Raw genomic sequence first — 72,089 nt, forward strand, 5'->3', positions numbered from 1 at the left:
ATGCTGGTTTTTACCGGCGATTCATCAAAGATTTCAGCAAAATCTCCAGACCTCTGTGCAGTCTTCTCTCCAAAGATGTTGCCTTCAATTTCGATGCTGCTTGTGTGAAGGCATGGGAGGAATTAAAAACCCTTCTCACCACCGCTCCTATAGTCCGACCACCCGATTGGAAGCTTCTGTTCGAACTTATGTGTGATGCCTCTGATTATGCTGTTGGTGCTGTTTTAGGAAAGCGAGTTGATAGACTACCATATGTGATATACTATGCTAGCAAAACCCTTAATGATGCCCAACTCAATTATTCAACTACCGAGAAGGAATTGCTTGCCGTCGTTTTCGCATTAGACAAGTTTAGATCTTATCTGATAGGGTCTAAGATCATCATATACACAGACCATGCGGCTTTGAAGTATCTTCTTTCCAAGAAGGATGCTAAAGCTCGCCTTATTCGATGGATACTATTATTACAGGAATTCGATCTCGAAATCCGTGATAAGAAAGGTTGTGAGAATGTGGTTGCTGATCATTTGTCTAGATTAACTTTAGAGTCTATTGATGAATTTGAGCTGATTAGAGAATCATTCCCAGATGAACAGCTGATGTCTATCTCAGACCTTCCTTGGTTTGCTGATATTGTTAACTACCTCGTTACAGGTAGGATGCCCTCACGTTGGTCGAGACAAGACCGCTCTAAATTCCTGGCTGAAGTTAAACATTTCCTTTGGGATGACCCATATTTGTTTAAGTACTGCCCAGACCAAATCATTAGGAAATGTGTCCCCAACACCGAACAGAAAGATGTGATATCTTTCTGTCATGACCAAGCATGTGGAGGGAATTTTAGTGCCAAGAAAACCGCTGCGAAGATCTTGCAGTGTGGGTTTTACTGGCCATCGCTGTTTAGAGACTGTTATGAGTATTGTATTGCTTGTGAGCGCTGTCAGAAACTAGGAAGTATCTCAAGGAGAAACATGATGCCATTGAACCCCATTCTGATTGTTGAGATTTTTGATGTTTGGGGGATAGACTTCATGGGTCCATTTCCCATGTCTGACAGCAAGTTGTACATCTTAGTCGCCGTTGACTACGTCTCCAAGTGGGTAGAAGCCATCGCAACCAGAACAAATGACCACAAGGTGGTACTTTCCTTTTTAAAGGAAAACATATTTGCACATTTTGGTACCCCTAGAGCTATCATCAGTGACGGCGGTTCACATTTTCGTAACAAGTACTTTGAGTCTTTAGTACGCAAGTATGGAATAACTCACAAGGTTGCTACTCCGTACCACCCTCAGACCAGTGGACAAGTGGAAGTGTCTAATAGGGAAATCAAGCACATTCTAGAAAAGACGGTTAACCCGTCCAGGAAAGATTGGTCATTGAGATTGAATGATGCTTTGTGGGCCTATAGAACAGCTTATAAGATACCAATTGGCATGTCCCCCTATCGTCTAGTATATGGAAAGCCGTGCCATCTTCCTGTGGAGTTAGAACATCGAGCTTACTGGGCTATCAAGAAACTTAACTTTTCTCTCGACAAGGAGGGTGCAGCCATCGATGTATAACGCGAGTAATTGTGAAATACCTCCAACTCATTCACAATTCTCGTAAATTCCGGACAGCTAGCTAGATTTCGACCTCGGTTCTTAGCCTGAGAAACTATCTCTTGGTGATTAGTAGTCATAACATCCGATCTTTCTTTACACATGTGTAGATACACTTTACACTCTTATCACATGTCTTTTTTTTTGTTATCAGTGCTAGGATTGTGCCTTGATAGCTAGATTGACATCTCCATTTTGCTGTGAGCTTAAACTGACTTGCACATGTCACATTTGATGGAATCTGAGCTTATATTTTGACCTAGAACTTTGTAGGTACGTTCTAAGCAAACCTTCACGAGACTTCAACTCGTCCACTAGGGACACTTAGTGGTTTAAAAGGCTTAGTGCATATGCTAAATGCATTCGAGAGACCAGCGACAGTGGTATAGGTAGGATTTCCTTAGTTTTGTTTTACTTGAGGACAAGTAAAATTCAGGTTTGGGGGTATTTGATGAGTGCCAAATATTGTATAATTTTATCCCTTTTTGTTGGCATTTAACTCATCTTTTGCGCAGTAATTCTACATTTTATCCCATATTCTGTATTTTCATTGTTTTCAAGAATAAATATTTTTCTTACTTAATTTTGCATTTTTAGGTAATAAATAAAGTTTGGATGAATTGCGGAGCGAAAAGAGCAGAAAAGTAGTGAAAAGCCGGGAAGAAATTACGCAAGGAAGCCGCGAAGAATGTCGTGCACAAGACCAAAAGGCTAGAAGTGGGCTTGAAGAGGAAGAATTGTTCTTAAAGAAGACATGGGCCTGGCATACCCAAGGCCCAAAACCCTCACCCAAACCCATTTTCTATATCCAAGCCCGTCTCGGATTTCAGCCGTCAGATCGAAGCATTTCAGCATCCTACGGTCGCTCCTATGCCTGTGCATCAAATCCCGATGATTCCGCTAAACACTACAACACCTAACCTAATCTCGCACCGTAGACTTCGTTGTATTTTACATCCTACGGTCGCTACAAGATGCTTCTTTCTTAGCCGTCCGATCCACCTACCATCTCCATATCCAGCGGCTTCAGCTCGTGGTACACACATCTTGATACACCCGCCTAACACACTAATACTCGACCCTATGACCTAGCCAAACAGCTCCCTACCCTAACCCATATCGACCTCCACCTTCGTCTTCCTCTCCCCCTCTCTGCAACAGAACCACCATACCCTGCCGTACCACCACCTATTCCACTTCCACAACCACCACTACCTACACCAACTACCACCAACTCCACCATCTCCATCATTACCCGACACGACCCATCCCCCTAATTCGAAGCGCTTTAACCTCTCTCACCAACTGACCTAGGTGAGGGTTGATAAAACACCTCAAATTAGGGAGCAATTGTAGCGATTGGGAGCAGGAGAAGAACCGAGAGAGGCAGAGAAGACATGGGGCGACGTCAATTCAAAGTTTTGGTGAGTAAATTTCGGAGATTGAAAACCCTAATTTCAATTCTAGGGTTTCGGAAAAATTGGGTATTTGGTGATATAAATAGGGGGTGATGTAGAGGGGTAGAGGGGGATGATCTCTGGACTAGCCAGAAAAACATTTTGTTCTGTTTTATTTCACAATTTCAATTTCAGTTATTGCATGACAGTTGATAGTGAATGTTATATGATGTTTTGATTTTTATCTTCAATGTTGAGAATGTTGTTTAAATTAGCATATGTGATGAATGTTGATGCTGTTAACATGTTTTTCATGAACTAAGTTACTGCAGCTAAGGCTCAGATGAAGCCTTAGTGCATTGTTGGATGATGAATTGCTAGGTTAGAGCCTTAATGCTTGTTTTTCTTGAGCAATGGGAGAGATTAGTGCTCATCTGTGTGCTTGTGATTGATTGTACTGTCAAAAGACAGTCAATGCTAGGAGCACATTAGTTGAGCAAGCTGATTTTCTTTCCATTCCAATTGTATGCTTAGGGTCTTAATTTCAACCTAGAACTACATTGTTTGGCTAGGACACCAAGGTGGATTCTAAGCCATTAGCTTAGCCACAATTCCTTTCTTCAGTCACTTACAATTCCAGCTCTGCTTTTATTCACTGCTTAGTTACTTTCCTTTACTGTTTTGCTTAGTTCTTGCATTTTGAAGCTGTGTGCACTGAAGTCAGTGCACAATCTCACCCCTGCCCTTGGCTCACAGCCTTGGTTCCTTGCTGTTTTGCCATCTTGTGTTAACTGCTTTGTTGTGTTAACTGTTTTAGTTCTTTGCATCTGCCACTTTACCTTGCTTTGCTCACTGCCATAGTGCTTTGCACCCATTGATAGCTTAGGAAAATTTCTTTTAAGCACTCCTACTCCCTGTGGACTGATCCCTTTCTTATCCCTATATTATAAAGCTTGACCTTGTATACTTGCAAGTTTTGTGTGTTTTCCATTTCCACACCATTATCCGACCATATTAGGAGGTGGTTATACTTGATAAATCGACCGGCCAAAAATGTACGGCCGTGATCGCTTTAAGACTGACATGGGAAGCCTATAATAGATTCCTTAAGGAATTAGGTCCATCGACCAACCAACTTTCAACTTTATTTAAAATTGTGTGTCGCGCTTTTGGAGTGATTTGAATGGTCGGTAGGAAAAAAGAGCCAGTAACCAACAAAATAGGAGAAGGAGCGGCGACAAGGGGAGTTCGAGTCGGGGACAAGTTGGACGGACAAGGGGCGCGACCGATCTCTTTCCGCCACGGCCCTAGTCAGTGGCGGTTCCCTCTTTTTCCTTATTTCCAGTTTTTGGTAGGATTTCCTCCTATCAGTTTCGTGTTAGATTAATTTTCTAGTGTTCCTAGGATTAGTTTCGATCAATAGGGTTCGAGATATTGCGCAGGCCGCAAAAACCTAATTTTTCGTAAATTAGGTTAAAATTTTGAATTTTGTGAGCTGTCACAAAATTAATCAAATTTGATGATTTCTATGCATTGGCAGAAAATCACTAATTTAATTCTCAGAGAGCAACGCAGCGTTTTCCGATTCGTGTTACTCAACTGCGAGTGAACATTGATCGTCATGTCATGCCAATATTAAGAGTTCAGCTTGGGAACATAACATAGGAAAAATACTCAGCAAGTAATACATTAGTGGATAATGCAGGCGAGAGATTAAATACTCATTAGGATTTATACTAGTGAAAAATTCATCTAGGAGCTTGAGTTTCAATACAATACGAAGAGCGGCATATGCATTCACCCTATTTTAATATATATTCTTCAGACTCATTGCTGAATATAGACATATCAAGGTCTATTATTTCTGACACCTGGTCAGCTAGACATACTTTTACAATTTTCGCCCTAAACTAAAAACCACCATCAACACTGCTTATATTGATAATTTGACCAGTAAAGGCTTAGTTGAAGGAATTAGAGTTTGTAAGAATTCCCCTTGCATGACACACCTCTTGTTTGCTGATGATTCCCTCCTGTTTTCTAAAGCTACTGACAAAGATTTTAGAACTATCAAAGACTATCTTCAAAAGTATTGTTTAGCTTTTAGACAGGAAATCAACTTTGATAAATCTGGTATTCTGTTTAGTAAAAAATTCCCCACACCTCTTATGAACCACTTATCTAATATTCTGGATATCCATAACAGAGATCTATGGGAAAAGTATCTTGGGACCCCTATAGCTTTTCAGGCCTCCAGACCCATATGGGTATCCTCCAAGATGTAGATGCTAGGGTTACCTCTTGTCTTCATAGACTGTTATCTCAGGATGCTATAATTACTTTGGTTAAGCATGTTGGTTAGGTCATTACTCTATACCAAATGAGTGCTTTTCTTATCCCTAAGTTCCTTTGCAAAAAGATGGATTCTCACCTTTGTCAATTCTGGTGGGAAGAGACTATTGACCCTAAGGATAGAAAACTGCACCTTTTAGGATGGGATGCTTTGTGCTCCCCTAAGTTTGAAGGTGGTCTTGGTTTTAGGAAATCTGACCTTAACAATTTGGCTATGTTATCTAGAAATGCGTGGAAAATCATAGAGAAACCTGACTGCCTTTTACGTACTGTGCAAAAAGCTCGTTATTTTCCTAGGACTGACTTTCTTAATGCTGCTTTTCTTAGTGATTGCTCCTGGACTTGGAGATGCCTACATACCATTAAAGAGATGATTAAACCCTTTATTTCTTGGATTGTTGGGGATGGTAAATTTATTGATCCCTGGGGTGATAAATGGATCCATACTTTAGGTTATGCCACCTCTAATCCTTTGGTCCCTCCTGACCCTTGTGTTAAAGTTTCTTATTTCATTGATGATGCTATTAGATCCTGGAATTTAGACAAACTAAATACTCACTTTGATAATGCTTCTGTTCAGAAGATCATCACCATTCCCTTAAGCCGGTTATGCACTCCTGATAGGAGGGCTTGGGAGCTTTCAAAGAATGGAAGATTTTCTTCTAAATCCTCTTACTTGGGATTAAGAGGGTCTGGACCCTTCCCTAGTAATAAACTTTGGAAAATTAATGTCCCTCATCGTATTCAACTGTTTACTTGGAAACCTGCTAGAAATGTTTTACCTGCTAAAATGGTTCTTCAAACTAGAATGCCTATGCATTCTGTCACCTGTAATAGATGTTCTGACTCTTATGAATCTATTATGCATGCCCTTGTTATGTGCCCTTTTGCTGGTTATATTTGGAATCTCAGTGCCTTATGTGCTGATACTTCTGCTTTTTGTTCTAGTTCTAAGATTGATTGGTTAAATTTTTGGTTGGTTGACCCTATTTCTAAAATTCTTACTGATAGACACTACATGTTTGTTGGTGTCTTGTGGTCTTTATGGACTAGTAGAAACAATTTAGTCTTTATAAACCTTCAGGAAAATCATGTTGATGTCATCCATAGAGCTAAGGCTATGATCCTCACTGTTAAAACCAGAGTTTCAAACCCACCTAGTCATAACATTTCCTTTAGTGACCATTGGATGCCCCCTACTTTTGGATGGATTAAATGTAACAGTGATGGTGCTTCTGATGACACTACTAAGGATAATGGTGCAGGCTATATGTGATGAGGGATTTCTCCAGCAAGGCTTTTTTCCATACTTCTATTGTTTTTGAAGTGGAATCTGCTGAAGAGGATGAAGCTAGAGCTATCTGGGCTGTTTTGAAGAAGCCCGTGGAATTAAAGCTAACACATATCATCGTGGAAAGTGATGCTCAAGACCTGGTTTTCCAATTCTCAGCTGGCTGTTTTGATGGGATCTAGAAATAATGCAATCTTTAAAGACATTCAATTTTTTGCTTCTTCTCTTAGTGATTGTATTTTCTCTTTCCAACCAAGAACTTGTAATTCTGTTGCTCATGAACTAGCCAAATGGACAAAAAACAACAAATCGTCTATGCATTTTTCTGTCCATTTTGTCTGGCGTAGGCCTTTTGTTGAGAAAGACCATTAGCTTTTTGAAGGCCTTTTGCTTATTAATATATATATATAGGATTCATCATTAGCTCATGCAAATGCAGGGCTTACGTAGTGAACATGTCACTAGCTAAATTAGTCGGTGTCATTTTATATGGCAATTCACTGTATATATTTTGTCTTCCACCTCTTTGATAATAAGCTAAAACGTACAAGAAGATAAGAAGATATATAGTAAATCTCTCTCTGTGGGGGTTGTCATGTTAGAAGCCTTTCATGTCATATCAAATCATGTTTTGTCATTGGGTTTCAACTTTTACTACGTGCCCCGCTCATAAAAAAATAAAGAAGAAGATTCCTATCTTGTCATTTGCCTTTATTCGTATGGTGACTAGTTAAGTTCAATCACTCTCAGAGATATCACATACAGTGCATGATTAGATTATACGAAAACCTTTTCCTTTCAATCTTCATTCCATTCATTTTACCTCTTTCTGCAATTTCCCTGGGTTGTAGTCTCTAATGGCGGATGGTTTTGAACTCTTTCATATCCCACAACAAAGCAGAAGAGATAAACTTAGAATTCTTTCTCAAAACAACAACCCAAACTCTGATCAAAACTTACTAACTTGCATTAGTAATAGTAATAATCATGTTTCATGTTCATCATCATCATCATTAGTGAACTTTACAGGTACTTATGATACTACCAATGCTACTATCCATCCTTCTGTTTCTTCATCTTATAATCATCATCAACAGCCTAATCATGGTGTAACAGTAATCCCAAGCTCATCAAACAACAACAACTCATTTCTTGGTTGTAGTACTTCTTCTTCTTCTCAACCTCATCATCACAGAGTTTTTGATCAGTCTTTTAATGGTGGTGATATGTTAGGACATGGATTATCTTTATCTTTGTCCAACTCTCAAAAGACGCACCATCATCATCATCATGATCAACAGAATCTTCCTACTAGTGTTAGACCTTTTGCAGGGTATGCTTTGGTATTGAAAGGTTCAAGATTTTTGAAACCTGCTAAACAGCTTTTAGAAGAGTTTTGTGATGTGGGTAGTAGTAGTAGTAACAGTAGGTCTAATTTTGTGGATCAAGATAGTTGTCTCATGGAGTCTTCTGAGGATAGATTAGACTGTAGTGACGATCAAGATGAACATCATCATTGGAGGAAAACCAGGTTAATTTCAATTTTGGATGAGGTATAAGAATCCTTGACATTATTTTAATTTTGCAATTAGCTAGAATGTCTAGATTTCTGTTTGATCTGAATTTATGTTTCTGAATTTTGTGCGTTTGATCAATGGAAAAAAAGATTGCTTGACATAATTTGAGGGTTAGGAGTAGTGGGCATATACTGTCTATAATGATTCGTCCTGTCAAATGTTATAATTAGTTGATGATTAATGTAGAGATTATCACCCTTTTGACTGTATATGGTTAGTTTAAGTCTGAAATTTGTGTAATTTAGTACCACCTGGGACTATTGAGCTAATTGAGTTGAGCCAAAAGATCAATTGACATGAATCATTGAGATTATTTATATTCCGAACACCGACAAATTCCATTTGCAATGATCATTCTGCGCCTATTCCACTCATTTCGGGGTGGTTTTGAGTTGAATGCCTGCGTTGATTAGTTGATAAGATAAACCACATTACGGAACTAGTATAGAATCTATAGATAACCTAATACTGATTTTGTTTGTTATACGTTCTGAATTTAGAATTGGGGAGGTTTAATTCTTAGGTCGTGGTTGTAAGTGGAAGTATTTTAGTCATTCGGTTTGGTGATTTCGTTTAAGGTTGCATTTCTCAGGTTTATCAGAGGTACAAGCAATATTACCAGCAAGTGCAGGCGGTTGTTGGAGCATTTGAGTCTGTTACTGGCCTTGAAAATGCAGCTCCCAACATAAGGTTTTCTCTAAATGCCATGTCAAAGCACTTTAGACTTTTGAAGAACATGATTACTGGCCAACTTCGCTTTTCAAACAAAAGTATAGTGGAAGGATCAACTGCCAAACGCAACTTGGCTCCCACTGCCGGTGCAAGTCATAAAGGTGTTCCTAACTATACTCAAGTTCAAGAGTTTGGTATCGATGAACATCATGTTTGGCGACCACAAAGAGGACTTCCACAACGTGCTGTTGCTGTGCTTCGGGCTTGGTTGTTCGAACACTTTTTACACCCGTAAGCAGTTACGGGTCTTTGAGACTATTGCCATCCTTATGTTTTCTAACAGAATACACACCTTATAACTGCTGCCCTTAATTTAGAACAAAGTTCCCTAGCTTGAATACACTTCTATAATCATGTTGGAATGTTTCGCAGGTACCCTACTGACACGGACAAGCAAATGTTGGCTAAGCAAACCGGTCTATCAAGAAGCCAGGTGCTGTAATCTCTTGATGTCCATATTGAATGATGAGTGGTTCTTCTTAGTTTTTCGACTAGGAGTACTTCATTTATGTGCAACATTTAACCTTGTTGATGCTAATGAAATTTACCAATAACATGATCCGAGCTACACCCATATGCAAGTATCATCTAGCTCACCATTTTATTCCAGCTGATTGTAGCTCACAGTTGGATTGGGATGGATAGGTGATAGTTGGAAAACCTATCAATACATTCTTGTAAATCATTGAAAATTGTTTCATTTTTCGTAGTTACCATGTATTCTCTTTTGTTACGAATGATTCACTCGTTCACCTGTCAACTTTTAAGCTAACTAGTTGCCTTGGACCCCAAATTTGGGTTGCAGGTCTCCAACTGGTTCATCAATGCAAGGGTGAGACTTTGGAAGCCAATGGTCGAAGAAGTACACTCGCTCGAAACACTTCAAACTCATAAAAGACCTAATCCATCGGTTGAAGGCCAAAATAGCTAGGATGGTAAGATGAACGAGGAACCAAGAAAATTTGAAGTTAGCAGTACCCACATTCTGAGTATCTACCTCCTTGGGAGTGCTTGCCTTTTGTTAAATCTCTTGTAAACATACCATCAATGGCTATGTCGCCTTGTTTCATAGAACTTGCATCAGGAGGTTTAATAGCCGAACAGGCGCACATAGTCTCATCCTGTTAATGCTAGGTAACTTTTTACTGCTTTTTCTGCATTACTGATAAACAGATCGACAATGAAGGGTTTCCAATAAATTCACACGTGTATGATGTAAACAATGGAAAAGGAAAGAGTACCAGCATGACTGTAGGAGAGGAGAGCCTTATGGATGGTGGACGACAAGATAAATATTCTGTGTGTCCTGGTGGATTTTTCTTTTCTTATTCGGCTATTCATATGTAATGATTATATTACAGTAATGATCATCTTTCGTGTTGGAAATCGTAATGCTCATTGCTCATTGTTTGCTGACCGATTTAACAATGATGGTAGATATAAGAGAAGCCGCTTTTTTCCCCCATTTGGCATTGGGCCGCCGGAAACTGAAACCCACATCTGTTTGGAGATCCCTGGGCTCCGGATATCAAAAGCCCAACACAATATTTAGTGAATGCACAAAAAGAAAAATGTTGCTGTTAGCAGTGTACCATTAGAATGGTAAGAGCAACTCCAGTGGGCACATCAAACAACTTGGTTTGGTGATTATACACCTACAGTAGGACTAGCAAACCACGAAAAGGTTTTGTACGTCGCGTCTCAGATTGAGTCGATCGACTCAAACTGAAACGACCGGTTTTATCTGAGATGATTGGGGGATACTGAGGCGAGTATCGTCTCAAACAGCGCCGAGTGTCATCCCATACCGAGCCGGTCGGTTCTTGCTGCCCCGACAACGACTAGTTACATCCAATGGCTATGAATTCCCCCGATAAATTGAGTTGATTTCCACACTAAAATCACCCACTCTCCACCTTCTACACTTACAAATTTTTCATAATTTCACTTCAATCTTCATCATTTAATCTCAAAAAATGGTTGACTGAGTTGGTGATTCTAGGTTTTCTTTAGAAGAAGATTTAGAAATTTGCACAGCTTATGTTACTCAAATAAGAAACGGTATCCACGGTGTTACGAATTTTACGCAAGCGACTTTCTGGCAACAAGTTTTTGCAATGTTCTCTGCAGAAACGGGGAACCTGAGGGGTCGTGACGTTAACAGAATGAGTCATCGTTTTCAAATAATTTCTCATGTTGTCCACCAATTTCTTGCTATGGTAACGCAAGTAAACCAAAATAGGATTAACGATGAAACTGAAGATGAATTAATCCAAAGAGCTGGAGAGATGTGGCAGCAAGTTAACGGAAGACCTTTTCCGTACTTAGCTTGTACTAACATCCTTAAAGCTCTTCACAGGTTCAACCCCTTCTGCACTCTAGATGCTCCTCCAACCGCACCACAAGTCGCTCCTTCAGACGCTCAGTGAATGAGGATGTTTTATTCCTTACATTCTATGATTTGGTAGTAATCAAGTCTAATGTAATGTTTAATCAAAGCTAATGTGAGGCTAATGTAACGTTTAATGAAATCTAATTTTGTTTGACATAAACATAAGTTTGATGTCAAAATTACAATGGTGAAACACTTAAACAATCCACTCCAACTTAAAACACGAAGGACATTCCCAGAATTACTTTCCATATATGTCTTCTTCTGTAGAAGTGTGCAAATGCATAAAAAATTTGCAACGGGGGCTTGAGCATTCACTAATCATCTCTTTTGTAAACTCTACTTCTCCGCAGTAATCGGGCTGTGGCTTCTTCAACCTGATGTTAAAATTCAAGTTTCTCCAAGATGCTTCCAACTTGTGGTCTTCTTGATCCTTAATAATATCAGTTAACATTCGTGGTTCTGCACGGCAGTTACGATCTTGACATTGCAAATACCTTATATTTTCTAGTTCTGATTCAGTGACTATTCTATTTGCCGAACAACTAACTTATGTACACTTGGAATACATACAAGGAAATTTCATGAGACTATGATCATCCATGAAACATAATGGACAAACCTCTTTTGCTTCCACACATGGTAGCTGTTTTCCTTTGCTTTTAGAAAACATTGTGTTGGATGAAGAATCCAAAGAAAATATTGGAAAAACGATTTCAGATGACAATGTTTTTGATTGTGTTTAGAAAATATTGGAGAAAATGTATGATATATATGAAGATAAATATGGCTATTACAATAGAGGTGTTTTCTCGTTTCACAATGGGCCGATCGGCGTTGGTGGAGCTAACAACGACTAGTATCAACTAGTAGCTTTAATTCTACTCTCTATAAAATTCTTACGATGACAACTCCAAAATCACACCTTTAGTGCACAAAAATCTCAAAAAATGTCTGCTAGAATCCGTGGTCCTAAATTTACTCATGGAGAGGTTTTAGATATATGCAAAGCCTACGTTTTTCATAAGGGAGAAAATATTCTGCGCGATCAAGACATGTCAGACGCGTCTTTTTGGCAGAAGATTTTCACAATGTTCGTCTCACAAACGGGGAACCCCGAAAACTGCGATGCTGGTGGTTTGTATCTTTGTTTTTATTCAATTAATCTTTATGTCATGTCACTCATTGATCGTGTACGGGAAATTGATAGAGAAAAGTTTGTAGGTGTGACCGAAGCTGAAGTGGTCCAAACAGCTCTGGATAATTTGGAAGAAGCTCACGATAAACCTTTTCTTTGCGAAGCTTGTTTCAACATTCTAAAAAATGGTCCATCTCAATCAATTCTTCACTAAATCATAAAGGCCCTCCCTATCTTTAGTATGTAAGAAGATGTTATTCTTGTTCAATGTTGGATACATCATATGGTCACTCCGGATAATAGTGATCATTTCTCGGAAAGAGTGTTTCAAATGTTTGTAGCATTGCGGAACCATACATAAGAAACAGGAAGAGCCTAGAACTAAGATTTTCATTCATCACTAATGATGCCAAACATTATAAAGAAGTTTTATGGATGGTTCACCGTAATAAATATCGATTTTCCAACGAAGAACTCGTGAGTATATATCTTAATACCTTTGTCCTCATTGAGAAACTGCATCATAGAATATCTTAACTAACTCGTTGTTTCTGGTTTTCAGAAAACCATCGCTCAAATCAAGTTTAGTGAAGAAAACGGAATAGAGTTTAAGCATTTTGAATGCTATGAACTCTATAGAGATAATGTCGCTGGATTTGATGTAGTTTTATGATTTTGTTGTCTTTAATGAAATTAAATACTATATATGTGAGTCTAAATATAAATCCAATCTCTTAATATAAAACTTAAGTCTATATATTTTCTTTAATTAATATTCTTCTTTTACAAGTTATAAACTTAGACAACAATAAGAACTCAATTAAGTACATCAATAAAAATCTATCAATCTTTGGCCTCCTTGTTTTCTTCATTTGACATAACTTCCATTCAACGAGCTCTTGAACAGTTTCTTCTTTGTTTTTGAATTTTCGGTTGTAACTTTTAAAACTGGAGCGTTTCTTTTCTTTTTAACGAAACATTTTGCTGGATTAACTTCTAAAATTTGCACAGACCTTTCCTTTTTACCATTTTCATTTTTTTTGAAATTACCACAGATTTTATTTACAGTAGCCTCAAGTTTTTCTTCACAGAAAAGAGAAATTTCCTTACGAGACATTTCAAAAGAAAGATTAGCGGAAAAATTCAAGAGAAGATTGAATTTTGGTTAAATGGGTTGGATATTTATAGGGGGGAAATGGCCGTTTAAAAATCTGACCATTGCCGAGTCAGTTGGACACGATCGACTCATTTTTCCCCGAGCCTCGGTCCAATGTGCACCGATCCTCGCCCTATGTGGACCACTCGTCTCTGTATGAGCCGACCGACTTATTTATATTCAAAAACCCTCTTTCCACTTCCCAAAACTCAGTTTGTCCATCTACCTGGACAGGTATATTATCAAATTTATTGTGTCCCATTGGACTTGCTCTAAATACAAGGAATACAATTTCTTTGCACTTCATCTCAAGCATCAACCTCCAAGCATCACTCTCTCTTAGAAACCCAAACTCTCTCTTTTCTTCAAGCTTTCCAAAACCCTAGCGCCTCTTAAACCTTCTCCTGGTCAGATCAGCTACATTGGAGAAGATCTGAGAAGGAGAAGCTCAACCCATCTTCAATCTCTAGTTAATCTCCTTTGTTTGCTTTGTAACTGGCTATTTTCACCATTATTGGGTTTGAATCGGTCTATTTCTATATTCAAAACAATCGATTTAGGTTTACAATTACTAGTATTTCTCTTTCTTACTAGTATCTCTATTTAATTGTTTCGAATTATCGGCTTTTTTTTAGTTTCTGTGTTTGTATCCGATTGTTCTAGGTTTAGATTTATTATACTTTCTCTTTGGTTTTATTTCTTACTTTTTCCCTTCTGATCTTTGATTTCAGGAACAATTGAAAGGAATATTAACTCCTCTTTTCATTATGGGTTTTGAGGATTGGTGTTTGTTTTCTTCACGCAATTGAAGATCTATTCAAGGGAAGACCATGTCTCTCTATAATGAAAAATCAAATACAGAAGCAAGAACAACAACATCGACTCAAACTAAGGAAACAGAGACAACAACAGCAACAACAAGACCAAAATCATCAACATTTTCATCATCTACCTCAACTGTTACCAAGACTCCAAAACTGACTGGGACCGATTCGTCCCGTTTCATATCACTTAAGACCGATTCAGAAGACTGTGGTTACTTTAAACACTGTTATTTTTTACTTTTGTAGAGATTGGTACTTTGAAATCATGTATTCATATTATCATTGCTAATTTGATTGTTATCTAGGCTACTATTATTGAATCTTGGGTCACTGGTACCCTGATTGCATTAGGAAATCTAAATTTAAAAACTCTAGGACATGTCATCTACATGTTCTAAGAAACATTGGGTTGGAACTAACCCCGTCATGGCCTGGTGCCTTACACATATTTGTTTTGTTTTCAAAACCAGTTTGGCTCAAGATATTTGGTCCTCTCCTTTGCGAGAAAAAATATCCTATGAAGAAGTTCTTAAATTTGAAGGGATGAAATCGTTAGTCAAAAATTGGTAGAAATGCTTTATCTTGTATGAATGTGTTAAGATATTGATAAATCTCTGTGAGGTTCCCGATATCTTAAATCGGAAGTATCAATATATTTACTGAGGTTTACCTCTTTTCCAGAAAAAAAACAACCTCTAAGCATCAATCCGTCGCACATCAAGGTCAATAAAGAAATAAAATCTTCCAAGGGATATTTAACAGCGTTTAATTGGGGGCCTGAAAACCAATTAGGGGCCTCATCCATTTTATTTGCACCCTAAATTTTTCAGGGGTGTATTAAAATTTTGTGAAAATACTATTTACTCTTCACTAAAAATAAATCTTAAAAACCTATTAACCTTTAATCCTAAGCCCCAATTCATTTCTAGTTCTTAAAAAAAAATAATCACTCCCTCCCTCTCATCCTCTCGACTCTTCTCTTCTTCTCCATTAACGATTCCAAGAAAAGAAAAAAAAAGTCTTCGCCCGAAAATTTTCGGTTACAGTAAAAGGGTCGTCTATTCGACAAGCCTAAACTCTAACGATTTTTCATATGCATGTAGATACCATAAAAAATCGTTGGGGTATATGATGATCAAGATAACGACCATATTTCTGGTTTTCATATTTTTTACCCTAGAATAGAGTCGTTAACATAATATAAACCTATGACGATCCTCTATGAACGACCCTTTTTTAAACGTCAACGACTCCAGGTGAAAAACAAACAGCCTCTATGTCCCAATTTTTTTCAGAATCGTCTTGGTATAAACACAAAAAATAACGACTCTTTCTGACCCAAGCTAAGAGTCGTCAGGGTATATCATATTACTCTGACGATTTTTCATAACCTGGAAAAGTTGCAGGTTTGAATCGTCATTTTTGGTGTCAATACATTGACAACTGTATAGAGTCGTTGGGGTATACATCCCTCGACATTGACTACTCTTTCTCTGTGTTGTCACATATACCCAATCCATGGGAGAATTTAGGATAATCTTACCATCAACACAATCATCTTTGTTGCTTGAACCTTCCCCAACATCATTTACCCTACCTGAATTACTCATTTCTAAAAACCCTAAGTCTTCTTCTCAACTCACAAAAACATAAAAAAAGAAATTAAAAAAAAATTAAATTTTGATTCTAAAATCTAATTTTATTCTAACATAATCTAATCATACTAATTAACTTAATTTAATTAAATTTTAATACTAATCATTCAGAGGTAGTTTAGCCATTTAAAAATATTTTGGTTAAGGTGTGACTCAAATTATATTTTAATGACCTTTTTTTGTCCTCTAATGAGAGGTCCCTAATTAGTTTTTAGGTCCCAATTAAACTAGGATATTTAAACCCCACCCGCACAACACCTAATTGTCGATAGGGCATGATTTTAAAGTGTGCCAAGCATGAAAGCTTGATCAAAACAATGACCAAGGCTATATAGGGCCAAGATAAATCCATTCATTCTATTAGTTAGCTCCATATTTGTTATGTAAGCTAGCTAATAGAATTCGTACACAAGATATATCCATTTTTAAGAATGTAATGTACCTTGATATTTATCCATGTAAATGAGTATCAAGTGACTGTGGACTTAATACATAGAGTCACTTTAGAAAATATCAACATTCATTCATTTCGAAAATAGCAACATCTAACCACTTACTAATGGTATGCTTTTGGATATACATTACATATAATCCAGCTGCTCTTCAATAAATTGCCCGTACTAATATGGGGTTAGTTCCAATCTAACATCTCGATCGAGAAGCTTTATTAGGTGGCAAATTTTCTAAATTTTGGGATACCCTATGGAAATGTGTTGTTATTCTGAAAACGGTGAAAACAGTATTTGAAGCATTCATGCTCAGTTTCAGGGGTGTGCCCAACGACCCACTTGCTGCAAAAGCGTATGGGTTTCAATTTACTCGATCTGCAAAGCATCACTATGGCCGTATCAAACCCATCATATGCCAAATCAAAAAACTCATTAGCACGATGAGAGTTCTATTCAGTACACTTTGGCATCAACGAGACTTGGTCTGTAGCTGGTACATTTTTCGTTTTCAAACAACTAAAACACTTACTGTATCAAATGACATCCTTTGCTTTCTGGTACTCACCAAAAGTAGAATCCAGATTCACCTCTTGGTGATTTGGGGCCAGTTTTGGTACAAATGATGGTGACATTACGCTTAGAATTATAAACGTTTGACATAACTGCACACCTATAATCCAACTATAAACTGATCGACTTCTTCATTTGGAGGAGGTCCCTTTGGCAATTGAATGTCAATCAAAGCATACAACAAGGTTTACTTTTCAAAGTAGAGGCGCCTCACTTCAAAAGATGAGGAATGAGCATGATTTTGTACTTTTCACTTTTCACATATAGGACAGTTTTAGACTTTTTCCTATATAAGGCATCCGCATTATTCAGTTCTACAGATTTGTAATATAACCATTAATAGGCAATGATAATTCAATACAGTCTACTACTATGTGTTCTTAACATACTTGTATTTTCAGTTCTGCAGATCATGGGAACAACCAAAATTCCTGGAATTGTCGTGTTCGGAGATTCCACTGTTGATGCAGGCAATAACAATCACATCCCAACCTTGGCGAAAAGTAACTTTCTACCATACGGTCAAGATTTCGAAGGTGGAAAACCCACTGGACGGTTTTGCAACGGCCGGTTGCCCACTGATTTCCTGTCAGAGTTGTTAGGGATCAAACATTCTGTACCCGCATATCTGGATCCAGCTTTTGGCATTGAAGACTTTGCCACCGGAGTTACCTTTGCATCAGCTGCAACTGGTTATGATGTTGCTACTTCAAATGTGTTAGTAAGTTCATCAATTTAGTGCACTCTTGCATATACATATATATGATTATTTTTATCATCATCGAATTACCCGTCTCTTTTGCATGCAGTCTGTGATACCTCTATCTGAACAACTGGAATACTTCAAAGAGTACCAGAAGAGGTTAACATCCTTTCTTGGGAAGGATAGGGCAGTGAAGGCAGCAAGAGAATCATTGTACTTTATCAGCATTGGAACGAACGATTTCATCGAGAATTACTTCACACTGCCCGGACGATCATCCGATTTTACGGTGGATGAATACGAGAATTTTCTCCTTGGTATTGCGAGAAATTTCCTTACTGAGCTTTATAGTTTGGGTGCTAGAAAATTAGCACTAGCCGGGCTTCCTCCTAGTGGTTACTTACCAATAGCAAAAACTGTGAATCACGTTTCTGGAAGACCAAATTTGGAAGAGTTAAACAAAGCTGGTAAAGAATTCAATGTCAAGTTACAAAATTTGTTGGCAAGTTTGAGTAAAGAGCTCAACGGGATCAAATTGGTGTACGCTGATATCTACAATCCTCTTCTACATATCATTCAAAATCCAGATCGATACGGTAAATTCTGGTTTTTAGGTTTCAACCAAACTTTAGACTCAGTGGAGTCGCAGGGATGACAATTCAAAGCACTGCTAACTTCCTTTTGTCTTTATGTGTGCATGGGGAACCATAAAGGATTTGAGAACGTAGAGGAAGGATGCTGCGGAACAGGAAAAATTGAGCTTGGAATTTTGTGTGAATCGGCTTGTACCGACCCGAGCAAATATGCATTTTGGGATGCAGTACACCCAAGTGAAAAGGTTTACGGCATAGTAGCCAACATATTGATGAATAAGACCGTACCTCAGCTTTTTAAGTAATGGAGGATGGGGCTACTTTATAAATTCATTTGAAAGAGACATGATTGTAGATTAAGAAAAAACACTTCGATATCTTAAATATCCATCTATATTCCTATTTTACCATTTTATTTTATGAAAGTAAACAAAACCACTAGAAAACATATTTCTAAATGTAATAACATTATTTATGCATTACAATAAGAAAAAGGGTGTTTTACAGAATGATCACGTTCCCCTAATATGTTTTATAAAATGATCATAGCTTTAATTAGTGTTTGCAAATTCATATTTTTCCATCCGACTTGACAGTTTTAAGAAAAACAGTCTGAATTTTGTCTTAAACACCCCTCTGGACTTGTTGAGGTGATGGTGATGGTGATGAACTGGAGGTGGTGACGGTGGTGGCGGTAGCTATACCCAAGAGAGGAAGCGGTGAACCCTCCTAGGGAATTTGATTTAACGATCCTGAATGTGGGCTGAAGTTTGGTGCCATGAAAGGATCCTGATCTATTACACTAGCAGCAACAATAACAAGCAGCACCACCACCTGCAAGCAACAACAAGCAGCAACACCACCACCACTGTTCATAACATTCACCACAAACAACCACCTTGAATTCATTATTATCTGAAATCAATGGATTCAACATGCAACTCCTCGACTAAGTCCACTGTTAACGCAGGTGATACTGCTGAGAGTATTTCACGGACAGATGGTTAAGAACCAGTCTTAGGCCCTAGTCCTACGGTCTTTATTGAACTGTAGATATGCATGTAACTCAGTCTTTTATGTTTATCACAGATCCAGATTATGTGGAACTGAATATTGCTATAAATAAACATCTAATCTTCACAGAATAACTGTGGAAGATATTCTACCATATCTTGTGTTTCAACTTGGTATCAACCTCGATCCAACACACGCTTTCCTTTCACAAAAAAAAAGTACCAAAAACAAAACAAAAACCATGGCTGCACAGCTAAGAAATATACAGATCCATCATCTAGTTACTCTCAAACTCACAGAAACAAATCACCCTTTATGGAAAACACAATTCAAACCTATATTGAAAGGTTATGGCCTGGCTGGTTTCATAGATGGAACAAAAGAAATTCCTCCTCAAACCCTTCCAGATTCAGATGAAGTTAACCCACTGTATGAAGAGTATGAAGCTCAGGATTCATTACTGGTTGGGTGGTTAAACTCAACACTCACGCCTGAGGTGTTGTGTCATGTGAGGGGATTGGACACAGCTAAACAAGTTTGGGACAAACTTGAAAGTTACTTTGCTCCAAAAACACGGGCTCACAAGATGAGTCTCAAAAAACAACTCCATTCAATGAACAAAGGTAATAAGTCTTTGAAAACATATTTGAATGAAGCTAAAAACCTCTTTGATCAGCTTGCAGCAACTGGATATGAAGTATCCAACGATGAAAAAATGCAGTCTATTAGCAATGGCTTGAATCAAGCCTACGATCCCATTGTTACAGCATTAAGCACTGTAGAGGAGATTGATATGGAAGATTTTTACTCTCACCTTCTCACGTTTGATCTGCGCATGGAACAACAACTGGCTATGATTCAGCAGCCAGTTGTTAACGTCGCTGCTCCCATTTCGTCAAACAACTTCAAAAACAACTCACGTGCATATGGCCAGCGGAACCAGGGCTACCATTCCAATAATCAACCGCAACAGCGATCTCATAACCCTAGAATATTTTCACATCCATGTCAAATATGCAAAAAGGATAACCACCGGGCAGACAGATGCTGGTTCAGGTATGATAAACTCTCAAACAACAAACGCAAACCTGCTGCTGCCTATATTGCTCTACCTGGTTCGGACCAACATGCAAACTGGGTGACAGACTCTGGAGCGACTCATCATCTCACAGCTGACTTGAGGAACTTGACTATTCCTCATGAATATGATGGCCCTGAACAGATTCAAGTTGGTAATGGAAATAACATTCCTATATTTCATGTTGGTAATGCTACTTTCACATACAACTCCAGACTATTTTCCTTAAATAATATCTTCCATGTTCCACAGATAAAAAGAAATCTGTTATCAGTCTCACAATTTTGCAAGGATAATAATGTCTTCTTTGAGTTTCACACTTCTTATTTTCTGGTGAAGGACAAGTTAACGGGAACAATGCTGCTGCGAGGACTGAATAGGAATGGTCTCTATGTTTTTGAGGGCTTGGACGGATTAAGCACTGCAAATAAACCCCAAGCTCATGTTGCAACTTCACTGCCACTCTGGCACCAACGTCTTGGACATCCCATGATGAGAACAGTGTCTAGTATTTGTGGTAGATTCTCTTTACCTGTTTCAAATAAGGCTTTTGACTACTGTCATTCCTGTCATGTTAGCAAAAGCAAGCGTCTTCTTTTTTCTCTTAGAAAAACTAATTATGCAACACCTTTGAGTTTACTTGTATCATATATTTGGGTCTCTCCTAAATTGTCTCGATCCGGTTTTCTTTATTATATATTGATTATGGATGCATATTCCCATTATACTTGGATTTTCCCTTTGGTGCAACGTTCTGAGGCCTTGTCAATATTCATACAGTTTCGAAAACAGGTTGAAAATTTAACTAATCATAGGATCAAAGTCTTCCAGACTGACAATTCCTTAGAGTATAAAAAGTTCACCTCATATCTAAATGCCTCTGGCATTCAACATAGATTCACTTGTCCACATACGTCGGCTCAAAATGGCATGGCTGAGCGACGTATCCGTCATGTAACTGAATCCGGTTTATCTCTACTTTTCCATGCATCAATTCCTTATACATTCTGGTCCGATGCCTTTTCCACTGCATGCTTCTTGATTAATCGATTACCAAAATCTCAAACCATAACTACAACTCCTCTTGAACTGTTATTTAACAAAGCTCCTGATTACTCCTTCCTTAAAGTTTTTGGGTGTTTATCTTATCCTTGTTTAAGTCCCTATAATTCCAACAAACTAGAACCACGATCGATATCATGTGTCTTTATTGGATATAACAATGCTCATAAGGGATATATGTGCTTTCATAGAGAAAATGGCAGAATTTATATAAGCCGTCATGTTCGTTTTGAGGAAGAGACATTCCCATTCAAGTCTACGCAGCAGCTGACGCCTCAACAAGAGTCTGTAAGTGTACCTTCTGATACAAGTCTCTTTTTGAAATCTCCCTTTCGAAATGTCCTGACCTCTGGCAATCAGGAACTGCATACTGGCAATATTAATATACCTGATGCTAGGTCAGCTGGCGCTACTGAAGAGAATTCAGTACCAATGACTAGTGCTGCTGACGCATCTTTTGTCCAACAATCCACCCCGACTACGACGTCATCAAGAGATTCAGCTGCGCCACTTTCTCTAGTCGATACTGCTGAGACAGTTCAGTCTATAAACACACAGACAGTGCATCAAATGCAGACACGAGAAAAATCTGGAATTGTTAAGCCAGTTCAAAAATTATGCTTAACAGCCAGCAAGCATCCTTTACCGAATATGGACTACATGGAGCCAACCTGCTATACTGAGGCCTCTAAGTTTGTGCATTGGAGAGGAGCCATGCATGATCAAATTAACTCTCTTATTAGAAATGGAACATACTCTCTTGTGAAATTCGAACCAGGCATGAACGTAGTTGGCTCAAAGTGGGTGTTTCGAGTGAAGCAACATTCTGATGGCAGCATTGATCGTTACAAGGCTAGGCTTGTGGCGAAAGGGTTTCCTCAACAAGAAGGTGTTGATTATGGGGAAACATACAGTCCAGTGGTTAATCCATGCACAATCCGGCTAGTTTTATCTATAGCAGTTATGAAAAACTGGCCATTGAAACAATTTGATGTAGAAAACGCGTTTCTACATGGTGAACTAAAAGAAAATGTTTATATGACACAACCACCAGGGTTTTTGGATCCCAACTATCCTACACATGTGTGTAAACTCCATAAATCCTTGTATGGACTTAAGCAAGCCCCTCGGGCTTGGTTTTCAAGATTGAGTTCTTACTTGTTACAGCTTGGATTTAAGGGCTCAGTAGCTGACAGTTCTCTATTTGTTCTCCAGGAGAAAGCTTCCATTACATATGTGCTCGTCTATGTCGATGACATTATCGTCACTGGGTCCAACAGTCATTCCATTTCACAGCTAATACATGATCTTGGTGCAGAATTTGCTATTAAGGATATGGGTAACTTGCATTTTTTCTCGGGAATTGAAGTCCTTCGTACTCCTGGAAATCTTATTCTCACGCAGATAAAGTATGTGGCAGATTTACTTAAAAGAAATAAACTTGATGGGGATAAACCTGTTTCTACACCGTTATCTCCGAGTACAAAGTTCCAACTCCAAGGCACAGAGAAAATGTCCAATCCTACATTATATCGCAGTGTCGTAGGGGCTCTTCAATACCTTCATCTTACTAGGCCGGATATCTCAGTGGTGGTTAACAAGGTATGTCAATATATGCATAATCCTTATATAGAGCATTTGGATAGTGTGAAACGAATTTTACGTTAATTGAAGTCCACCATAGATTATGGACTACATCTTCATCCAACAAGTGATTTCACCCTCCAAGCTTATTCAGATGCGGATTGGGCTGGTTGTCTAGATGATCGAAGATCGACTAGTGGTTTTTGTGTCTACTTAGGTGGTAATTTGATCTCTTGGAGTGCACGTAAACAAAAGACGGTGTCGAAATCCAGCACTGAAGCGGAGTACAGGGGTGTAGCCATTGCGACTTCTGAACTCATGTGGATACAGTCCTTATTAAATGAACTGTGTGTCTCAACTTCAACACCAGTTTTATGGTGTGATAATTTGGGGGATACATATCTTACTGCTAATCCTGTGTTCCATGCCAGAACAAAGCATATCGAAATCGACTATCATTTTGTAAGAGAAAGAGTTGCTAGCAAGCAGTTACGAGTTCAATTTATCAGCTCTCGGGATCAACTGGCCGATATTTTTACCAAGGGACTAGCTTCTCCACGATTTCATATTCTCCGATCCAAGTTGCACATCCGTAAACTCCTGTACAACTTGAGGGGTGGTGTTAACGCAGGTGATACTACTGAGAGTATTTCACGGACAGATGGTTAAGAACCAGTCTTAGGCCCTAGTCCTACGGTCTTTATTGAACTGTAGATATGCATGTAACTCAGTCTTTTATGTTTACCACAGATCCAGATTATGTGGAACTGAATATTGCTATAAATAAACATCTAATCTTCACAGAATAACTGTGAAAGATATTCTACCATATCTTTTGTTTCAACTTCCACCATCATTCAATCAACATCAGTACACCATTGTAATTACACAAAACCCTAGTTTCATCTGAATCTGCACCCCTTCATCGAATTCCTGTAATTCATAGAAAAATCATTACCACCGTTTAATTATTGATTCCAAATCACAAAATAAAACTAGGGTTTGTTAGATCTTACCTCTTTCCATCTCCCATCTTCAAACATAGAATCAAATTAGGGTTTGTCTCTTCAGATAATTATTTACAGGATTACTTCCATCATCAATCACATCACCAAACTGTTAATGGAACATCCAATAATCTTCATCTCCTTCAACATCTATCGATGCTTCATTTTTTTTTCTTTTTCTGGTAGACAGTTGCAGAGCATGAGTTAAGAGGGGCGAGAGAAGAACGACGCAAAAATGAAGAGAGTGAATTAGGTTTTGCTTTCTTCTTAGGGTTTTGAGGGATACGTAGGTAATTTCCTAACATATTTAACTCTGATTTATGGGGCCCATTGTCAGTAACTCTGAAACAGACGTCCCACTGACCATTTTGCCAATATTTGTAACAGTGTGATCTATTAGTGAACCGGTATTAGAAAGTGGGACTGTTTTTATAAATACCCATAAAAAATTCCTTGTATAACCAATATCTATGTTGAGTCTGACTCTGAACAAATTGGTTGATTACGTTTTATCCATCCCAGAAGATGCCCATTTCGGTGACGGGTACCAGATTTTTAACATGTGAACCCCCATTTGGACTATCCTATATGATGGAACCATCAATGTTCCAACCCTGAACCATATATGAAGAATGCCCTGCTGGAAGGAGTTGGTGTAACAACAGGAAATCCTATAATACACCCAAATGATAACAATTTTAGTGTATTCAAAACACGATAAGGATTGTGACTATTCGTTTTTCCGTAGTATACGTAGTATTGTGTAAAACTCAGAGAATCGGATACTAAGTAGCGTGGTTCCTTGTATAACCAATATCTAAGTTATCATGAGACACAAGATATAACGTGGTTCGACTTTCGTCTGTGTCCACAGGGTAATGAGTGATTTGTTTATATTAAGTTTTAGTGGTTACAAAAGATCTTAAATTCTTCCAAAAGTAATAGAGAGAACTCAAGTTGAAGTCATTACTTAAGTTCTAAACATTAAAGAGGTATAAGCTTAAGACTATATCTTCTTCTCCTAGAAATTGAATGCCCTTGGTTTTTTGGTGAGGCTTGGTATTTATAGCCCCTTATAATCCAGGTATATCTTTGATTCCTCTGGGTCCATCATTTGCTGATATACATTTCATACAGATGGTACCTTCGTTCGCCGCATGCTTCCTCCAGTTGAACTCTGCTATCTCAGCTGACCCACGTTCATTCGAGAACTTCCCAACCTTGGTACAGGTTGTACCTTCCTTCACCTCCATCTTCCACCAATATGGTTCTGCCACATCACCTCTCTCCACGTGCTTTGATTATGCGTGTAGATAAGAGATTTGTGCATTTAATGCTGATTAGATTTTTTTATATAACTCCGTCCCTTCACCAGCTGCTTCCCCCTAGTCTAGGCTTTAGTTTATCCATCTTGACTGTCGAGACGTTTCTTCTTGGGGTAAGATAAAGTAGATCTACGAAGGTATCTTCTGTTGCTCATGCTCCTCTGTACAGCAAGGGCTATACAGTTATCTTGTATGCGGCCACTAAGATTGTGACACGTGCTCCGTGGAATATTGGTATTCACAGTTTGCCCTTTTTCTTTCATATTCTCCCGCTTGGTAGGATTGGAAGAAAATTTCCGTTACGCCGCCATTTTTGCACGTACCGATTGGGTGGTCCCTACATGTCCCTTCATGCAATAACTTCCCGTTGAGTTTCGTGACATCCAAAATTTTGGATTCACCAGCCGCCTATAAGAAAGGAATAAAGAGGAGGAATCTTCATTAACTCCTTTTCTTCTTCTCGAACTGTCGCTCTCTTTCTCTTTCACAAAGAATTTCCCCCGCTATCAACTGCTAATCTTCCTTCTGATTTTCCAAGGCTCTGATTTTAACTCTCGATCACTAGATACAAGTAAGTGATACTCTGCTTCTTTTCTTCCCTTTTGGATTTTCATTTTCGTGATCCTTCTTGCTTCGGCTTTGGTTAACTGTTATTGATCTCCATTGATGTTATTGAATGACTTCATGCGTTATCTGAATCTTTCGTCGTGTTTTTCATGTTGTGTGAGAGTTTGGGTTTGTCTTCATTTCGTATTTCGATATTGATTCTGCCATGCATGTTCTTTATCTGCAACTTTATCCATGGTGATAGATAACCTTTTATTTCATCTTATGATAAGTTTATTTCTCCTTCTTTGGTTGGTTTAGTTAAACCCATGCCCATAGTATGCTTGTTTTTGCCTCCAATTTACTCTTTGAGTCGACAGTGATTTTCAATCCGCCATTGTTGACGGGTTGTTCTTCCTGTTGATGTTAGGAATTAAGAGACTTCCGAAGAAGCCTAGGCGTAAAGGGAAAGTAACCTCTTCGTTTACTGATCCACCTCCGCGGATGGATCATCCTGATGCTACGCCATCTCCGCCCCCTGAGGACACTGAGGTATCTGCTGGTACTGAGATGGATGTGGTCCCTGAGGTTGCTGCGGACCCTGAGGTAGAAGATGTTGTTGTTAAGGATCTTCCATCTCCTCCTCCTCACTATGAGCTTCATAGGCTTCATCTGCGTGACAAGGATAGCTATACTCATCTGTCGATAGCTGAGATCACCAAGTCTTTTCGCCTCCATAAGTTCGAGATCTCCTTTGTCAATGGTCCTAATGTTCTCACCGAGTCCCTTATCCTGGATTTTACTTACAATGAGAATAACCTTATGATTAGTGTTGGCCAATTGGACGCAGGCATGATCCTCCCTTTGTTTAGTAGAAAGGATCCCTTTTACTATGATGTTTTTTCTACCACAAGGATCGGTTCCCCTTTGTGATGTACTGCACCTCTTACTAGGATCGGTTCCCCTTTCCCAAATTTGATCAGACAAAACACAAACCCGATCATACCATCTCAAGTGATTACTTAAGATCGTTTTCACTAATAAAAGTCATACCAATACATAAGTCAGGCCTTTTTGAATAGTTCCACCAAGAACACAAAACAAGTTGTGAACGGTTATACTCAATCACACATATTGGTTGTTCATAAGATAAGCAATGAATAACAAAACCAATAACACCTGGAAATTTCCTTTTCGGTTCACAAACAAGTTTATGAACTTATTTCCTTAGAACACATGTAAGACATTGTTCCTTAGGATGAAATCCTCACCTCATACCCATACATAATCACAATAGCATTCAAATGATTATGGCGATGTCTTATCTACAAATTTTAATGGTTAAGCAATAAACCTCATATTGTATTCCTTAATGTTGTGTCTATCTAGAGTTCAAATATTCTTCACAGTTATGTTTTCAATAAGCACGACTTGAAAGGTACGTTAGGGAATGAAACAGTTCAAGTAAAATATCACTAACCTCAAGTGGAAGGATGATTGTTGTCGTTGTAGCTCCTTGCTTCATCACATCTTCAAGTCTTCGCAATACTTGTAATGTCTCATATCCTAATACTTTCAAGCTAACATATACGAAGTTGACTCTAGTATAATCAAGCGACTCTTAACATGAGTTTTGATTCACTAAAATATGAGTACCAAACTTGACATACCAAAGCTTGATGGGTTCAACCGAGCTGTGCTCTCCCCCTTTTTCAATTTTAGTGACAAAACTCTTACATCATATGGATAAACAAATTACAAGAATTCATTACACATACGTTTGATTCCCGAATTCAACAACACAGTAAACTTCTTACATTCAATCCTTGAAAATGCCGTTGTTGACATTATAATAACAAAGCTAATACTCTCCCTAAGGAAGATAGGTATATATTCAATCTTCACGTCTTTGTTATACCAATTCATATGACACGTTACTCCCCCTTAGTTTGTGCTTTCACTCTTTCGTTTAGATAAAACATTTAAGCACCAATGTTCTTTTCCTTAGAGATACCAATCAATATGAAATCAATGCCAGTATCACTAGTTTACTCCATATATTTATCCTCCTTTTTGTCACAAAGTGACAAAGAAACGAAAAAATAAAGGACAACACGAAAAGAATCTTACAAATCTCAAAATAGACTTGCAACCTGTAGAGTTAGGCACGAGGGTTCCACACATCATGTTCTGATAACCAATATCAAAACCGAAACTACAAGTAGTTTTATTTTGATATGTTACCAAGGAAACAATTGTCCGATTTTTTTTTTCCAATTTAGTTTAGCAAAACAAAAATCAACTAAGTACCTTAGTCCCTTTGCTAAACCGATTGTTTAAATACAACCGCTTAATTCGATAAGACTAAAATAAAGATAACTCTATTTTTCTCATCAGGTTCTAATTATCCATAAACTTAGAACTTTCAATTTTAAACAAGACAGCTACTAGGTTAGTTAACTAGAATTTCTTGACATTCTATTAGACTTGAATAACCGAAACCTCACTTCGATAAGTTTAACTAAGATCAGAATTAACTTAGTTTCTCTTATCCGGAATCGAATTGGGCTAAACAACTCATCCCGTACACTTTTATTTCGTTAAGCCATAAATAATTCATACAAACCAACATAAATCAACTTGCATAATCATTCACCTCAACCGGAAGCAATTGAAACAACATAGACATTAAAAGCACTGCAATTGCACCGAAATTTTGTAAGTCTAAACAATTGATACCACACAATAAAGCAAGATAACAATAGTTTTTCTTAACTGGAACCAATTGAATCACACACATCCATACACACATCATGGAATAAACATCAATTGAAATGAAATTTTGTTAAGCAAAAGCAATAAATATATATAAAATAAACTCAGGCTTTTCTTAAACAGGAAAACAATTAACTAACAAGATTGTTACCTCAAATTTCGCATCCACTTCTCCAATATAATTGTATCTTCGTCCAGGGAGAATTGATATCAAAATATCATCATGTTGTCATCCTTATGCAAAAACAAAAGAATAACAACAACCAACCTTTACCAGAGAAAGGTTAAAAATCGGTTTTAACAATTGCAAGAAAAAGTTGAAAACCGTCGAAACACATATGCTTTTATGCTAAACCAAAACCGATTCAACATATTGTGACTTTTCACATGTTGTTTCTACCAGAACTCCTCATGATTATTTGATAAAGCCTACCAACATGGGCTAGAACTTAATCCTGCTACACCAAAAAGTCACCCAAACCACAAGGGTTCACAATATATGAGATCGAATATTAAGGTAGTAAAACTGAAATCAAACATCCCATAAACATATATATCAATAAGATAAAAGCATTCAAGCATAGACTATGTAAATCGAAAACTATCACAAGAAATATACCAATCAAATAATTTTATTCATAATAAACCAATCCAATCAATGAAAGAAATCAAAAATTGATGTCTATTTTTCTCTTGCAACCTAGTCTTTCATATCATACTGACTCTTCAGATTTTGAATTTCTTCAAATAGGAAACCTTGTTGCTTGACCAGAATCTCTCGCAGATTAGAAATTTTCGTGAAGGATTCTGCAAGAGCATGTAATTATGTCTTTGATTGAACACAAAAGTGTGTCAATGCCTCAATACACTGATCTTTCTTCGTAGTATTCTCTCTTTTCTTCTTGCTAAGCCAATCTCCCTTTTTGATTTTTCCCTTAATATCAAGAGACTATCCATACTTAATCTTAAGATGATCTTTCTGATCTTGCATCTTCTCCAGAGAAACCATTTGATCCAGACCCATAGTTCAGACAAGGAATTATCAAAATAGGAGAAGATTCTTTTTATATTTTTCATACTACCGAAAATATAATATTCCTAAAAATATGAATATATCAAATATCTTCAATTACTAGATATTATTTCCATAATCTACAAAAAGGTGTCTTGATTTTTCTTCTTCCTCACTCAAATATTTGGCACACATGGTGAGGAAAGAATTCTAATACCGATCAAGTGGCATTAGTATGAGATTTTCTCTCATTATGGAATTTTAAACAACCAGAGTGTTCTTGATATAATATAGTATGAAAAGATCTCCTTTTGTTACCTCGAACTAACGAAGTATCTTGGGATTGACTGGAATTGCATATGCAACTCTTAGCAATTCTGTTTTTGAGACAGTTTTTGCATCTTGTCTTATTTTTCCCTTTACCTTTAGGTGATTTAATAACATCGGAAGACATGTCCATTCTTAAAATGGGTACATCAATAATGGAGGAGGAAGAAATAAGATTGACAACTAATGAAATATTAGTTGTTTCCTCTTCTTCAGAGTCGTATGAATCAGAGGTCTCATCTAAAGTCACAGCCAATGCCTTGCTTCCAGTGTATTTCTTAAGATTGGGACAGTCTTTAGCAATATGACCAAACCCTTTACACTTGAAGCACTGAGGATGATATTCATCATCTTCTTCATGATCCTTTTTGACAGGAACTCGATCATGTGGACGAGAAGATCAATAAGTATCCTTAACGAATCTCTTGTTTTTTTTCTTCAAGAGATCTCGAAACTGTCTAGTAATAAATGACAATGATTGTTCAATTTCATCATCAGAATTTTCTGCAATCTGTTCATCTGAATCATCCATCTGTTTATTCCTTTTCATTTGAGCTTTCATAATTTTTTCATCTTTAAAAGCAATTCCTTTACCTTTAATAGACTGTGATTCATGATCAAAGATCTTTAACTTACCAACGAGTGTGCTTCGTGAGAGAGTTGAAAGATCGTTTTCTTCTATGATTGCATGCTTCTTAGAATTGTATCTAGATGGAAACGATCTGAGAATCTTGCATACTATATCTTTTTCGAAAATAGTCTTTCCTAGCGAGAAAGAAGTATTAATTATCTTAGAGAGTTTAATATGAAACTCTTCAAAAGTGTCGTTGTCATCCAATCGAAGGTTTTCCCAATCAAAAGTGAGAGTTTGAAGTCTAGCTTCTTTCTCTGATGAATTTCCTTCGAATACGATCTGAAGATTATCCCAAGCTTCTTTAGAAGTTTGAAATGTTGACACGTGATGTTGCAAATCACGATTTACAACATGAATAATAGCATTCAAACCATCTGAATTCTGCTTTGCAAGTGCCTTTTCTTCGTTCGAAAAATCTACTAAGCATTTAAACTCAGCTTCCGAATTTTATATATTTGGACGAATATAACCATCCACGATTAATAGCCAAGTATTAAAGTCTCGTGATTGAAGAAAAGATCTCATAGCAGATTTACACCATAGATAGTTTGTTCCGTCAAATCTTGGCGGTACGTTAATTGAAGTCGATTCATGAGAACTCGAGTTCATTTTTATAGGTTGGATCACACCAAACACAGATTGTTAGATGTTTTTGTGTTTTCCTTCTCTGATACCAATTGAAAAGGCGAGGGTACCCAAATATACCTCAAGCTAAAACTTTTCCTACCTATAAGTCCTTTCTCGGAAAGTGATTGTCTATAGACTGAGTCGATACAATACAACTAATCGGTTCACACTTCGTATGATCGTCTATGGATACGAGATCGACACAATACAACAACGAAGTATGTTTACTTGATACAAAGGTTCGGACTAAACCAAACACAATAGGATTGCTTATCAAGTGAATAGGAATTAACGTTTGTGTAATTTACTTTAATTATAATAAAACAATTATAATGCGGAAATATAAATTAAATGACACATCAAGATTTTGTTAACGAGGAAACCGCAAATGCAGAAAAACCCCGGGACCTCGTCCAGAATTGAATACTCTCCGCTACACAAAATTACACCAACTTCGTATAATTGAGACCAAGCAACTAAACCTATAGTTCACCTAGTTCTGTCTGTATTCCCACGCCTCCAACTTATAAATAAGTCACGTACTTTAATCAATTCCTTCGGTTCATATTCCAAACATTAAAGGAACAACAAATCTATTTGGTATCAACTCTCTTCAACCAAATGATATGATTCGGACAAAGGCTTTTCTGTTTATCTTAACATAAACTCCTTCGTCAGGTCCTTAGATCTATCTTATGTTCAATTACCGAAGTAATCGTTTAAGATTAAGCCAACAACACTCTTAATCCAAAGAATTGTGTTGATGCCATCTACTCAATTAATTAATCCAATCTACCACAATGATAAATCGATTATTAATTGGATATTTTTGTACCGAAACAAGTATTGCGCAAACCAAAGGTTATGAACTCACAAATCAGAAATCTTCAATATCTTCTTCGTCTTCAAATCTTCTTAGATCTTCAATATAAACATGCACACAATAACTTTAATCTCTTTTGATCAATTATGCTCAGAACGGGGTCTATTAATAATGGATTATCACAAGATCGTATTTATAACTAACAATAGTCTAAAGAACCCTGTCGAAACTCTGAACTAGTTTGAGTGAATCTTATATCAGAAGAGAAGATTCTCAAGCTAGGTGCAATCAGATTTCAACCACCGTTAGTCAACCAAATCAATCGAAAACAAAAGATAAACCGCAATTATCTAGTTTCCCACCAACGGTACACGCTAGAGATTCTCAATACCAAATAAGACTTTAAACTAAGCAATCGTAAGAGATTTCGCCTAATTAGGTTACTCCCCTCTCCGAATAGGCGGCTACACCAGTAACAACAACAAAAGAGGAAGTCTGTTGTCACGAAGGATTAGTTTGCTAGAAAGGCAAACTTCAAGTATTTATAGACAAGGAAGTTTGGGCACCAAGGAATTTCCAAAACCAAAAATATTCTCAAGATATTCATTAAAGCACAAATTCGGTTTCCATAATTCCTGGAAATGATCTGTCCAAAAATAATGATCGAAATCTCTCGAAAAATCTAATTAGTAAATGCACATTACTAATTTTTATATTGACCTACAAAATGAAATTAATAACCTTAATTAAAAGATTCTTAACTTACTTATGTTTCGATCCTGGAATTTTCTTTCTTTAGCTATTAAGGAATAAGTTTGAACAATTAAAGAAATAAACATTCACAGTACGTGTTAAAAGTATGTCGACATCCTTACTTTGTAAGTTCTCTTTCACACTTACAACATTGAAACCGATTTGCCACACTTCCAAACAAGTTTAAAATTGGTTCATCTGACTTTCAAGAACTATGTGATTGATCAAACAAACATTCAATCACAATCATGGGTTTAACGGTTTTACCAAAACAAGTTTCGGTTCTACCTCCATGTGAGTAATGTGCATAGTCACACTAGATTTACAAAATTCGGTTGACTAGGTACTAGCATCGGTTCCCCACATATTTATGGTATCTAACTTATATGTGTTGCACATGTCCATAGGATCGGTTCCCCTTTGCCTAAAAACGTGTTGCACATGTTCATTGGATCAGTTCCCCTTTCTGCTATAAACCTTGATGCACCTCATACAAAGATCGGTTCCCCTTTGTGATGTATTGCACCTCTTACTAGGATCCGTTCTTGATGAGTGCCAAATATTGTATATATTTATCCCTTTTTGTTGGCATTTTAACTCATCTTTTGTGCATTAATTCTACATATTATCCCATATTCTGTATTTTCAGTGTTTTCAAGAATAAATATTTTTATTAATTAATTTTGTATTTTTAGGTAATAAATAAAGTCTGGATGACTTGCGGAGCAAAAAGAGCAGAAAAGTAGTGAAAAGCCGGGAGAAATCACGCAAGGAAGCCGCGAAGAATGGTGCGCACAACCTCATTTTCTACACACAAAAACGCCTCCGTTCTCAGCCATCAGATCAGTTCTCAGAAGCATCCGACGGTCGCTCCCTTGCTGTGCATCGAAGTTTGATATCTCCGCCTTACACTACAGCACCTAACTCCATCTTGAGCCGTCAGTTTCGTTGTATTTTTGCATCCAACGGTCGCTCATGATCTGTCTCGCATTTCTCCGCTAGATCCGCTTCAGAGTTATCATCCCACGGTTTTGCTTTGCGATACTCAAACCTTGCTGATCCCGACACACACTATAACACCTAACCCTATATCCCATCAAACCAAACGCACCCCTTCCCCTTTCTCCATCGAACCCATCTTCTCCCTCCACCCCACCCCGTCACCGAGAACCACCATCGACTCACCTTCACCACCAACTCTCGCCACTCCACTGCCTCAATCACCACAACGAACACCATCATCACCCTACCACCTAAACATCACCTCCACACTTCCCCCAACATCCCATCTCCCTAAATCTAGGCTGTTAACCTAACCCACACTCATCTCACTGACCTAGGTGGGTTTGATACAACTATCGATTTAGGGCGTCAAATGGAGCAGAATAGGGAGCAGAAGAAGCAAGAGAGAGAATAGCATGGGTCGACATCAATCAGGGATTAGGTGAGTGAAATTTTTCATTCAAAAAAATTAGGTTTGCAAGTTAGTTTTCGAAATTTGGGGATATTTTGTAAAACTATAAAAGGCATTGATGTGTAGAGAGAAGGGTGTTCTTTGGTTAGCCGAGAACCCCCTAATTGGGTCAATTTTCAATTTCAATTTACTGTAATTAGGTTAATTTGTAATTTGTCAATTTCAATTAACTTTAGTTTATCATGTCATCAATTACTGTCAACATGTTCTAATATCACCAGTTGGGCTTAGATGAAGCCTGAAGACCTTGTGGGTAGAAAAACTTAGTGAACATTCTTGTAGGTATAACTGAATTAGGATTTAGTGTCTTGTGATTGAAGTCACCTGTGTTGAGTGTGCTGTAAGAAGACACTCATTCTAGGTGAACTAGAGAATTTAGGACTTAACCTCCACATTTGACTGAATAGGGAGGTAATGAAGTTTAGGATCAAACATCAACCTGTGATTGAGTGTGCCTTAAACAGACACCTAATGCTAGGGGTGATGCAGTGAATTAAGCTAATTCTCTTCCACTAATGCAGCCCTGGACCATAGGCAGGCTTGAACCTTAACCTAGGTCCATTAGGGACAGATTTTAGTTCACAAGTAACATTGCCTAGATAGGTTAGAAGGTGGAATTAAATCCCCAGTGTTCTTTAGTATTTTTACCTCATCTTTGTTTACTTCTCTTTCACTTCACGCCTTTGGTTAATTGCTGAACTTCCCTGCCCTTGGCTCTCTGCCTTGGTCTTTCTCTTGTTTTATTTTTATTGCTTTCTTAAATACCATTTTCACTGCCCCTGTAAACACCATCTTATTCTTGCTTCAGTGCTTTGTCTCTCATCTTCACTGCACTGTCACTGCCATTTAGCTTAGAAAACTTCAATAGCTCCCTCCGAGTCCCTGTGGACAAACCTTTTCTTACTCCACCTATCTACAACAACCCTGTATACTTGCAGGTGCAGTTGTAGGTTCTTTTAAAACCTCACCAAGTTTTTGGCGCCGCTGCCGGGGACTCGGTAGCGGTGCCATTGTTGTTTTCTTTTTCTTTACTTTACCCTGTACATATTTTTTTTTTTTTTTTTTTTTTCTTTTCAGTCATTGCTACTGCAACTGTGTAGTTCTGCATCATTTGCATACTACTTGTATATATGTGTTAGCTGTACTGTTAGTTGTGGTTTTAGCTGCATCATTGTTTTATCTCACTGCATCATTGATAGTGTAACTTAGTGTAACTTGCATTAGCATCTTGCATATTGCATATTAGTTTGCATCTTAGTTTGCATATCACTGCATACCTGCAAATCATCACTGCATCTGTAGCATTGCCCTGTTGCTTTGCTCATTGTCTGTGATTTTCTCATTTTGACATTGGCTTTGCTCATTGTCTGCATATTTGGTCACTGCATTTGTAGTTTTGCTTAGCCCTGTATCTGCAAACTACTAATGTGGATTCGCTCATTGCTCTGTAGCTTCCTCTGAAATATACCTACAAAGCATCACTACATCTGAAGCATTGGTGTGCATCTTAGCAACATCACCTGTACTTAAGCATTGAGTCTTATCATTGCAACTACCATTGAGTCTATGTTAGCTGTAGTTGTCTCCCTGTAGTCAGCTGCACCTTCTCTTTGTTAGTATATCCATCTTGATGTGCTATGCTTCGCTTCAAAGAGACTGATCTTCTCTTTACAACAATACAAACACAATCACAAACCCAGCCCGGTGCTGCTTCTGCCGCCTGTTTTTTGTGGTGCTGCTATTGCTGCTGAGCTGCTCCACCTGCTGCTGCTGGTGCTCTTGTGCTGCTGTGGTGCTCCTGCTGGTGCCAGGCCAAGAATCCTGTGAGCTTCTGCACCTGTTGCTGTTGATCTGCTCCTGCTGCAAGGCCCTGAGCTGGTGAGCCTGCTGAAGACCAAGCCCAACAGGACTGTGCTGCTGAAAAAAAAAAATCACAAGCCAATCAGTAGCAAATCACAAGCCCAACTGGGCCTGCTGAAGTTGCTGCCAAGCTTAACAAGTTGAGCCAAGCCCAACTGGGCCTCAGAAAAGCCAAAGCTTAGGATGATCCAAAGCCCAACTGGGCTTTTGCAACCAAACTGAGCAGCTGGGCTGTGCTTAAGCAAGTAAGCCTAAACCCATTAAGAGAACCCAACCTGTGGGCTTCCATTTTTAATTTGTGGGCTTGTAATAATTTTTTCCATTTTTCTGTTGGGCTTGTAATCTTAATTACTTGTGGGCTTGTTTGTTTAATTGCTTGTGGGCTTGTGATGTTAGACTGATTTGGGCCTGTAGTTTTAAATTAGAAAAACTGAACTTTTGAAAGCCCAACTGGGCCTCCGACCAAACAAGCAACAGTTAGGCTATTTCAAAAGCTACATTGGGCTTCAGTTTGCATACACATTGTAGGCTTAGTTCAACTTCCCTTGACAAAGCAATTTCTCCCACCAATGTGGGCTTGCTCCTAATTTCAAAAACCAAAATTGCTCCCAAATTAAACCAAATTTTTATCATCTCCCTTGGGCCTTACTTTTTTGTGATTTGTGTGATTATTTCATAAAACAAAGACATGTCTGGATTTTGGTCTGCCTCTGGGAATAAATCTATTAGAGATGCTTACGGGCAAGATTCACCTTATGAGCCTCCCACAGACCATGATGTCAATAGTTATAGGGATTATAATTATGGACCTTTTCAAGGTCATGAGCCTCAATATGCAAACCCGTATAACTATTCACCCATGTATCAACCTAGCCAACCTAATATGCATGTTTGTACCTTTTGTGGTGGTTTAGACCACCCTGATGAATATTGCTATGTTTTGCATGAATTTAGGAAATCTAGGGGATACCATGAAAATCCAAATTATGAAATGCCCACAAATTGTGAGGCTGGTAGTCATTGGGACCATAATCAACCTTTCGAAGGTTGTGATCAATATTTTGTAAACCCTAATGACCATGCACACATGTACCATTCACCACAATTTGAACATGAAGAATTTTGTACTCCCAGGAATTTAGACTCCACCGTAGAAGCTCTCAGACTCGGTGAGCAAAATTCTGATAGAACTATGTCACGCATTCAGGCGAAGTTAGATCAGATTTTGCTTCAACTACAAAAGGAGGAAATTCATGAGAAAATGCATGTTGTCCCTAATGAAGTGTCCAGTCCCATTCATCTAAATGCTATTGAATATGAACCTGATTTAGAGGAACATGAATCGACTAAGGACACCACCACTTTTAATGAGGATCAATATGCATGTTACCATGATGATGATTATGATGATAATGATATGTTAGAAGAACATGTTTTTGCTGAAAATATTGTGGAACCTTTTGGTTCAATAACATATGGCTTCTCAGCCTCAACCTTCATGAATGTTGTTTCTTCTGATCACTCATTGTTCATTTCTGATTTTGATTCTAATATGGGGCTTGTACAATTCTTCTGTGAAGATGAACATGACATAGGAATAGTTGAATCTTCTGTAGACACTAATTTTATTATGCATGAGGACGAATTTGATGTGTCTGATTCCTTGCCTAAGTCACAAAATGTTATTTCTTCCGGTGATGATTTGAGTACTTCGAACAATCATGATACTGATTTAGGTCTTGATGTTTTTGTTCGATGAATGTGAGCATGTTTTACCTGTTTCTGATTTAGGGAAAGTATGTGTTGGTACTATTGATCTTACCCATGAAAATAATTTAGATGTACCCACTTTCTTACCTAAATCTCAAATTGAGATTATTCCACCCAACCTAGATTTGGTTTGCAACAAAAAATTTAAACCAACTTTTCTGAAAATTCCCAATTTAGGATTGGAACTGTGTGCCTCCCAAGTCCTCTTGGACTATTTTGCTTCAAAATATAACACTTCTAAAGAGCCACAGTTGGAATGCATTTCTTTGCCCATCCCGAAAACAGTCCATTATGAGTTAGACCTTTTGAATCCTGAACCCCTAAAATTAAAAGATTTTGTGCTTAAAAGTAAACCTGTTGAACAATTTAGGTTTAGGGGTGATTCATTCGGTTTTTCACTCTCACTCCCATTTCAGTCCAATTTTAGTGTTTTGAAACTGTCTATGTTTCAACACTTTGTCTTTTGGGTTGATCCTCAACTCTTTAGATTGTTAGTGTATGGTGAATTTTTTGTATATAATCCAGTAGATAAAAAATTTTAAAACTCTTTTGTTTCTTTTGTACATATTTTTGCTAATCCACTATGATCTCGGCTGACATACGTTGGATTTTTACCTTGAATAACGGAGTTTTAATTCTGCTTTCGCCGAAATCGGGTATTCTCTCTCCTTTTACTCTACTCAGCATGTCCCTTTCCATATGTTGCATTTTAATTCTTTCCATATTTTGAAACATTGAGGACAATGTTTAGTTTAGGTTTGGGGGTATAGAGTAGATACCATGATAATATGTCATAATTGAAAACGAACTCCTTCTTCTTTTTGAAAAAATTGAAAAATTCCAAAAAAAAAAAAAAAAAAAAAAAAAAAAAAAAATTGAAAAATCAAAATTCAAAAAAATTAAAAAATGAAAAATCATAAAAAATGGAGCTCATTTACCTTGAAATGTTGACTCTTGTGCAAATATGTATTTTTATTAGGAGTCTTAGTCTAGATATTTAGGCACCCTGATTCTAGCACAATTCACATAGTGATAAGAAATTTGCACGCGCACGATCTACCAATACATGTATGGCCTCGATCTTCAAGGTGTTTGATAGGAAGTTACGATTGCCAATCACTTTAGAATACTGAACGAAACTTGACTAGCTTGTTCTTTGGTTGGTTGGGATAGAAGGTGGAGGTTACATTAAGAAAGACAACCATCGAATTTAACTGGGTGCATCAAAAAGGGCTACCTCTTGCAAAGTGTCATGTAATCTTTTGTTTCCTTTTGTATATGTATCAAAAGTGTCTCCTTCAAAAAAAAAAAAAAAAAAATATCAGAAAAATACAAAAAAATCAAGTACTTATCAATTCCATCATCTCTTGTTCCAAAAATAAAAAGAGAATAGTCAATGTAAATAAGAGTCATGTAAAGAGTCATCTTTTGTTGTTTCATTGTAATAAGCAAGGAGGGTGTATGCCATTGATGTACAACGCGAGTAATTGTGAAATACCTCCAACTCATTCACAATTCTCGTAAAGTCCGGACAGCTAGCTAGATTTCGACCTCAGTTCTTAGCCTGGGAAACTATCTCTTGGTGATTAGTAGTCATAACTTCAGATCTTTCTTTACACATGTGTAGATACACTTTACACTCTTATCACATGTCCTTATTTGTTATCAGTGCTAGGATTGTGCCTTCGATAACTAGATTGACATCTCCATTTTGCTGTGAGCTTAACTGTTTTGCACATGTCACATTTGATGGAATATGAGCTTATATTTTGTCCTTAGGTTTTGTAGGCACACCTCTGGTAAACCTTCACGAGACTTCAACTCGTCCACTAGGGACACTTAGTGGTTTAAAAGGCTTAGTGCATACGCTAAATGCATTCGAGAGACCAGCGACAGTGGTATAGTTAGGATTTCCCTAGTTTTGTTTTACTTGAGGACAAGTAAAATTCAGGTTTGGGGGTATTTGATGAGTGCCAAATATTGTATATATTTATCCCTTTTTGTTGGCATTTTAACTCATCTTTTGTGCATTAATTCTACATATTATCCCATATTCTGTATTTTCAGTGTTTTCAAGAATAAATATTTTTATTAATTAATTTTGTATTTTTAGGTAATAAATAAAGTCTGGATGACTTGCGGAGCAAAAAGAGCAGAAAAGTAGTGAAAATCCGGGAGAAATCACGCAAGGAAGCCGCGAAGAATGGTGCGCACAACCTCATTTTCTACACACAAAAACGCCTCCGTTCTCAGCCATCAGATCAGTTCTCAGAAGCATCCGACGGTCGCTCCCTTGCTGTGCATCGAAGTTTGATATCTCCGCCTTACACTACAGCACCTAACTCCATCTTGAGCCGTCAGTTTCGTTGTATTTTTGCATCCAACGGTCGCTCATGATCTGTCTCAATTTCTCCGCTAGATCCGCTTCAGAAGTTATCTTCCCACGGTTTTGCTTTGCGATACATCAAACCTTGCTGATCCCGACACACACTATAACACCTAACCCTATATCCCATCAAACCAAACGCACCCTTCCCCTTTCTCCATCGAACCCATCTTCTCCTCCACCCCGTCACAGAGAACCACCATCACCTTCACCACCAACTCCGCCAACTCCACTGCCTCAATCACCACAACGAACACCATCATCACCCTACCACCCTAAACATCACCTCCACACTTCCCCCAACATCCCATCTCCCTAAATCTAGCTGTTATACCTAACCCACACTCATCTCACTGACCTAGGTGTGGGTTTGATACAACACTTCGATTTAGGGCGTCAAATGGAGCAGAATAGGGAGCAGAAGAAGCAGAGAAGAGAGAATAGGCATGGGTCGACATCAATTCAGGGATTAGGTGAGTGAAATTTTCAATTCAAAAAATTAGGGTTTGCAAGTTAGGGTTTCGAAATTTGGGGATATTTTGTAAAACTATAAAAGGCAATTGATGTGTAGAGAGAAGGGTGTTCTTGGTTAGCCGAGATACCCCCTAATTGGGTCAATTTCAATTTACTGTAATTTAGGGTTAATTTGTAATTTGCAATTTCAATTAAACTTTATGTTTATCATGTCATCAATTACTGTCAACATGTTCTAGATCACCAGTTGGGGCTTAGATGAAGCCTGAAGACCTTGTTGGGTAGAAAAACTTAGTGAACATTCTTGTAGGTATAACTGAATTAGGATGTTAGTGTTCTTGGTGATTGAAGTCACCTGTGATTGAGTGTGCTGTAAGAAGACACTCAATTCTAGGGGTGAACTAGAGAATTTAGGGACTTAACCATCCACATTTGACTGAAGTAGGGAGGTAATGAAGTTTAGGGATCAAACATCACCTGTGATTGAGTGTGCCTTAAACAGACACTCAATGCTAGGGGTGATGCTAGTGAATTAAGCTAATTCTCTTCCACTAATGCAGCCCTGGACCATAGGCAGGCTTGAACCTTAACCTAGGTCCATTAGGGACAAGATTTTAGTTCACAAGTAACATTGCCTAGATAGGTTAGAAGGTGGAATTAAATCCCCAGTGTTCTTTAGTATTTTTACCTCATCTTTGTTTACTTCTCTTTCACTGCCTTTGGTTAATTGCTGAACTTCCCTGCCCTTGGCTCTCTGCCTTGGTCTTTCTCTTGTTTTATTTTTATTGCTTCTGTAAATACCATTTTCACTGCCCCTGTAAACACCATCTTATTCTTGCTTCAGTGCTTTGTCTCTCATCTTCACTGCACTGTCACTGCCATTTAGCTTAGAAAACTTCAATAGCTCCCTCCGAGTCCCTGTGGACAAACCTTTTCTTACTCCACCTATCTACAACAACCCTGTATACTTGCAGGTGCAGTTGTAGGTTCTTTTAAAACCTCACCAGTTCTCCTTTCCCAAATTTGGTCAGCCAAAACACAAACCCGATCATACCATCTCAGGTGATTACTTAAGATTGGTTTCACTAATAAAAGTCATACAAATACATAATTCAGGCCTCTGTGAATAGTTTTACCAAGAACACAAACAAGTTGTGAGCGGTTATACTCAATCACACATATTGGTTGTTTATAAGATAAGAAATGAATAACAAAACCAATAACACCTGGAAATTTCCTTTTCGGTTCACAAACAAGTTTATGAACTTACTTCCTTAGAACACATGTAAAAAATTGTTCCCTAGGATGAAATCCTCACCTCATACCCATACATAATCACATTAGCATTCAAATGATTATGGCGATATATTATCTACAAAGTTTAATGGATAAACAATAAACCTCGTATTGTATTCCTTAATATGTCTATCTAGAGTTCAAATATGATTCGCAGTTATATTTTCAATATGCACGACTTGAAAGATACATTAGGGAATGAAACAGTTCAAGTCAAATATCACTAACCTCAAGTGGAAGGATGCTTGTTGTCGTTGTATCTCCTTGCTTCTTCACATATTTAAGTCTTCGCAATACTTGTAATGTCTCATATCCTAATACTTTCAAGCTAACCTATACGAAGTTGACTCTAATACATAATCAAGCGACTCTTAATATGATTTTTGATTCACTAAAATATTACAACCAAACTTGACATACCAACACTTGGTGGGTTCAACCGAGCTATGCTCTAACAATATGAAACATACCAGTTCTCTCAGAGATCCCAATCATTTGGGCGCGTGTCACTCAAGGTTCAGCGCGTGCTGGATGATGTTGTTACCACTCGTCATGTGGATAACCAATTGTTTAGGAAGTCAACAATAATGGTCACTACTGTAGATTGCGCCATAGCTGATTGGTTCCTTCATATTTCTGATCAGGCAACTCCACAACTTCTTTGATATACTTTAACCTTGGAGGCTGTATCTGCGCTCATATCTCCGTCCTACCTTCAGGATGAATTAGCGCGTTTGTTAGTATTGAGAGACGAGATAGGTATGTTGTGGACCCTCAGGATGATTTATCAAGACAAGACGCGTAAAGATTATGATGATCACGAAGATACTCTTTCATTTGCGCGATGGTCACAGGCTTCTGATAAGATTATGTGAGACATTCACAAGCTGGTGGATGAAGCTGATTGGGCTTTAGATTTGGTTGGTGTTCAGCGTGGGGGGGGGGAGCGTTTAATGGTGGAGGCTCTGGACGCAGATATTGTTCGTTGTCGTGCATTGATAGCCGGTTAGATTGTACGTCGGAGTGTAAGGGTTAATTTCTAGTTTTGTCTGTTTTTTGTTTTTATTATCCCTTGGGGCTGTCTTTATTTTGTGTGTATATATATTTCATGTTGGTGTCTCACTTGGTATACGATTATTATTATTATTATTCGTTTCGGGGTTTTCCATTTGTGTAGGTGGGGGTATCACCTTCCCCTCCCCCTTCCCCTAGTGGTTATATCTATTGGCGGAACAGGCGTTTACTCCCTCCCTCGTTTTTCCTTAGATGGAGCGCATCATTTGATGTTTTGCCTAGGTTGGGTGGGAAGGACGTGTGTGCGCTACACGCCTACTCCCCCATCTTTTTCTCTTAGATGGAACGTGACGTTTTGGTGTTTCGCCTCGGTGGGGTGGGCAGGGCGTATGTAAAACGCGCCTACTCCCGCCCCTCTTTGTGTTTTAGATGGAACACAACGTTGGGTATATTTCCTTGGATGGGTGGGTAGGAAGTGTGTGTAGAACGCGCATACTTCGCCTCTTTTTGTCTTAGATGGAACGCGGTGTTTGATATTTTTCCTAGGTTGGGTGGGAAGGACGTCTGTGTGGAACACGCCTACTCCCCCTCTTTTTGTTTTAGATGGAGCACGATCTTGGGTATATTTCCTTGGTGGGGTGGGATGGGCATGTGTAAAACGCGCCTACTCCTCCTTTAATTTTTCCAAAAAATGGAATAGTTGAAGCGCGCCATGTGGCGATGTTGGAGGGAAATTGGGTTGGGAGGGGTGTAAAACGCGCCTACTCCCCCCCCCCCTCCATATTGTTTTCCTAGATGCGGCGTTTGATTTTGAGCCTTTGCAAGTTTATTAGTTGGATGAGCGTTTTTAGCGTCTCAAGGCCTTCAGTAGATTCATCAGCCGACCGGGTGCCTTTGGCATCCCGTATCCTTTTATAAATTCATCGTTCGATCGGGTGCCTTTGGCATCTAGTAGACTTTTGTAAATTCATCATCCGACCGGGTGCCTTTGGCATCCCGTAGCCTTTTGTAAATTACTCAGCCGACCGGGTGCCTTTGCATCTCGTAGACTTTTGTAAATTCGTCAGCCTACCGGGTGCCTTTGTCATCCCATAGCCTTTTGTAAATTCGGAAGCCGACCAGATGTCTTTGCATCCCGTAGCCTTTTGTAACTTCATCGGCTGACCGGGTGCCTTTGGCATCCCGTAGCCTTTTGTAGATTCATCAGCCGACCGGGTTACTTTGGCATCTCGTAGACTTTTGTAAATTCGTCAGCCGTCCGGGTGCCTTTGGCATCTCATAGACTTTTGTAAATTATTCAGCCGACCGGGTACCTTTGGCATCCCGTAACCTTTTTGTAAATCTTTTTGCATATTGTTCATTGTTGATAACCGACCTTTATCATGTGAAGTAGGTGCTTGTACATAAGGTAACTTATGTATGTAAACTCTTTTAACCATTTGTCATTGGTGGGCAACTTGACTTTGGTACCATCCGTTTGTCTTAGTTTGTATATATGCTCTCGGCCACCTTTGTAACTTTCAACAGGCCGTCCCAGTTTGTTGCGAACTTTCCCGCGCTGGCATTCCTTTGTACGTGGAGGGAAATTTTGAGCACTAGGTCGTCAACCTTGAAAATTATTTCTTTGACACCATGGTTGCAGTAGTTAGTTGTTCGCTTCCTATATTCCTTAGCAAACCGTTCTGCTCGCGTCCTTCTCTCTTCTATTGTGTCCAGGTGTGCAAATCGACTTTGAAAAAGCGGAGGTAATATTTCACTTAGCAATCTGTATGGACTAACTCGAATATACTTTTAAGAGAATCAACAAGACTCAATCAATTAAAAGTATATCAACGAGTTTATATCTCTCTTCTTGATTTGATTTACTCAAGCAGGAACTTCGATTCTAAACAAATGCAAGGAATAACTTGGATGGTACCAAACACCAATATCCAAGGATCAATCAATGACAATCAACAACCAAAGGTTGGATTAATCTAATTGATGATCTGACGCACAACCTGTATTATTTCAATTATAAAGATAAAACAATATAATGCGGAAATTGAAATAACACAAACACCAGAAATTTTGTTAACGAGGAAACCACAAATGCAGAAAAACCCCGGGACCTAGTCTAGATTGAACACACATTGTATTAAGCCGCTACAAACACTAGCCTACTCCAAGCTAACTTCGTACTGGACTGTAGTTGAACCCCAATCTATCTCCCACTGATCCAAGGTACATTTATGCTCCTACGCCTCTGATCCCATCAGGATACTGCGCACTTGATTCCCTTATCTGATCTCACCCAAAACTAAGAGTTTTTACGACCCAAAATCGCATGCTTTGACAATAAACAAATATGTCTCCCACAGACAAGTATATCAAAGGATCAATCTGTCTCCCACAGATAAACCCTAAAGGTTTTGTTCCGTATTTTGATAATAATCAAGGTGAACAGGAACCAATTGATAATCCAGTCTTATATTCCCGAAGAACATCCTGGAGTTATCAATCACCTCACAACAATCTTAATCGTATGGTAGCAAAAAAAGATGTTGCGAAATCACAAACAATGAGACGAAGATGTTTGTGATTACTTTTTATATCTTGCCTATCGGAGATATCAATCTCAAGCCAATCAATCTGATTTTACTCGTATGATAGAAGATGCAAGATCAGATCACATAACTACGATAAAAGTAGTATCGGTCTGGCTTCACAATCCCGATGAAGTCTTTAAGTCGTTAACCTGGTTTTAGAAGAAGAAAACCAAAGGTTAAAGGACTCTAGTATGCAAACTAGTATCACACGTGAGGTGTGGGGATTAGTTTTGCACAATACTAGACGTCTCCTTTATATAGTCTTTCAAATCAGGGTTTGCAATCAATGTTAGCTTAGTAACAAAGCATCCAATATTCACCGTTAGACGAACACCTGATTTAGATTCAAGCTAATATTTCTCAACCGTTAGATCGAAAACTTAGCTTGTTATACACACTTGACAATGCACACTTCTAGGTTTGTTAACCATACCCAAACGTATGCACTTATTGGTTCAACAATAGTTAACCAAAAGGTTAGCCATATGAGCATTTCATATCACCCATGTTCTTCTTCACCATAACTAGTTCAAATGACTTCAAATGAACTAGTTAGAGAGTTGTTCAATTGCAAGGAAATCTTATGTACTACACAAGACACAATTGAAGCAAAGATGATTTGATTCACTTGAATCGGTTCATAAACTTTTATATCCACGGTTTGCAAACTGCATTCCTTAGTCCTTTTAAGTTTAAGTTCAGAAATATTCTTCAGATATATAACCTTCTCAAGTTCGCAGACTTAAGTTACCGGGAAGAGTTTACAAACTCCAGCAGAAATTCTTGGGAATGAGAACTTCGTCGGTTCGCGGACTGGGTTCGCGGACTTCGCTTCACGCACATAGTTTGTCAACTCCAGCAGAAATTCTCGGGTTTGAGAACTTCGGCAGTTCGAGACTGAGTTCGCGTACTTGGCTCACGCCATTTTTCCGGTTCTCTTGATCAATAAAGTTCGCAAACTTTGGTTTAAGGAATAGGACTTATACATAAATGTGTTTCCACAATAATGCTTGTGTCCACCATTGGTTATGTAATCTAAACTCTCATTTCAATCATTGAAACATTCTTAGAGGACGTTATATAGTTTTTACACCATTTCTTGTCAAAGCAATTTTAAAGATGATTGAAACATAACATGTCTTTCGTCACATGGTAAAGATAAACTTGATCGAATTGAAAAGCTTACCAACACATATTTCGAGATATAGATAGGCGAGGTATACTCGGCTCAAAATACCAAATGTGTATAATCCAAGTCTATATATTTAGCATACGACTTCTTGTATCAAAGAGTAGGAGATAGAGTAGATAGACTTTTGAGTAACAGATAAGTTCAAGTCTTCACATACCTTTTTGTCGAGAAGTTCCACTGGTTCCTTGAGTAGTTCTTCCACTTGTATGATGAATCTCCATGAAGTCCTTGAGCTCAACTACACTTTCTATCCTAGTCCGAGACTTAGCTATAATAGACTAGAAATCAAGACTTCTAGTTTTGACCACTAACATTGACAAACATGCTTGAGATTGCAACACATGCGAGCTCGACCGAGCAATGCTCTAACAATCTCCCCCTTTGTCAATTTTAGTGACAAAACTATCAATACATATGGAATACAAAAAAGATAAAGAGACCTTAGTAGCTCCTATTCCACATGTCTAATCGTCACTTCCAAGTACTCCAATGATCCCAAAGGTTAAGTTTAGTATCACCGCTGTTGAAGATCCGTAGCTATAACAATGAGAAAGCATCGGTCTCGATCATGTTATACAGTATCATAGTATTATTACACAACGTCAAAGTTCAATTGTATCACAACTTCAACAATAATACTATGGTGATATGTATCTCTCCCCCTTATTCAATATTCCATCTCACATGGAAACCACTCCCCCTTACACAATGATCCGAAAACCATATGTATTTGTAGTGTGAACTACATATTAATTCTCTCCTTTTTTGTCAATAAAATTGGAAAGGTACAAGAACGGGATCATAATGAAATTTCCGAGAGAGACATTTCATGACAAAAAAAAATACATATCAACTAATTTAGATGCAATCATAAAGCCGAATCTAAATGCATTCATCAAGGAGTTTAAAGATACAAGATAACCCCTCTAAAATTCTACATCCGCACACCCCTCAAGATACGACCATTAATCACAAGTTCAAAAGAACTCTTCCCCATTTGATATCATTCCCGAAAGAACAACAACGAGCGACCTTAATTTCAAACGAAAAGAGTGATTTTTATTGGACACCAAAAACCATGAGAATGATTTTCTATATCCAAAAACTCAATCAAATTAATTACAAGTAAACCCATGATTAATTTAATCGGAATACACAACCAAATTAAATACAAAAAGTGATCAATTAAATTGATCATGCTCAACATAAGAGGATTTATGGAGACACAAAAATACTCAACTAGATTAATTACAAGAGAATCCATAATTAATCTAATTGGAATACATAAACAAACTAATTACAAAGATAATCAATTTAATTGTCATTTGTTTTGCTCTACATAAGATACTTATGGAGCAATAACCAAATAACCAAATAAGATGATTTTTAGTTCAATATGCTCGACATAACATATCTCACGGAACAACAACTAAGCTAAGAAAATCAACTTGGTTGTATAATGCTCAACATAAGATACATTATGGAGCCTCACAGTAATACATAAAAATATGGATCAGGGATGATCAATACTGCGGAATATACAAGGATTCATTCTATCTTCAATCACTATTTGCATAACGACAATAATAGAAATAATCCTTGAAAACAAAAGATTTTAACCTATCTTCCATCAAATAATTGACAATATAGGCTTAAATTTTGTATTTTTCAAAAGTACATTCATTCTTTTACTAGTACTTGAATACCGAACACGACTTTACTTTTGACAAAGTATGGGACAAACATGGTTCACGGATGTAAACACCCATATCCCATAACATATTGCAATCTAACAAATCATAAAGATTAAATACTGCAAAAATCATCTTCAAAACAAATTTAGAGTTTAAACCAATAAATCTAAAAACATGAAGATGAAAACGTTGAACATAGCTATGTGTAATTTTCTATTCCAAACTCTAGTAATCCTTCTCAAAAACAAGAATAAATTCTCATAAGAAGTTTCCTAGGCATCAAGACAAACTCGTAATGCACATATAAGATGATTTTTCCTTAGAGGGTAGAATCAATCTTTTTCACCCGGATTTATACTAAGTAGCTACCAAAGTCATACAAAAAGATTTTCTTAACAAAGAAGAACATACAAATGACCATCCACCAGAGTTCACATAAAATAGTTGTGAACATTCAAGAATCCCATAGTAATGCGTACTACAACCCATTCTTGAAATTCCTTTTTTTTGATTCACCAAAAACATTCTTGTTAAAGCTACAAATGAGCATAGAATAGTAGTACTCCAAGAATTCAAGTGCCCAAGTCCAAGAGAAGTGGAACAAGTGCAACGAAACTAAGCAAAACACTCAAAAACAAGATACAGGAAAAATACCAATCTTAACTCATCCAAATACAATAATTCTCATACCCATTTTTAAGACAATTCAAATAGGAAGAGAATGCAAAAAGAATGAGGTCATTCCGAGTTCGTACGAAGAAGTTACGGCCAAAACAAGTTTACCGAATATCAACGTCAAGTATGCATACGGGTTTGCAAACAAATTTTCAAGTCTGCGAACTTAAACCCCTGGATTTTGATTTCAAAATATGTTATGCATACCTGGTAGGTTTACCATGAAGTCCAGACATCCCGAACTACTATTTTCAAACCTAAACGTTCAAGAACCTTAAACACAGATCAAGTTAGGTAGAAAAGAACGATAAGAAAGGTACGTGAATCATTATAAGTTCTCTAAACAAATAAAAGAACAAATCTTTCTCAAGTTTATATACATACCTTTTTAGATGAATCTAGTTGATTTTTACAGCCTTTACGAACATAATCTGTGCGCCCCACTTTTCCGTGCTTCTCTCACCATATACATAGCAGGGCATTTCTTGGTGAGGATGTACTTTCAACACAAATAAGTTGTGTTGAGGTGAACAGTGACTTGCTCACCATGGCACCAAGAAACAGTTTCTTTCCAACAACTCTTAAATCTTGTATTGTTGAGAAACACCCAAGGAACTGTTTTTATAAGTCTATCAAAGAACTTCAAGAGAACTCAAAAAAATTTGTGTTTCTGATTTCTTGTTTTCCAACTTATAAAAAAAAGTTTCTGCAGATAGTTTTTAGTACTGCGAAGGGAAACTCTTTTGATAAAAAGAGACGTTCTAGATTCTTCATAAAAGAAGACAATACTACTATCTCGATAGGAAGTATCGGGAATTGAGCAACGAATCAATTCATGATTTTAGGTGATACACTCAGATGACTGAGTGTAATTCATTTAGTTTATCACAACTAATTGGATTATGCAGAGGAGGAGCATTGCCCTCACTGATTAGTAAATCAATATCAACCTCAACATGAATATTATTCATCATAACTTGATTTAGCCTGTCAAGAGATTCTTGCTCTTTCTGGAGGTATAACTCAACATCAAGAGATAAGCTCTCAAGCTTCTTTTCAAGCCCTGAAAACACTTCAAGGGATTCTAAACCTGGTGGAGGTTTAGATAGAATTTTTTCTACGGATTTTATTAAATCAGTCATGGAAGAATTCTGAAATCCCTAGATCTGGTGGTGCATTTATTGAGATAGCATTACTTCCCATAGAGTCAGATCGCTACAAACACAGACTTTTAAGGTCTTGAACGTGTTTGCCTGCTCTGATACCAATTGAAAAGGCGGGGGTCTAACAACAACACCCAATATTTCGCTTAGCAATCTATATGGACTAACTAGAATATAATTTTAAGAGAAAAAACAAGACTCAATTAATTAAAAGTATATCAACGAGTTTATATCTCTCTTCTTGATTTGATTTACTCAAGCAGGAACTGCGAGTTCTAAACAAATGCAAAGAATAACTTGGATGGTACCAAAGACCAATATCCAAGGATCAATCAATGACAATCAACAACCAAAGGTTGGATTACTCTGATTGATGATCTAACGCACAACCTGTATTATTTCAATTATAAAACAATATAATGCGGAAATTGAAATAACATAGACACCAGAAATTTTGTCAACGAGGAAACCGCAAATGCATAAAACCCCAGGACCTAGTCCAGATTGAACACACACTGTATTAAGCCGCTACAGACATTAGCCTACTCCAAGATAACTTCGGACTGGACTGTAGTTGAACCCCGATCAATCTCCCACTGATCCAAGGTACAGTTATGCTCCTACGCCTCTAATCCCAGCAAGATATTGCGTATTTGATTCCCTTAGCTGATCTCACCCACAACTAAGAGTTGCTACGACCCAAAATCTCAGGCTTTGACAATAAACAAATCTGTCTCCCACAGACAAGTCTATCAACGGATCAATCTGTCTCCCATAGATAAACCCTCAAGGTTTTGTTCCGTGTTTTGATAATAATCAAGGTTAACATGAAGCAATTGATAATCCGGTCTTATATTCCCGAAGAACAACCTAGAGTTATCAATCACCTCACAACAATCTTAATAGTATGGTAATGAAACAAGATGTTGCGTAATCACAAACAATGAGATGAAAATGTTTGTGATTACTTTTTATATATTTCCTATCGGAGATATCAATCTCAATCCAATCAATCTGATTGTACTCGTACGATAGAAGATGCAAGATCAGATCACACAACTACGATAAAAGTAGTATCGGTCTGGCTTCACAATCCTAATGAAGTCTTTAAGTCGTTAACCTGGTTTTAGAAGAAAAAAACCAAAGGTTAAAGGAGAATCGACTCTAGTATGCAAACTAATATCACACGTGAGGTGTGGGGATTAGTTTTGCACAATACTAGACGTCTCCTTTATATAGTCTTTCAAATTAGGGTTTGCAATCAATGTTATCTTAGTAACAAAGCATTCAATATTCACCGTTATATGAACACCTGATTTAGATTCAAGCTAATATTTCTCAACCGTTAGCTTGTTATACACACTTAACAATGCACGCTTCTAGGTTTGTTAACCGTACCCAAACATATGCACTTGTTGGGTCAACAATAGTTAATCAAAAGGTTAGCCATACGAGCATTTCATATCAACCATGTTCATCTTCACCATAACTAGTTCAAATGACTTCAACTGTACTAGTTAGAGAGTTGTTCAATTGCAAGGAAATCTTATGTACTACTGTTTGAGGGTGAAAATGATTTCTGTTGATTTTGGTAATTTCGGGTGTGTGGCTGAGAAACGAATTTAAACCCTAAAAAATGTACTACAAGGGAGTACTTTAGATTTGAGAGATCAATCTGTACAAACCCGTCCTAAACCAAGAAATGGTTGTTCCAGACTTTTTTCGGTCACAAAGTGAAGGAGAAGGGTTGGTTTTGGGGAGAGAAGCGAAAAAAGTGTTGAGACCAGAATAGTTGATTCTGGAAGAGTAGTTGTTTCACGACTTGTATCAGAAAGTGGGAAGCGAACAGATGAAAATCTAGAAAATGTTTTATGAGTGTTGTATCTTCCTGACCATGAACTTGTTATTCAGTGGAAATAGGTAATGCATATTTATACAAGTCGAAGTGAAACGTACTCTGGTCTCATTAAGAAACGGAAAACGGGTGAGTAAATGGGAGGAGGTGGTAACCGGTAACGCTTGGAATTGATGTTCCATAAAAGAAAGCGTTTCATCATTACTCCATGTATTTACTAACCGCCTCATCCTTATGACACTTTCTTATAACGAGCATAGTGTACGCCGCACGCTGTAAACCGCCAAACCAATACCCAATGAGCATCCCCCAGTTTCTGACATGTGTTGATGTCTCGAGTGTTTTCGCGGAAAACATGTAGCATGTTATTGTTTTCTGGCAAGTTGAGCTTGGGAGACTTGCCGGATCGGTGGTGACCTTCAACGGTCGAGATTTTCCATCTTAAGAGGAAGGTATCCGTTGATTACTGCAACCTTTCATTTGGTAGCCAGTGGAATGAAAGTATGATCAATATGGCTTTAATATGGCCCAGTTTAGGCGCAGCCAAAAGTTAGGGTTTTGGCTTTGTTTAGGCGCGACCAAACTAGGGCCAAAGGTTGCCATGTGTTAGCTGGTAACCTTGGACGGCTAAGATCTGCATCTTAGATGAAAAAGTGGTCCTTGATTATTGCGGGCTTTTGTTTTGGTAGCCAAATAGGGAAGACCGGCATGGTATGGCGCGGCAAGGTGGTTGGCATGCCATTGGCACATGTGGCATGCCATGCCTTGGCGCGGTTTGGCATGGACAAAACTAGGGTTTTGGGCCAAAGGTTACCATGGTTGTTTGGCGACCTTAGACGACTAGGATTTGCATCTAGGATGGAAGGGTGGCCGTTGATCGTCGCACGCCTTCGTTTTGGTAGCCGCATGGGGAAGGACGGCATGGTATGGCGCGGCAAGGTGGTTGGCATGCCATTGGCACATGTGGCATGGCATGCCTTGGCGCGGTTTGGCGTGGCCAAAACTAGGGTTTTGGGCCAAAGGTTACCATGCGTTGTTTAGCAACCTTGGACGGATAGGATTTGCATCCAGAATGGAAGGGTGGCCGTTGATCGTCACACGCCTTCGTTTTGGTAGACGCATGGGGAAGGCCGGCATGGTATAGCGCGGCAAGGTGATTGGCATGCCAGTGGCACATGTGGCATGGCATGCCTTGGCGCGGTTTGCCGTGGCCAAAACTAGGGTTTTGGGAATAAGGTTACCATGGTTTTTTGGCGACCTTGGACGGCTAGGATTTGCATCTAGGATGGAAGGGTGGCCGTTGATCGTCGCACGCCTTCGTTTTGGTAGCCGCATAGAGAAGGCCGGCATGGTATGGCGCGGCAAGGTGGTTGGCATTCCATTGACACATGTGGCATGGCATGCCTTGGCGCGGTTTGGCGTGGCCAAAACTAGGATTTTGGGCCAAAGGTTACCATGAGTTGTTTGGCGACCTTGGACGGCTAGGATTTGCATCTAGGATGGAAGGGTGGTCGTTGATCGTCGCACGCCTTCGTTTTGGTAGCCGCATAGGGAAGGCCGACATGGTATGGCGCAGCAAGGTGGTTGGCATGCCATGCCTTGGCGGGATTGGCGTGGCCAAAACTAGGGTTTTGGGCCAAAGGTTACCATGCGTTGTTTGCTGACCTTGGACGAATAGGATTAACATCTAGGATGGAATGGTGGCCGTTGATCGTCGCATGCCTTCGTTTTGGTAGCCTCATAGGGAAGGACGACATGGTATGGCGCGGCAAGGTGGTTGGCATGCCATTGGAACATGTGGCATGGCATGCCTTGGCGCGGTTTGGCGGGACCGAAACTAGGGTTTTGGGCCAAAGGTTACCATGCGTTGTTTGGCGACCTTGGATGGCTTGGATTTGCATATATGATGAAAGGGTGGTCATTGATCGTTGCACGCCTTCGTTTTGGTAGCCGCATAGGGAAGGCCGACATGGTATGGCGCAGCAAGGTGGTTGGCATTCCATGCCTTGGCGCGGATTGGCGTGGCCAAAACTAGGGTTTGGGGCCAAAGGTTACCATGCGTTGTTTGCTGACCTTGGACGAATAGGATTAACATCTAGGATGGAATGGTGGCCGTTGATCGTCGCATGCCTTCGTTTTGGTAGACTCATAGGGAAGGACGACATGGTATGGCGCGGCAAGGTGGTTGGCATGCCATTGGAACATGTGGCATGGCATGCCTTGGCGCGGTTTGGCGGGACCGAAACTAGGGTTTTGGGCCAAAGGTTACCATGCGTTGTTTGGCGACCTTGGATGGCTTGGATTTGCATATAGGATGGAAGGGTGGTCGTTGATCGTCGCACGCCTTCGTTTTGGTAGCCGCATAGGGAAGGCCGGCATGGTGGGGCCAAGGCCAATGACGCGGATGGCTTGGCATAGTGGGGCCAAGGGTTTGGTATAGACGTCTTGGCATGGTGGGGCCAAGGAAAGGTGCGGTTGGCATGGCATGGTGGGTCCAAGGGTTTGACATGTCATTGGCGCATGGTGCGGCTAGCATGGTTGGGTCCAAGGCAAGGTGCAGTTGGCTTGGCATGGTGGAGCCAAGGGTTTGGCATGCCATTGGCGCATGGTACGGATAGCATGGTTAGCATGCCTTGGCGCAAGAGATGTGGGTGGCATGGTTTTCCATTGGCACAGTGGTGCGGCCGGTATGGTTGGCATGCCTTGGCGCGGAGATGTGGTTGGCATGCCTTGGCGCGGAGATGTGGCTGGCATGGTTTTCCATTAGCACAGTGGTGCGGCTGGCATGGTTGGCATGCCTTGGCACGGAGATGTGGCTGGAATGGTTTGCCATTGGCACAATGGTGGGCTGGCATGGTTGGCATGCCTTGGCGCGGAGATGTGGATGGCATAGTTTTCCATTAGCACAGTGGTGCGGCTGGCATGGTTGGCATGCCTTGGTGTGGTATCATGAGAATTAGGGTTTGGCATAGATGATGTCGGTCAATGTTAAGGGTACCCTGGTAATTCTTACGTAGGCATGATGATCGATTCAATAAATGTGCTAATGGTCATAGTGACGTCATGTCAGTTGTACGGTTTTACGATTTTAACCCTAAGCTAAAAACCACCATCAACATTAAGTCCCCTGCTTTGCTCGGAACAGGAGCATTGTTGCGAGGTAAGCATAAGATGGTGACAGGCAAGGACAAAAATCGAAACGAAAAGTCGTGGAAAGATGACCAGGAAGGTCCGACTAACCTTTTCAAGAGGTAAGGAGAGTCCATGATCCTCGTGTTTGGCGGCCTTGCGTAGATTCTAATCATGGTGTAGACCGTGAAGTGGCGAGATGAAGATCGTCGGCTTAGTCTGGCTATGCATCACCTTGGATGGGTTAGGGAACATCATGATGCTGGATTGGCGAGTTGTCGGTGTTGGTGCGGCAAGTCATGGCGCGGACGGCTTGGCATGGTGCGGCCAAGGAAATGGCGCAGTTTGGTGAGGCAAAGCATGCACGGACGACTTGGCATGTGGGACCAAGGCATGGCGCGGTCCTGGCGAGGCAAGCATGGCAGACGGCTTGGCGTGGTGGGGCCAAGGCAATGGCGCGAACGGTCTTGGCATGGTGATTGGTCTTCGCGGGCCCGGTTGCCCCTTTTCCTTACTTGACTCAAATAGGAAGTATTTTCCTTATTCAAACTCCCAAGTATCACTCCTATAAAAGGAGGGTCGGCCTTTCCTTTTACATCACACCTATATTTTTTTTATTCTGGCTGTGTGGTAACAGTAAAGCGGACGAGCAAACCCTAGCTGTAGGCGTACCTTTTCATGAACTTGTATAAATGTTGTCCTTCTGCATTGGTATGAATCCTAGTTGTAGGTATGCTTTGCACGAACTTGTAGTATCATTTAGGCGTGAATACCGTAGTGATGTTGGCCGCCTCAATTACCGCGCAAAGTAGGCATGCGTGAGCTGGTAACTGTCATTCCCTTCCCGCGAAAACCTAGCTTCTAGGGTTTACTCCTTTTTCCTGGTGTGAGCGCGTGTATGGTTCCCGTGGTGGGGCGCGCCTCCTCGGCCGGGAGAAAATTTCCCGCTACAGGGTATGGTCTTGGCATGAGGTGGTGATGCAGGGTCTGTCAGTGCCCATTTCTTTGCTTATGTGCATTATGACTTTGAAACAAATTGGCTTGCGTCCAGTATGGATCTCCTGTGTCTGATAAAATAATTTCCATGCACTTTCCGTAATAATTTGTCTTCGTACAGTTCCATTGTAGTTATATCGAAGGTGGAAGTATCGTGAGAGAATGTTTGTTAGGATGTCATTTTAGAAAAGTTCTGCCGTACTGAAAGATGTTGGCAATTCCAAACCAAACATAGATGATTAATTCTTTACAACATCCGCCACGATTAGGAGAAATCATCCCGTATCCTTTTATAAATTCATCGTTCGATCGGGTTCCTTTGGCATCTAGTAGACTTTTGTAAATTCATCATCCGACCGGGTGCCTTTGGCATCCCGTAGCCTTTTGTAAATTACTCAGCCGACCGGGTGCCTTTGCATCTCGTAGACTTTTGTAAATTCGTCATCCTACCGGATGCCTTTGTCATCCCGTAGCCTTTTGTAAATTCGGCAGCCGACCAGATGTCTTTGCATCCCGTAGCCTTTTGTAACTTCATCGGATGACCGGGTGCCTTTGGCATCCCGTAGCCTTTTGTAGATTCATCAGCCGACCGGGTGTCTTTGCATCCCGTATACTTTTGTAAATTCATCGGCCGACCGGGTTACTTTGGCATCTCGTAGACTTTTGTAAATTCGTCAGTCGTCCGGGTGCCTTTGGCATCTCGTAGACTTTTGTAAATTATTCAGCCGACCGGGTACCTTTGGCATCCCGTAGCCTTTTTGTAAATCTTTTTGCATATTGTTCATTGTTGCTAACCGACCTTTATCATGTGAAGTAGGTGCTTGTACATCAGGTAACTTATGTATGTAAACTCTTTTAACCATTTGTCATTGGTGGGAAACTTGACTTTGGTACCATCCGTTTGTCTTAGTTTGTATATATGCTCTCGGCCACCTTTGTAACTTTGAACAGGCCGACCCAGTTTGTTGCGAACTTTCCCGCGCTGGAATTCCTTTGTACGTGGAGGGAAATTTTGAGCACTAGGTCGTCAACCTTGAAAATTATTTCTTTGACACCATGGTTGCAGTAGTTAGTTGTTCGCTTCCTATATTCCTTAGCAAACCGTTCTGCTCGCGTCCTTCTCTCTTCTATTGTGTCCAGGTGTGCAAATCGACTTTGAAAAAGCGGAGGTAATATTTCACTTAGCAATCTGTATGGACTAACTCGAATATACTTTTAAGAGAATCAACAAGACTCAATCAATTAAAAGTATATCAACGAGTTTATATCTCTCTTCTTGATTTGATTTACTCAAGCAGGAACTTCGATTCTAAACAAATGCAAGGAATAACTTGGATGGTACCAAACCAATATCCAAGGATCAATCAATGACAATCAACAACCAAAGGTTGGATTAATCTAATTGATGATCTGACGCACAACCTGTATTATTTCAATTATAAAGATAAAACAATATAATGCGGAAATTGAAATAACACAAACACCAGAAATTTTGTTAACGAGGAAACCACAAATGCAGAAAAACCCCGGGACCTAGTCTAGATTGAACACACATTGTATTAAGCCGCTACAAACACTAGCCTACTCCAAGCTAACTTCGTACTGGACTGTAGTTGAACCCCAATCTATCTCCCACTGATCCAAGGTACATTTATGCTCCTACGCCTCTGATCCCATCAGGATACTGCGCACTTGATTCCCTTATCTGATCTCACCCAAAACTAAGAGTTTTTACGACCCAAAATCGCATGCTTTGACAATAAACAAATATGTCTCCCACAGACAAGTATATCAAAGGATCAATCTGTCTCCCACAGATAAACCCTAAAGGTTTTGTTCCGTATTTTGATAATAATCAAGGTGAACAGGAACCAATTGATAATCCAGTCTTATATTCCCGAAGAACATCCTGGAGTTATCAATCACCTCACAACAATCTTAATCGTATGGTAGCAAAAAAAGATGTTGCGAAATCACAAACAATGAGACGAAGATGTTTGTGATTACTTTTTATATCTTGCCTATCGGAGATATCAATCTCAAGCCAATCAATCTGATTTTACTCGTATGATAGAAGATGCAAGATCAGATCACATAACTACGATAAAAGTAGTATCGGTCTGGCTTCACAATCCCGATGAAGTCTTTAAGTCGTTAACCTGGTTTTAGAAGAAGAAAACCAAAGGTTAAAGGACTCTAGTATGCAAACTAGTATCACACGTGAGGTGTGGGGATTAGTTTTGCACAATACTAGACGTCTCCTTTATATAGTCTTTCAAATCAGGGTTTGCAATCAATGTTAGCTTAGTAACAAAGCATCCAATATTCACCGTTAGACGAACACCTGATTTAGATTCAAGCTAATATTTCTCAACCGTTAGATCGAAAACTTAGCTTGTTATACACACTTGACAATGCACACTTCTAGGTTTGTTAACCATACCCAAACGTATGCACTTATTGGTTCAACAATAGTTAACCAAAAGGTTAGCCATATGAGCATTTCATATCACCCATGTTCTTCTTCACCATAACTAGTTCAAATGACTTCAAATGAACTAGTTAGAGAGTTGTTCAATTGCAAGGAAATCTTATGTACTACACAAGACACAATTGAAGCAAAGATGATTTGATTCACTTGAATCGTTCATAAACTTTTATATCCACGGTTTGCAAACTGCATTCCTTAGTCCTTTTAAGTTTAAGTTCAGAAATATTCTTCAGATATATAACCTTCTCAAGTTCGCAGACTTAAGTTACCGGAAGAGTTTACAAACTCCAGCAGAAATTCTTGGGAATGAGAACTTCGTCGGTTCGCGGACTGGGTTCGCGGACTTCGCTTCACGCACATAGTTTGTCAACTCCAGCAGAAATTCTCGGGTTTGAGAACTTCGGCAGTTCGAGACTGAGTTCGCGTACTTGGCTCACGCCATTTTCCGGTTCTCTTGATCAATAAAGTTCGCAAACTTTGGTTTAAGGAATAGGACTTATACATAAATGTGTTTCCACAATAATGCTTGTGTCCACCATTGGTTATGTAATCTAAACTCTCATTTCAATCATTGAAACATTCTTAGAGGACGTTATATAGTTTTTACACCATTTCTTGTCAAAGCAATTTTAAAGATGATTGAAACATAACATGTCTTTCGTCACATGGTAAAGATAAACTTGATCGAATTGAAAAGCTTACCAACACATATTTCGAGATATAGATAGGCGAGGTATACTCGGCTCAAAATACCAAATGTGTATAATCCAAGTCTATATATTTAGCATACGACTTCTTGTATCAAAGAGTAGGAGATAGAGTAGATAGACTTTTGAGTAACAGATAAGTTCAAGTCTTCACATACCTTTTTGTCGAGAAGTTCCACTGGTTCCTTGAGTAGTTCTTCCACTTGTATGATGAATCTCCATGAAGTCCTTGAGCTCAACTACACTTTCTATCCTAGTCCGAGACTTAGCTATAATAGACTAGAAATCAAGACTTCTAGTTTTGACCACTAACATTGACAAACATGCTTGAGATTGCAACACATGCGAGCTCGACCGAGCAATGCTCTAACAATCTCCCCCTTTGTCAATTTTAGTGACAAAACTATCAATACATATGGAATACAAAAAAGATAAAGAGACCTTAGTAGCTCCTATTCCACATGTCTAATCGTCACTTCCAAGTACTCCAATGATCCCAAAGGTTGTAAGTTTAGTATCACCGCTGTTGAAGATCCGTAGCTATAACAATGAGAAAGCATCGGTCTCGATCATTGTTATACAGTATCATAGTATTATTACACAACGTCAAAGTTCAATTGTATCACAACTTCAACAATAATACTATGGTGATATGTATCTCTCCCCCTTATTCAATATTCCATCTCACATGGAAACCACTCCCCCTTACACAATGATCCGAAAACCATATGTATTTGTAGTGTGAACTACATATTAATTCTCTCCTTTTTGTCAATAAAATTGGAAAGGTACAAGAACGGGATCATAATGAAATTTCCGAGAGAGACATTTCATGACAAAAAGAAAAATACATATCAACTAATTTAGATGCAATCATAAAGCCGAATCTAAATGCATTCATCAAGGAGTTTAAAGATACAAGATAACCCCTCTAAAATTCTACATCCGCACACCCCTCAAGATACGACCATTAATCACAAGTTCAAAAGAACTCTTCCCCATTTGATATCATTCCCGAAAGAACAACAACGAGCGACCTTAATTTCAAACGAAAAGAGTGATTTTTATTGGACACCAAAAACCATGAGAATGATTTTCTATATCCAAAAACTCAATCAAATTAATTACAAGTAAACCCATGATTAATTTAATCGGAATACACAACCAAATTAAATACAAAAAGTGATCAATTAAATTGATCATGCTCAACATAAGAGGATTTATGGAGACACAAAAATACTCAACTAGATTAATTACAAGAGAATCCATAATTAATCTAATTGGAATACATAAACAAACTAATTACAAAGATAATCAATTTAATTGTCATTTGTTTTGCTCTACATAAGATACTTATGGAGCAATAACCAAATAACCAAATAAGATGATTAATTTAGTTCAATATGCTCGACATAACATATCTCACGGAACAACAACTAAGCTAAGAAAATCAACTTGGTTGTATAATGCTCAACATAAGATACATTATGGAGCCTCACAGTAATACATAAAAATATGGATCAGGGATGATCAATACTGCGGAATATACAAGGATTCATTCTATCTTCAATCACTATTTGCATAACGACAATAATAGAAATAATCCTTGAAAACAAAAGATTTTAACCTATCTTCCATCAAATAATTGACAATATAGGCTTAAATTTTGTATTTTTCAAAAGTACATTCATTCTTTTACTAGTACTTGAATACCGAACACGAACGACTTTACTTTTGACAAAGTATGGGACAAACATGGTTCACGGATGTAAACACCCATATCCCATAACATATTGCAATCTAACAAATCATAAAGATTAAATACTGCAAAAATCATCTTCAAAACAAATTTAGAGTTTAAACCAATAAATCTAAAAACATGAAGATGAAAACGTTGAACATAGCTATGTGTAATTTTCTATTCCAAACTCTAGTAATCCTTCTCAAAAACAAGAATAAATTCTCATAAGAAGTTTCCTAGGCATCAAGACAAACTCGTAATGCACATATACGATGATTTTTCCTTAGAGGGTAGAATCAATCTTTTTCACCCGGATTTATACTAAGTAGCTACCAAAGTCATACAAAAAGATTTTCTTAACAAAGAAGAACATACAAATGACCATCCACCAGAGTTCACATAAAATAGTTGTGAACATTCAAGAATCCCATAGTAATGCGTACTACAACCCATTCTTGAAATTCCTTTTTTTTGATTCACCAAAAACATTCTTGTTAAAGCTACAAATGAGCATAGAATAGTAGTACTCCAAGAATTCAAGTGCCCAAGTCCAAGAGAAGTGGAACAAGTGCAACGAAACTAAGCAAAACACTCAAAAACAAGATACAGGAAAAATACCAATCTTAACTCATCCAAATACAATAATTCTCATACCCATTTTTAAGACAATTCAAATAGGAAGAGAATGCAAAAAGAATGAGGTCATTCCGAGTTCGTACGAAGAAGTTACGGCCAAAACAAGTTTACCGAATATCAACGTCAAGTATGCATACGGGTTTGCAAACAAATTTTCAAGTCTGCGAACTTAAACCCCTGGATTTTGATTTCAAAATATGTTATGCATACCTGGTAGGTTTACCATGAAGTCCAGACATCCCGAACTACTATTTTCAAACCTAAACGTTCAAGAACCTTAAACACAGATCAAGTTAGGTAGAAAAGAACGATAAGAAAGGTACGTGAATCATTATAAGTTCTCTAAACAAATAAAAGAACAAATCTTTCTCAAGTTTATATACATACCTTTTTAGATGAATCTAGTTGATTTTTACAGCCTTTACGAACATAATCTGTGCGCCCCACTTTTCCGTGCTTCTCTCACCATATACATAGCAGGGCATTTCTTGGTGAGGATGTACTTTCAACACAAATAAGTTGTGTTGAGGTGAACAGTGACTTGCTCACCATGGCACCAAGAAACAGTTTCTTTCCAACAACTCTTAAATCTTGTATTGTTGAGAAACACCCAAGGAACTGTTTTTATAAGTCTATCAAAGAACTTCAAGAGAACTCAAAAAAATTTGTGTTTCTGATTTCTTGTTTTCCAACTTATAAAAAAAAGTTTCTGCAGATAGTTTTTAGTACTGCGAAGGGAAACTCTTTTGATAAAAAGAGACGTTCTAGATTCTTCATAAAAGAAGACAATACTACTATCTCGATAGGAAGTATCGGGAATTGAGCAACGAATCAATTCATGATTTTAGGTGATACACTCAGATACTGAGTGTAATTCATTTAGTTTATCACAACTAATTGGATTATGCAGAGGAGGAGCATTGCCCTCACTGATTAGTAAATCAATATCAACCTCAACATGAATATTATTCATCATAACTTGATTTAGCCTGTCAAGAGATTCTTGCTCTTTCTGGAGGTATAACTCAACATCAAGAGATAAGCTCTCAAGCTTCTTTTCAAGCCCTGAAAACACTTCAAGGGATTCTAAACCTGGTGGAGGTTTAGATAGAATTTTTTCTACGGATTTTATTAAATCAGTCATGGAAGAATTCTGAAATCCCTAGATCTGGTGGTGCATTTATTGAGATAGCATTACTTCCCATAGAGTCAGATCGCTACAAACACAGACTTTTAAGGTCTTGAACGTGTTTGCCTGCTCTGATACCAATTGAAAAGGCGGGGGTCTAACAACAACACCCAATATTTCGCTTAGCAATCTATATGGACTAACTAGAATATAATTTTAAGAGAAAAACAAGACTCAATTAATTAAAAGTATATCAACGAGTTTATATCTCTCTTCTTGATTTGATTTACTCAAGCAGGAACTGCGAGTTCTAAACAAATGCAAAGAATAACTTGGATGGTACCAAAGACCAATATCCAAGGATCAATCAATGACAATCAACAACCAAAGGTTGGATTACTCTGATTGATGATCTAACGCACAACCTGTATTATTTCAATTATAAAACAATATAATGCGGAAATTGAAATAACATAGACACCAGAAATTTTGTCAACGAGGAAACCGCAAATGCATAAAACCCCAGGACCTAGTCCAGATTGAACACACACTGTATTAAGCCGCTACAGACATTAGCTACTCCAAGATAACTTCGGACTGGACTGTAGTTGAACCCCGATCAATCTCCCACTGATCCAAGGTACAGTTATGCTCCTACGCCTCTAATCCCAGCAAGATATTGCGTATTTGATTCCCTTAGCTGATCTCACCCACAACTAAGAGTTGTACGACCCAAAATCTCAGGCTTTGACAATAAACAAATCTGTCTCCCACAGACAAGTCTATCAACGGATCAATCTGTCTCCCATAGATAAACCCTCAAGGTTTTGTTCCGTGTTTTGATAATAATCAAGGTTAACATGAAGCAATGATAATCCGGTCTTATATTCCCGAAGAACAACCTAGAGTTATCAATCACCTCACAACAATCTTAATAGTATGGTATGAAACAAGATGTTGCGTAATCACAAACAATGAGATGAAAATGTTTGTGATTACTTTTTATATATTTCCTATCGGAGATATCAATCTCAATCCAATCAATCTGATTGTACTCGTACGATAGAAGATGCAAGATCAGATCACACAACTACGATAAAAGTAGTATCGGTCTGGCTTCACAATCCTAATGAAGTCTTTAAGTCGTTAACCTGGTTTTAGAAGAAAAAAACCAAAGGTTAAAGGAGAATCGACTCTAGTATGCAAACTAATATCACACGTGAGGTGTGGGGATTAGTTTTGCACAATACTAGACGTCTCCTTTATATAGTCTTTCAAATTAGGGTTTGCAATCAATGTTCTTAGTAACAAAGCATTCAATATTCACCGTTATATGAACACCTGATTTAGATTCAAGCTAATATTTCTCAACCGTTAGCTTGTTATACACACTTAACAATGCACGCTTCTAGGTTTGTTAACCGTACCCAAACATATGCACTTGTTGGGTCAACAATATTAATCAAAAGGTTAGCCATACGAGCATTTCATATCAACCATGTTCATCTTCACCATAACTAGTTCAAATGACTTCAAGTAACTAGTTAGAGAGTTGTTCAATTGCAAGGAAATCTTATGTACTACTGTTTGAGGGTGAAAATGATTTCTGTTGATTTTGGTAATTTCGGGTGTGTGGCTGAGAAACGAATTTAAACCCTAAAAAATGTACTACAAGGGAGTACTTTAGATTCGAGAGATCAATCTGTACAAACCCTCCTAAACCAAGAAATGGTTGTTCCAGACTTTTTTCGGTCACAAAGTGAAGGAGAAGGGTTGGTTTTGGGGAGAGAAGCGAAAAAAGTGTTGAGACCAGAATAGTTGATTCTGGAAGAGTAGTTGTTTCACGACTTGTATCAGAAAGTGGGAAGCGAACAGATGAAAATCTAGAAAATGTTTTATGAGTGTTGTATCTTCCTGACCATGAACTTGTTATTCGTGGAAATAGGTAATGCATATTTATACAAGTCGAAGTGAAACGTACTCTGGTCTCATTAAAAACGGAAAACGGGTGAGTAAATGGGAGGAGGTGGTAACCGGTAACGCTTGGAATTGATGTTCCATAAAAGAAAGCGTTTCATCATTACTCCATGTATTTACTAACCGCCTCATCCTTATGACACTTTCTTATAACGAGCATAGTGTACGCCGCACGCTGTAAACCGCCAAACCAATACCCAATGAGCATCCCCCAGTTTCTGACATGTGTTGATGTCTCGAGTGTTTTCGCGGAAAACATGTAGCATGTTATTGTTTTCTGGCAAGTTGAGCTTGGGAGACTTGCCGGATCGGTGGTGACCTTCAACGGTCGAGATTTTCCATCTTAAGAGGAAGGTATCCGTTGATTACTGCAACCTTTCATTTGGTAGCCAGTGGAATGAAAGTATGATCAATATGGCTTTAATATGGCCCAGTTTAGGCGCAGCCAAAAGTTAGGGTTTTGGCTTTGTTTAGGCGCGACCAAACTAGGGCCAAAGGTTGCCATGTGTTAGCTGGTAACCTTGGACGGCTAAGATCTGCATCTTAGATGAAAAAGTGGTCCTTGATTATTGCGGGCTTTTGTTTTGGTAGCCAAATAGGGAAGACCGGCATGGTATGGCGCGGCAAGGTGGTTGGCATGCCATTGGCACATGTGGCATGCCATGCCTTGGCGCGGTTTGGCATGGACAAAACTAGGGTTTTGGGCCAAAGGTTACCATGGTTGTTTGGCGACCTTAGACGACTAGGATTTGCATCTAGGATGGAAGGGTGGCCGTTGATCGTCGCACGCCTTCGTTTTGGTAGCCGCATGGGGAAGGACGGCATGGTATGGCGCGGCAAGGTGGTTGGCATGCCATTGGCACATGTGGCATGGCATGCCTTGGCGCGGTTTGGCGTGGCCAAAACTAGGGTTTTGGGCCAAAGGTTACCATGCGTTGTTTAGCAACCTTGGACGGATAGGATTTGCATCCAGAATGGAAGGGTGGCCGTTGATCGTCACACGCCTTCGTTTTGGTAGACGCATGGGGAAGGCCGGCATGGTATAGCGCGGCAAGGTGATTGGCATGCCAGTGGCACATGTGGCATGGCATGCCTTGGCGCGGTTTGCCGTGGCCAAAACTAGGGTTTTGGGAATAAGGTTACCATGGTTTTTGGCGACCTTGGACGGCTAGGATTTGCATCTAGGATGGAAGGGTGGCCGTTGATCGTCGCACGCCTTCGTTTTGGTAGCCGCATAGAGAAGGCCGGCATGGTATGGCGCGGCAAGGTGGTTGGCATTCCATTGACACATGTGGCATGGCATGCCTTGGCGCGGTTTGGCGTGGCCAAAACTAGGATTTTGGGCCAAAGGTTACCATGAGTTGTTTGGCGACCTTGGACGGCTAGGATTTGCATCTAGGATGGAAGGGTGGTCGTTGATCGTCGCACGCCTTCGTTTTGGTAGCCGCATAGGGAAGGCCGACATGGTATGGCGCAGCAAGGTGGTTGGCATGCCATGCCTTGGCGTGGATTGGCGTGGCCAAAACTAGGGTTTTGGGCCAAAGGTTACCATGCGTTGTTTGCTGACCTTGGACGAATAGGATTAACATCTAGGATGGAATGGTGGCCGTTGATCGTCGCATGCCTTCGTTTTGGTAGCCTCATAGGGAAGGACGACATGGTATGGCGCGGCAAGGTGGTTGGCATGCCATTGGAACATGTGGCATGGCATGCCTTGGCGCGGTTTGGCGGGACCGAAACTAGGGTTTTGGGCCAAAGGTTACCATGCGTTGTTTGGCGACCTTGGATGGCTTGGATTTGCATATATGATGAAAGGGTGGTCATTGATCGTTGCACGCCTTCGTTTTGGTAGCCGCATAGGGAAGGCCGACATGGTATGGCGCAGCAAGGTGGTTGGCATTCCATGCCTTGGCGCGGATTGGCGTGGCCAAAACTAGGGTTTGGGGCCAAAGGTTACCATGCGTTGTTTGCTGACCTTGGACGAATAGGATTAACATCTAGGATGGAATGGTGGCCGTTGATCGTCGCATGCCTTCGTTTTGGTAGACTCATAGGGAAGGACGACATGGTATGGCGCGGCAAGGTGGTTGGCATGCCATTGGAACATGTGGCATGGCATGCCTTGGCGCGGTTTGGCGGGACCGAAACTAGGGTTTTGGGCCAAAGGTTACCATGCGTTGTTTGGCGACCTTGGATGGCTTGGATTTGCATATAGGATGGAAGGGTGGTCGTTGATCGTCGCACGCCTTCGTTTTGGTAGCCGCATAGGGAAGGCCGGCATGGTGGGGCCAAGGCCAATGACGCGGATGGCTTGGCATAGTGGGGCCAAGGGTTTGGTATAGACGTCTTGGCATGGTGGGGCCAAGGAAAGGTGCGGTTGGCATGGCATGGTGGGTCCAAGGGTTTGACATGTCATTGGCGCATGGTGCGGCTAGCATGGTTGGGTCCAAGGCAAGGTGCAGTTGGCTTGGCATGGTGGAGCCAAGGGTTTGGCATGCCATTGGCGCATGGTACGGATAGCATGGTTAGCATGCCTTGGCGCAAGAGATGTGGGTGGCATGGTTTTCCATTGGCACAGTGGTGCGGCCGGTATGGTTGGCATGCCTTGGCGCGGAGATGTGGTTGGCATGCCTTGGCGCGGAGATGTGGCTGGCATGGTTTTCCATTAGCACAGTGGTGCGGCTGGCATGGTTGGCATGCCTTGGCACGGAGATGTGGCTGGAATGGTTTGCCATTGGCACAATGGTGGGCTGGCATGGTTGGCATGCCTTGGCGCGGAGATGTGGATGGCATAGTTTTCCATTAGCACAGTGGTGCGGCTGGCATGGTTGGCATGCCTTGGTGTGGTATCATGAGAATTAGGGTTTGGCATAGATGATGTCGGTCAATGTTAAGGGTACCCTGGTAATTCTTACGTAGGCATGATGATCGATTCAATAAATGTGCTAATGGTCATAGTGACGTCATGTCAGTTGTACGGTTTTACGATTTTAACCCTAAGCTAAAAACCACCATCAACATTAAGTCCCCTGCTTTGCTCGGAACAGGAGCATTGTTGCGAGGTAAGCATAAGATGGTGACAGGCAAGGACAAAAATCGAAACGAAAAGTCGTGGAAAGATGACCAGGAAGGTCCGACTAACCTTTTCAAGAGGTAAGGAGAGTCCATGATCCTCGTGTTTGGCGGCCTTGCGTAGATTCTAATCATGGTGTAGACCGTGAAGTGGCGAGATGAAGATCGTCGGCTTAGTCTGGCTATGCATCACCTTGGATGGGTTAGGGAACATCATGATGCTGGATTGGCGAGTTGTCGGTGTTGGTGCGGCAAGTCATGGCGCGGACGGCTTGGCATGGTGCGGCCAAGGAAATGGCGCAGTTTGGTGAGGCAAAGCATGCACGGACGACTTGGCATGTGGGACCAAGGCATGGCGCGGTCCTGGCGAGGCAAGCATGGCAGACGGCTTGGCGTGGTGGGGCCAAGGCAATGGCGCGAACGGTCTTGGCATGGTGATTGGTCTTCGCGGGCCCGGTTGCCCCTTTTCCTTACTTGACTCAAATAGGAAGTATTTTCCTTATTCAAACTCCCAAGTATCACTCCTATAAAAGGAGGGTCGGCCTTTCCTTTTACATCACACCTATATTTTTTTTATTCTGGCTGTGTGGTAACAGTAAAGCGGACGAGCAAACCCTAGCTGTAGGCGTACCTTTTCATGAACTTGTATAAATGTTGTCCTTCTGCATTGGTATGAATCCTAGTTGTAGGTATGCTTTGCACGAACTTGTAGTATCATTTAGGCGTGAATACCGTAGTGATGTTGGCCGCCTCAATTACCGCGCAAAGTAGGCATGCGTGAGCTGGTAACTGTCATTCCCTTCCCGCGAAAACCTAGCTTCTAGGGTTTACTCCTTTTTCCTGGTGTGAGCGCGTGTATGGTTCCCGTGGTGGGGCGCGCCTCCTCGGCCGGGAGAAAATTTCCCGCTACAGGGTATGGTCTTGGCATGAGGTGGTGATGCAGGGTCTGTCAGTGCCCATTTCTTTGCTTATGTGCATTATGACTTTGAAACAAATTGGCTTGCGTCCAGTATGGATCTCCTGTGTCTGATAAAATAATTTCCATGCACTTTCCGTAATAATTTGTCTTCGTACAGTTCCATTGTAGTTATATCGAAGGTGGAAGTATCGTGAGAGAATGTTTGTTAGGATGTCATTTTAGAAAAGTTCTGCCGTACTGAAAGATGTTGGCAATTCCAAACCAAACATAGATGATTAATTCTTTACAACATCCGCCACGATTAGGAGAAATCATCCCGTATCCTTTTATAAATTCATCGTTCGATCGGGTTCCTTTGGCATCTAGTAGACTTTTGTAAATTCATCATCCGACCGGGTGCCTTTGGCATCCCGTAGCCTTTTGTAAATTACTCAGCCGACCGGGTGCCTTTGCATCTCGTAGACTTTTGTAAATTCGTCATCCTACCGGATGCCTTTGTCATCCCGTAGCCTTTTGTAAATTCGGCAGCCGACCAGATGTCTTTGCATCCCGTAGCCTTTTGTAACTTCATCGGATGACCGGGTGCCTTTGGCATCCCGTAGCCTTTTGTAGATTCATCAGCCGACCGGGTGTCTTTGCATCCCGTATACTTTTGTAAATTCATCGGCCGACCGGGTTACTTTGGCATCTCGTAGACTTTTGTAAATTCGTCAGTCGTCCGGGTGCCTTTGGCATCTCGTAGACTTTTGTAAATTATTCAGCCGACCGGGTACCTTTGGCATCCCGTAGCCTTTTTGTAAATCTTTTTGCATATTGTTCATTGTTGCTAACCGACCTTTATCATGTGAAGTAGGTGCTTGTACATCAGGTAACTTATGTATGTAAACTCTTTTAACCATTTGTCATTGGTGGGAAACTTGACTTTGGTACCATCCGTTTGTCTTAGTTTGTATATATGCTCTCGGCCACCTTTGTAACTTTGAACAGGCCGACCCAGTTTGTTGCGAACTTTCCCGCGCTGGAATTCCTTTGTACGTGGAGGGAAATTTTGAGCACTAGGTCGTCAACCTTGAAAATTCTTTCTTTGACACCATGGTTGCAGTAGTTAGCTGTTCGCTTCCTATATTCCTTAGCAAACCGTTCTGCTCGCGTCCTTCTCTCTTCTATTGTGTCCAGGTGTGCAAATCGACTTTGAAAAAGCGGAGGTAATATTTCACTTAGCAATCTGTATGGACTAACTCGAATATACTTTTAAGAGAATCAACAAGACTCAATCAATTAAAAGTATATCAACGAGTTTATATCTCTCTTCTTGATTTGATTTACTCAAGCAGGAACTTCCATTCTAAACAAATGCAAGGAATAACTTGGATGGTACCAAAGACCAATATCCAAGGATCAATCAATGACAATCAACAACCAAAGCTTGGATTAATCTAATTGATGATCTGACGCACAACCTGTATTATTTCAATTATAAAGATAAAACAACATAATGCGGAAATTGAAATAACACAAACACCAGAAATTTTGTTAACGAGGAAACCGCAAATGCAGAAAAACCCCGGGACCTAGTCTAGATTGAACACACACTGTATTAAGCCGCTACAGACACTAGCCTACTCCAAGCTAACTTCGTACTGGACTGTAGTTGAACCCCAATCTATCTCCCACTGATCCAAGGTACATTTATGCTCCTACGCCTCTGATCCCATCAGGATACTGCGCACTTGATTCCCTTATCTGATCTCACCCAAAACTAAGAGTTTTTACGACCCAAAATCGCATGCTTTGACAATAAACAAATATGTCTCCCACAGACAAGTATATCAAAGGATCAATCTGTCTCCCACAGATAAACCCTAAAGGTTTTGTTCCGTATTTTGATAATAATCAAGGTGAACAGGAACCAATTGATAATCCATCCTTATATTCCCGAAGAACATCCTGGAGTTATCAATCACCTCACAACAATCTTAATTGTATGGTAGCAAAACAAGATGTTGCGGAATCACAAACAATGAGACGAAGATGTTTGTGATTACTTTTTATATCTTGCCTATCGGAGATATCAATCTCAAGCCAATCAATCTGATTTTACTAGTATGATAGAAGATGCAAGATCAGATCACATAACTACGATAAAAGTAGTATCGGTCTGGCTTCACAATCCCGATGAAGTCTTTAAGTCGTTAACCTGGTTTTAGAAGAAGAAAACCAAAGGTTAAAGGACTCTAGTATGAAAACTAGTATCATACGTGAGGTGTGGGGATTAGTTTTGCACAATACTAGACGTCTCCTTTATATAGTCTTTCAAATCAGGGTTTGCAATCAATGTTAGCTTAGTAACAAAGCATCCAATATTCACCGTTAGACGAACACCTGATTTAGATTCAAGCTAATATTTCTCAACCGTTAGATCGAAAACTTAGCTTTTTATACACACTTGACAATGCACACTTCTAGGTTTGTTAACCGTACCCAAACGTATGCACTTGTTGGTTCAACAATAGTTAACCAAAAGGTTAGCCATATGAGCATTTCATATCACCCATGTTCTTCTTCACCATAACTAGTTCAAATGACTTCAAATGAACTAGTTAGAGAGTTGTTCAATTGCAAGGAAATCTTATGTACTACACAAGACACAATTGAAGCAAAGATGATTTGATTCACTTGAATCAGTTCATAAACTTTTATATCCACGGTTTGCAAACTGCATTCCTTAGTCCTTTTAAGTTTAAGTTCAGAAATATTCTTCAGACATATAACCTTCTCAAGTTCGCAGACTTAATTTACCGAGAAGAGTTTACAAACTCAAGCAGAAATTCTTGGGAATGAGAACTTCGTC

The 72,089-nt window shown here is 39.3% G+C and overlaps 2 protein-coding genes across 3 annotated transcripts; both read left to right on the forward strand.

Annotated features, from left to right (window-relative positions):
- Positions 1 to 7,357: 7,357 nt before the first annotated feature.
- LOC113348113 (BEL1-like homeodomain protein 9) lies at positions 7,358 to 10,358 on the forward strand. 2 transcript variants are annotated; one of them, XR_003359499.1, is made up of 4 exons: positions 7,358 to 8,197; positions 8,814 to 9,191; positions 9,326 to 9,386; positions 9,759 to 10,358. XR_003359499.1 is itself a non-coding variant. In XM_026591821.1 (4 exons), exons 1-4 carry the CDS (start codon positions 7,502 to 7,504, stop codon positions 9,882 to 9,884), a joined length of 1,254 nt encoding a protein of 417 aa, XP_026447606.1. In that variant the 5' UTR covers positions 7,362 to 7,501; the 3' UTR covers positions 9,885 to 10,358. The 2 variants fall into 2 exon arrangements, 1 of the variants encoding a protein (XP_026447606.1); XM_026591821.1 differs by having other exon boundaries at positions 7,362 to 8,197; positions 8,814 to 9,184.
- A 6,962-nt stretch (positions 10,359 to 17,320) lies between these two features.
- LOC113353587 (GDSL esterase/lipase At2g04570-like) lies at positions 17,321 to 18,942 on the forward strand. Its single transcript, XM_026597139.1, has 3 exons — positions 17,321 to 17,858; positions 17,947 to 18,436; positions 18,554 to 18,942. The coding sequence occupies exons 1-3, from the start codon at positions 17,484 to 17,486 to the stop codon at positions 18,736 to 18,738; spliced, it is 1,050 nt and encodes a 349-aa protein (XP_026452924.1). The 5' UTR covers positions 17,321 to 17,483; the 3' UTR covers positions 18,739 to 18,942.
- The last annotated feature ends 53,147 nt before the right edge of the window (positions 18,943 to 72,089 follow it).

The sequence above is a fragment of the Papaver somniferum genome, chromosome 2 (assembly GCF_003573695.1).
Source record: "Papaver somniferum cultivar HN1 chromosome 2, ASM357369v1, whole genome shotgun sequence".
Taxonomy (NCBI): Eukaryota; Viridiplantae; Streptophyta; class Magnoliopsida; order Ranunculales; family Papaveraceae; genus Papaver; species Papaver somniferum.

Coding starts and splice junctions, on each gene's coding strand:
- LOC113348113 (XM_026591821.1), top strand. CDS start 7,502: ATGGCGGATGGTTTTGAACTCTTTCATATCCCACAACAAAGCAGAAGA. Junction 9,185..9,325: donor TTCGAACACTTTTTACACCC/GTAAGCAGTTAC, acceptor AATGTTTCGCAG/GTACCCTACTGACACGGACA. Junction 9,387..9,758: donor CCGGTCTATCAAGAAGCCAG/GTGCTGTAATCT, acceptor TTTGGGTTGCAG/GTCTCCAACTGGTTCATCAA.
- LOC113353587 (XM_026597139.1), top strand. CDS start 17,484: ATGATAATTCAATACAGTCTACTACTATGTGTTCTTAACATACTTGTA. Junction 17,859..17,946: donor TTGCTACTTCAAATGTGTTA/GTAAGTTCATCA, acceptor TTTTGCATGCAG/TCTGTGATACCTCTATCTGA. Junction 18,437..18,553: donor TCAAAATCCAGATCGATACG/GTAAATTCTGGT, acceptor GGAACCATAAAG/GATTTGAGAACGTAGAGGAA.